General features: G+C 37.1%; 1 protein-coding gene across 10 annotated transcripts; it reads left to right on the forward strand.

The window, feature by feature from the left end:
• The first annotated feature begins 10,060 nt into the window (after positions 1 to 10,060).
• Positions 10,061 to 58,558, forward strand: LNPK (lunapark, ER junction formation factor). 10 transcript variants are annotated; one of them, XR_008840893.1, is made up of 14 exons: positions 10,061 to 10,166; positions 13,836 to 13,917; positions 15,155 to 15,199; positions 16,349 to 16,536; positions 19,828 to 19,886; positions 23,117 to 23,157; positions 29,221 to 29,301; positions 29,387 to 29,438; positions 36,382 to 36,600; positions 41,499 to 41,604; positions 42,338 to 42,408; positions 43,683 to 43,853; positions 51,321 to 51,580; positions 57,920 to 58,558. XR_008840893.1 is itself a non-coding variant. In XM_056495772.1 (14 exons), exons 3-14 carry the CDS (start codon positions 13,891 to 13,893, stop codon positions 51,515 to 51,517), a joined length of 1,257 nt encoding a protein of 418 aa, XP_056351747.1. In that variant the 5' UTR covers positions 10,204 to 10,273; positions 11,431 to 11,651; positions 13,836 to 13,890; the 3' UTR covers positions 51,518 to 52,276. The 10 variants fall into 10 exon arrangements, 8 of the variants coding, with proteins under 8 accessions (XP_056351751.1, XP_056351750.1, XP_056351752.1 ...); XR_008840894.1 differs by having other exon boundaries at positions 15,158 to 15,199; XM_056495772.1 differs by lacking the exons at positions 10,061 to 10,166; positions 57,920 to 58,558 and adding exons at positions 10,204 to 10,273; positions 11,431 to 11,651 and having other exon boundaries at positions 51,321 to 52,276.
• The last annotated feature ends 5,838 nt before the right edge of the window (positions 58,559 to 64,396 follow it).

Genomic DNA, 64,396 nt, shown 5'->3' on the forward strand with positions numbered 1-64,396 from the left:
CCATCCTTTTGGAAACAGTCACACTAACCCACAACCACATACAAATACAAAAATCCTAATGGGACTATTTTCTTACTAAGCCTGTAATAGTTTACATTCACCTAATGGCCTGGGGTTATAAGCAAACTACTCAATTAGAGAATTTAGGCTTGTTGCCCACATATTTTAGAGCAAATTATCCCTTCTCAAATGCAGAACCCCCTATATAAAATGCCTAAACAGTATTTCCTGTTAAAAAAGCAAAAAATACTATTCCCTGAATTCCCACCTTGAGTCTACTAAGTATTTCTCTTTATGCTAGTGTAGCCATTTTATGGAGAAATATTTGTTTTTGCCTCACATACCTCAATCTAGACCCTTTAGTTGGAATGTTTTTAAGCTATCAAGCAGCTAAAAAATGCTAATGCAACTTGATTTATTTTTTTCTTCTCAGATTAAAATTTTAAAGAGCAGCTTCCCACTCTCATTATTGGTGATACTGGAACACAGAGGTCTTCTGAATGCCTGGCATTTTGAAGCTTCCAGGATAAGATCTCCCTCTTCTCAGGGAATTTTGAATTTGAATTATCTTTTAGCAATTACTATTTATTCTACTTCTTTTTTAATTTAAAAGAGAGGTTGAAGCTTTTAACCTATAAACACCCACTAAAAGTTCCTCACCCTATTTTACCAAACTGCTGCTCTTAATTGTATGCAGGTGGTGGATCACTGAATTCTCATGTCAAAGACAAAGATTTAAAAAGCACAATTAATTAGATATCATCTCCTCAAAACATTTCTGACATGTAGATAAGTGGTTTTCCCCGTGTGCTGGGAATTAAAGTCTCCCTTGTAGTGTTTGACCACAGCAGGGCAAGACCAGCTCAGGCCCAAAGTGGGGGACCAGTGTCCTGAGTCTGGTTTTGGCACCAGTCTGGTTTTGAGGCTGTGGATGAAGGGGTTCCAACCTCTGTTAATCCTGTTCTTCTGTCTGTTCTCACAGTTAACCAAAATGACTTTCTGGGAGATGTAATATGAGCTGAAGGAACTGTTGGTTGGTGGATGTGTAAGTAGATGAGACACAGGTCTTTCTGGAAATGAGAATATTTTATATACGTGCCATGAGAGCTGTCACAATTATGAGCACCAGGGAAGTGCCCTTTCTCTTGTTTGAGATCTGGGGTAAAGAATGAGGGTGGCAGCCCTTACTCTAGGGTCTCTCTGAAACTTAGAAAGGCTTTTTCTGTGATTTCTGTCATGAGAGAAGCCTTGTGCTCTACCACAGAGGCTGTAGATAACCTTGGACAAAATTCTGCTGAACTCAAAGAGCAGTCTTCAGCTCATCTGAAGACAAAATTTAGTTCAAAATGTAAAACTGTATGCAATATGATGTAAGCTAATAATTAAAAAAACCCTTTCAATAAAGCAAGGAGATAGTGAGGAAAGTTCCGAATGTCCGAAGATGATTTTGGAGCAGAGGAGTCTTCAATTTTTGAGATGTTTAACATTTTCAGTTCTAAGTGCCTCCATTTAATGCTTCAAGTAGTCTGCTCCTAAAAGTCAGAATCTCTGGAATTTCTTCATTACGACACCCAACACAAGCTGTTGCTTTGGAAGGCTCAGGTGTTACACAATTAGATGGATGGGACAATCTCCTAGACCAATGCACCGTTCAGATAATGCAGCAGCACAGATAAAAGCATATTCCATCCTTCAACTCTGCTGGTATTCAAACACTGCAAGGGACAAGAGTTGAAAAAATCAATTAAAATTGTCAATAATTTAGAAGATGTGTGTCAGGGAATGAGCAGGTCTCAGTCCTGCCTTAGGGGTGGATCCCTACCACTGTGTAGAACCCTAACAAGTTCTGGGGAAGTATGAAGATAAAATATCCCAGACTGATGAAAGATTAGGGTATAATTTCATGCAACACTCAAAAAAAAAAAAAAAAAAAAGAAAAAAGAGAAAACATAATTCCTGAATTGAGGAAAGCACATGTTAAAGAATAGAAGATGAGGCCAGTGTAATAAAAGCACTTAGGTACAGTGTGAAAAAGCAAAGAATTTATAGCTATATCCAAATTATTATGTAGTGTCAATATTACAGAAATACATTAATTAATTAATTAATGCATATACTTTTTCTGCTAAAGAAGTGTCTTCAGGAGAGTTTTAAAATCAGTAAGCTGCAGGTGGCTATTCCACCAGCAGACTGTTCCTTTTCTTAGGGAAATCAACAACTATACCAGCTATACCAGTAGGGATTCGTACACTCAAGAAAACTCTTAATATCACCAGAAAAACAACAGGCAAATATACTTCATTTTCTCTAATGGGCTAATTAATGTTTTAAGCAGGATTTATTCTATTAAGAATTTCCTTACTAAGAATATGGTAAATTATTTACAAAGCTAAGATGATTATCAAAGGAACATGCAAGTATTTCAGGACTCATGATCAGGCCAGAAATTCTGGAGAAAACTGGGTAAAACCAAAAGGCCCAATCTATCCTTGTGACAGAATTTGATTAAGTTTTACTGGCTTTTTACTACAATTTCCAATTTGATAGGCCCTACTAAAGCTAAAATTGAACTTCATATACAAAGCTTATGTGGTTATGTTTGTTATTAGCATTGTCTTCCCTGGAGATATTTGGATTTTGTTTAACTGAAAAATAAACAAGTTAAATGCCGAATTGCCTGGCTAAGACAGTTATATGATGTGGTCTTTCCCTTTCATTATAAAGATTGTGAGTTTTGGGATTCATGTTTAGGAGTTTGTGGTTACTTTACTTTAAATCTAATACCATGGACATATAACGTTTTTGTTCAATGTTCTGCTTTTTTCATATAAAGCTCTGTGTCCTGGCCAATTTATGGCCAGACTTATCCAATAAACAACTTTGTAGGAATGCATTTATAGATTGTTAGAAATATGTGTGGTGCCTGCACTTTTCTCAGCAATAATGTAATGATTTATTTTGGCTGTTAATTTAAAGCTATATTATAACAAAAAAGGGAAAATAATTTACATACCTCAGAAGTTATTTTCCTAAAAATTGGGAAAAAATAGGAAGATGCATAGGCCGAGTTTAAAAAAATACTTAGCAAGTATGAATGGACTCCTCTGCTCTTTAAATTTAAACCCCCTTGATTTTCAAATATTTGTCAAGATAGACAATTAGCACTTGCTGAAAATCAGATCCCTTGCAGTATCCCACCTGAAGCTTTTCTGAAAGATTTCTTGGTAAATCAAAGAGTAAGCAAACAATTCAAATAGAAAAGCTTATTATTTATCAATGCATATATCAGAGAGGTATAATTTACTATATCCTATAATAGGAGAGGGATAATAGTGCTGTGGAAGCTCCCAGGAATCCTAGGATCTAATTTGGTAGCCATAGGTCATTCAAACATAAAACAGAGACAGCACCAAACTGTATATATCTTATATATAAGGAAAGAAACAAAAAGCATCCATCAAGAAGACAACAATAAGACAATTCTACTTAATTATCAATTTGCCAAATATAGTTATTTTTCACAGTTCTTCTCAGTGTACTATGGTGTTAGAACTCCTGTGAAAATGAAGGGAGCTTGTGATGATTTGAAGAACAAGTTGCTAAGACAGGCAGCTACCAATGAGAGTAACTGAGTTTTCATTGTACTTTAGGCTAATAGGTTTGAGATTAGCACCTATCTGTCTTAAAGAGAAGTTATTGAAATGTGTATTGAATGTGTAAAACTACCATTCTTCACAAAGAATTTAGATCATTGAGAAACCTAAAATATATTACAGCAAATTTTTCTGATTTTCTGGCATAAAATAATTGATCTAGTATTGATAAGTGTATATAACTTAATAAAAAAAACCTAGATCGAACAAAAAAATGTATTTTGTCCTAAAACAAAAGTCCCAGACTTCACTTCATGCTACTTGTATTTTCTAGTAACTCCCTTTATTCTCAGTAGGACTCAAATTAATGTGCTGCTTCTGCTGGAAAATCAGCCTTTTCTAACACATTCTTTTCTGGTTTACTTTGCCTAAACCCCTAAAGTTTTATTCCAAATTCTTCTCTTTCCCCACATCTCATCTGCATTTTACCTTTGACTCATTACACCTCCATCATTGGCCTTGCTTTTCACTGGTTGATTATGGGTTAGTTTACAACTACAGTGTGGAGAGCACCCTGAAAATGTGGAATGAAACCCCAAAACACTGCTCCAAAATGCCAGATCCCAAGTGTGTTTTTAAAATTCAAGACACATTAATTTTATCTAAGCACCTCTATGTAGCCAAAGGAGGCTTGAAATGATTTTGAATCCTATCATTTGAAGTTATTTGAGTGATTACAGTAGAAGTTCTGCTTTTTGTCCAACATCTAAATGCATTTAATGAAATAAATTTCATTTATTTTGAGAAAGGGAATATTTTGGACATCCTTCTAATGTCATTAATTCAAGCTCTGTTTCAGACATTTATTAGTACGACATACCATGAGAAAAGTAATTTTGCTTGGGAGTTTTGCACGTGATGGGACTGTAATTTCAGATCTTAAATTATCTAAACTTGAAGCAGTCATAGCTGTAGTAAAGGATACTTAGTAGCTGCAATATGTCCTAAAATTCTGAACACTTGAAAAATTTCGCATTCATTGAAAATTTATTTGAAAATCACACATGAAAATACTAGGAGAGTTTATACCATTAAATATGAACACAAAGCAACTGTTCATTGTTCTTCAGGTTTCAAGATATGTATTTGCTTTCAAGGGGAGCCCTAATATTTGTCATCTTTAACTGAATAAAATCATAGATACTTTTACATGTGGATTTTATTATAAGAATTGGTTTATAACCCTTCTATTTAACATGATTATATGAATTACGAACTGTGATTTTATTTCTTTTATAATCTCTGTAGAGCTTGCCATTACTTTTACATGTCTGTGTCTGGCATTATGCACCTTTGAAATTGTGCCAAAAATATTTATTGTCCTATTTCTGGCATTCTGGGACTCTTGGTTCCGTTTGGCTTCCAACCAGAACAAGTCTTATTAGCAGATCCAGTTCTTCATACTTTACTGAAAACAATTTTATATGCAAATTTAATACTTCATTAAAGTAAGCTCTTGTAACAATCAGCAGTATGTACAAAATGCATTCAATGTAGGTAATGTTCTATCTACCATTTGAACAGTTATCAAAAGCAAAATATATGTACTAATTAGAACTTTCCTTCTCATTGCCTGTCTCCTCCAGCTTGACTAATAAGAAAGCATTAAAATGCAGTCAGGTTGAGCAGAAATGGGACACTCTTCCTGCACTTGCCTGGAAGGAAGGCTTGCTGTGGTAACAACACATTCTCATTCACCCCTTGAATCACATTTACTTGGTTCCAAATTCCATTATTCTTAATCAAGTAAAAATCCTTTTAAGGTCAACAGAAGTTTCACTCAAATTACTTCATAATTTGGCCTGCATTTTGTTGGGGTGGTTTCAACTTTGCCCAGTAGGCATAACATATTAAAAAGGCTTTTGTAAAGTATTCTTTATTTTATTTAGCTTCAAGGAAATAGATGTTAATAAAATTTAAGGATGTACTTACATGTTTATTATATAGGAGAAATCTTGTTCAATCAGAATTCTTATTTGTTTAAAGAGCAAATTTCTCCAGGAAGCAAAAACGTAACTGACTTAGGTATTGGTACAGCTCAAATACTTTCAGTGAGAATTACACTTTCATTTGGAAGCTAGGTAAAATTGATTTAGTATTTTTTTTTTTTAACAGAACATTAAATTGTTGTCTATACAGTAATTTTATAACTATAGACAGAAATTACTCATTGTAGCCATCAAAGGGTCAGAAGCTTGAAGCCATGCCCATCACAGGAGGTACCTACACGTATAAAATAACTGCCTCTAAAATTTCATACATTATCTGAAGCATGACTTAAACAGAGGCAAAATCATCTTTCTGCTTCTTGTGTGACAATTTCACACTAGGCTTCTTTTCTTTGTATATGGGATCTTAATGGCAGAATACATTAACTTTAGTATTTTATAAGAAATCACTTGCCTAATTCGTTGTTCCACAAAAATAATCAAAAGTTTAACCATGTTCCTAAACATATTGTCAGAGATGTACAGCACTCTGAATTAAGAAGAGCCTCTCATTTCTACTTTAAGCTTGACTGCCTTCCAAGTATATAAAAGGGTATCAACCAAGAGGTTTAAAACACAATATATATATATTTAATTAATTAACTAAACACTTTAAAATGTCTGCATTTGTGACAGAACAATAATCAGTAAAATAACCATAGAAATAATAATAGTAACAATTGTAATAATAACTAACCACAGTTATTGTTATGTAACAATACCAAGAGTAAGAGCAACAGTAACAGTTGCCATGGCAATAACAAAAGTAAGTAGTAATAATAACAGAAATATTATTAACCAAAAGCAAAGATCTTAATCACAACAAGAATATTTTATGGAGTGGAAAAGTTGATCTTGGCTTTTTCCAATGACTGTATGCAACTGCTAAGAGATTTTTATATGAGCCTTTCACTTGATATTACACCTTTTCTTTTTGAGGTATATTTCTTTTTGAGGTAATAATTTTCTGGCAAGAATCAGATGCAAAGGACTTAATGAAAGTGATGGAGCATCCAAATGCCCTACATGATAAAATACCAAAAAGCTTAGGGAACTGGAGGCAACTGTAAGAATACAGACATCTGAATACTGCAAATAGTACAGCTGGATCAGAACATCAAAAGAAGAATATACTATTACATATGAAAAATTAAATCGAAACTAGGATATCTTTCCCAGTGCTCTTGCTGTAGAGCACATTTTTAAAGCACATCTTGTCAAAATATGTCACTGAAGTAACTCCAGCTTAGGAGTTCCACCTTTTTTGTATGCTCTGAAACTATTTGAATGACAAAAATTAAGCACAATGTATTTGGTTAATCCAGTTGTAAGCCTTTTTGCAGCTACCAATTTATATCTACCTTCAAGCCTCAACTCCTTTCAGCTCAGCAATTCCCTCTACTAGGGCTCTATCTGTCCCTTGTAATACAAAGAGTTTTCTCTTGCTCTTCTCACAGTCCCAGTCCTAACTGGAACTTGCAACAAAACAAGACAAGAAAATAGTTTGATTCATCATAATCAGCCACATCAGTTAAGAGCTAAGTAGAGATTTTTTTAACTACAGATATGCCCCCAAAAAAGTTATGAATTGCATATGTACTTCCATGAATTGATGAAAAAGAATTACTTCCTTTATTGCTTTTCCAAATATATACACATATATAACATTCAAAAAGAAGCTTATTGTTTGTTTTTTTAAATAAGTTGATTGTTCAGTGTTCTGCATATAGGAAGTGCTAAATGTGCCTATGATGCTGGGGAAAATTCTGAAGATGTACTCTATCGCTAGAGTGGTTATGCAAAGTCAGGTTAAACACTAATCCCACTGATAATGAAGGATTTTGAAGGGAATCTATTTAAGAGTTTTAAATACTCTGTAGGGGGCAGTTTTGAACCAGATTAATGAAAATTTTAAGCTGGCTGATTCAAAGTTATGTTTTTATACTCAGTTTTGTTATCCTCAGCAGTTGCAAGGGCATAATTTTTTTAGGTAGATCTTGGTGCCTAGCAAACAGGGAGCTGCATGCTATTGTATAACATCACCCAGCTGAGAGGCTCATCTGCATGTAAGGTTCGGTAATGGTAGCTAACAACACTTTTTTTTAAACTACCAGTTATAGGGATCCATAACTGAACAGCAATGATTAGAACTTCATGGCAGAGGCCTGCATAAAAACCACCTCTACAAAGGGCTCCAAGGACAGAAGCAGAGTTTGGGATCTCCTTCACAATTCTGAAGCCTGAACCAGGAATCAATTTTGCTGTGACTTGAAAGTACTTATGACATTTCTGGAAAAAAGAAAAAAGCAAAAAAATGCAGCAGATTCTTGGAGACACTGCAGGACTATTGCCTGCAGGATTTTCAAATGCCTTTAAACATGGTATCTTCATTATTTGCATTTATTTAAAGTGTGTATGATGCTAGACTATGGAAAAAGATGTCAGCACACTTCAATGTGTTAGCTTAAAAATGAAGATTTAAATCAGCTTCTGTCCAGCAACACACCACTTGGAAGTATCAAAGCCAGAAGTGGACCATTGATCTGAAACAAAAAAATATATCCTCTCAGCAAAATGATAATGATTGTTACATGGATTTCAGTAGAAGTGGCTCTAAAGTGCAACCTGAAGAGTGGGAGAGGCTCAGTCACTGAGTCTTTTTTTCCACTTAGAAAGGGAGGAATAGACTAGGCCTCAATGAGAAAAATGAAGTTGTCTATGTAAGTGACCTCTGTGCTCAATAGCAGTGTATTTCCAGCAGAATCAGTGGCTCTCCATTGACCACCATTATTTTGATATGAATGAAGTGACTTGAAGCCAGTTCTAAACCACGATTCTCAGCTAAAATTATTACTTATCTGATAATGTAATCATGTAGAGCAGCAAGATTCACACTGAACACTGACAGGAACTAAAAGGATCAACTTCCTAATGTCCAGACCACAAATGAATGCTTGCAGATGATGAGACTCAGCAGCTTTACCACTTAAAGCTTGAAGGTGATTGTGTTGTCTGGAGAGGTGGTGGGATAGTTTTTTTGTCCTCTCCTGGCTTAAAAGCTTTGCCTGTTCTGAGTACATGTACAGGGTCTGGCTGGGATGAAGTAATTTTCTTCACAGCAGCCCATACACTGCTATGTTTTGTATTCTGTGACTAGAACAGCTGCTTTGGCCATTGCTCAACAGGACTTTGCACAGCATCGAGGCTTCACCTTTTCTCATGCTCTGGTCCCTTAGAAAGTAGGCTGGGAGCAAACAAAAATTTTGGGAAGGGAAACAGCCAGGACAGCACAGCCAAACTGGCCAAGGGGATATTCCATACCACATAATGTCATGCTCAGCAATAAAACTGGGATTGCAGAATAAGAAGGTGGAAGGGGGGACCCTTGCATTATTTTTTTAACCTTTCATTCACTTATGAAAGTTTCCTTTAACCCAACCCATGAGCTCTCTAATTTCCCCTACTACCTCGCCCACCCTCCTGAGGGGGAATGAGTGGGATGTTGTGTGTTTACCTCCTGACCAGGGTCAGCCCATCACAACTGGAAAAAACCCAACATTTACAGGCTGTATTATGATGCACTGTTAGATACAACAAGTTCAACAATTCAGGGCCAGCTGAAGATGTGCGACTTTTGCATAGGGATTTTTACTACAAGGCACTTTGTTCCACATCTATGCACATGTACTTGTTACTGTAGCGATAAAACTTCTGAACATGTCAGAGAGTGCAAACAGCAAGTACTGATTATTGATTCTCTATTCCTGTGTCCTCTCGGCATGAGGCAAGGGATGGGTGTCAGCGACCTAAGAAAGCTGATGGAAATACAGCACCAAGGGAGAGGACATTGTTATTACAGTATTTAAAGAAATTCAGAGTTCTGCTTCTCTCCAAAGACATTAACACATGCCGACTGGAACGGAGGGGACAGTGAGAGCAGCCCTTTGCTGTGCTTTGCTTTGTCAAGGGGACAAAGCGCCGGCCCGCAGAACGCTCACCCAGCGGCGCCTGTGTCAGCACTGCTTCGTGGGCCGGACACGAGTGTCAGGAGGCCTGCAAACCTCCACGCCACAGTTCGACCCGCACGTTCCTCATTTTCGCATTAAAACACCTTTATTTGCCGTAACAGGGATCAGCGAGAGCCGCAGGAAGACGGGCTTTGCGTTCCCGGCCGCGCTGCCGGTGAGCGCCTTCCGACACCAGAGCCGCCCGGGACACCGCCCGCGGCGGGAGCGGCGCACGGGCGCGTCACGGCACGGCGGGTGCGATCCGGTAGAGCACGGTGAGCACGGTGAGCACGGTACGGCCCGGTACGGCACCGCTCAGCCCCAGCACTCCCGGCACCGCCCAACGCCGCCTCAGCCACCGCCCGGCCCGGCCCCGCCCCGCTCCAGCGCGCCCCGCGGCAGCGAGCGCTGATTGGCTGCCGCGCCCGCGCGGGGCCTGGTGGGAGCAGCGCCCGGGCCCGCGCTCCTCCTGCGGCGGCGCTGGCGGCGGGCGGGATGCGCGGCCCGGCCCGCGGCAGGTACGTGATGGCGCGGGATGCGCGGCCCGGCCCGAGCGCCTCCGCGCTGGGACAGCGGCGCGGGGCGCTGGGAGGGGGCGCCCGGCGCTCCCCGTAACAGCGCTCAGGTACCGGCCCCGGGCGCGGAGCGCAGACGGGGCGGCAGGTGCCCCCTCCCGCTCCCTCCTGGCCGCGGTGCGGCCTTGGAGGAGCAGCCCCGGGCTGCGGGAAGGGCGGCGGGCGCCGTGCGGCTGTGGCGGCTGGCGGGCCCGGCTGCGGGGGCTGCGCTGACCTCTGCCGGCGCCCTCCCTGCCGCCGGGCCCGGCGCTGGCCGCCCCTCCGCTGCCCGCCAAGGGGTTGGGTTTCAAAAAAGAGCGCCTGACCCACCCACTGCTCGCTCCGTCGCTGTGCAGTCCGTGTGGCAGCTATTTGCCTTTTTGTTTAAGGCTCTACAAAGCACAGAACCTTTGTGGGATGCTTCCAGGCGGAAACAGCCGCAAATGAAGTTTAGATGGGAAAAAGTTTAGTGTTGTAGCTGAGGTAGTCTGGGGCAGGCCAGCAGTAGGTGGTGGGTGATGCTCCTGCTTTGGTTTCGCTTGTTTCCTTGTTTCCTCGGCACTCGGCTGGAGAAACTTTTCATGTCCCAGTGGAAGTTTGTGATGTCAGTAAATTGTGAGTGAAGTGTGAGCAGAACTGGAGATTCAAATTGAAGGGTAGAATTTGTGTTCTTTGTAATGGTAAATACCTAAAAATCCTTACCTAAGGTGGAATCACTAAGTTTGCAGAAAAGACCTATTTCAAAAGCGTTGCCCATTCCTTTAGTGGAGAGGTCTGTATGCAAGGCCTTGATTACAAGTTTATAACTTCCTTTTTCTTGTAATGTCTTCTCTTGATGTTATTCAGTCTTGAGTTTATGCATGTCAGTTATTAAAATTTACTTGGGCGACTGAGGTTTTGGAAACTTTTAATCTTTAAAACATTAACAAGCCTGAAGAAATTTGAGACTGACTTGATAAAAGTGTAATGAGATCATGAAGCTATTTTCTCCACGTAGGTGGATGGGTGTGGGTGACTTTGTGAATTTATGGCTTTTTCAAAGGAGAAGCTTTTTCTGCCCTGGTCTCTTAGTCTGGCACTTCTGCTTTTTATTAAGTAACTTAAATGTTTTGGGAGTAGAGGAGCTGCTGCGAATGTTTTTTGAGAGAGTCAGGTAATAAAATTGGTAGTTGTGTTTTCTTAAGCTTCTCTGTTCAGTGTTTTTAATGCTTCTTTTGTCTGTTTTAAGCCTAGGACACATTGCAGCTATCTTACCTGTGTATTACATCAGTGATAATGTGTGTGGAAAGGAGTCCAACTGCACTACTGCTTAGTCAGTGAAATGCACAGCTCTGTGCTAGAGTGCAGTCTTCAGAAGGGAAGAGTCCTGTGCAATAAGTTTTTTGGTTAGAGCATGGGAAGGAAGCAATTTGCGGACTGTCTCTTGCCGTGAATAGTAGGATATTAGTGGTAGGTATGTGGAGTGGCAGGTAAGGAGGAGGGAGGAGATTAGAAGCAGCTGAAGACAATTTGTGTTGTCATGTCAAGAAGAAGAGAGGGGAGGAAGGAAAGCATCTGAGGCACTCCATAGTAATCATAGAAAATTTTCTATCTCCTCACTGAGGATTCAGTGACTAAACTGTAAGTGTGAATCTAGTGGCCTTAATCACTTAATACCTCTTTGGGGAAGTGTTTTAGTAGTGTTGCAGACTTGCAGAGCAGCATCTGTAAAGCCTGTCATCATCATAGCTCCTGTAAAGTCACATGCATAGTGACACTTGTTGAACCTGTTTCTCTTCCAAGTATTTGCCAGATGTTTAAAAAATCTTATGTAGCAATAGCAGTGTGAATGTATTATTGGAGTAAGTCAGAGTCACCAATAGCTCATGGATAATTTATTCTCAAATGATCCTCTAATGCTTCTAGTGGAGAGGTTCTCAAACTATGGTTTGAAAGAGAATGGCAGACACAAAGGCCATTTGAGCATCTCTGTGCCACTCTATGTCCACAGCTGAGAGCTACCATTGCTCCTAATGGCAGTGGCAATGCTAGGGAAACATTGGAGCCTTGTACTGCCTTTACAGACTTCACAATTGGTTATTTGACACAGTATCTTTATTGCAAAACAATATGAAAGCTATGTCTGTAGAAATATCTGGGAAGAAAGTGTAGGCTCAGATCTTCTGCAATACCCATCATGCAAAAGCTCTTCTGTATCTGCAAAGTCTCAGTTGTGTAAAATTCTTGGTGTTAGATTGTGTGTTTAAAAAAAAAAAAAGCTGCTCTTTTACTGAGGTGAGTTGCTGCAGTACTGATTATTGATAGAATTTGTTCTAGTCCAAGGGGTAATTGCTTTTTCTATATCTCACCCCTTTGTGCTACTAATTTGGCAGCAGTGGAGCTAATTTGCCCATCTGTTCTAGCTTCATTTTCGTGGCATTTCTGATATGGATTTCCTTATCTTTAAGGATTGGTTTCTGAAACCAATCTGAAGTCCTTGGCTTTCTTAAAAGGTGTGGAGCTTACCAGACTAAGTAGTGTTTGTACCAGTGAGCAGTGCATATCTTATCCAAATTGTTCTAACAGCCTCAGACAATTTGAAACAAATTTGGATTGAAACATACCTATCAGTTTTTGGCCAAAGGAAACTTAATAAGATAATGATCACATACATTTCTGTCTAGCTAGGTCAGTTAGTGTTTCATTCCAGAATGAAAAAGGTTTGAGCCCTAGTTAGGATTGAGCATTAGTTTACTGTCAGGTTGTTTTGAACTGGTTACTTTTTTGTTCAATAGGTAAAAAACCTGTGTATTAAATGACCAGAGAGAGAACCTGCCATCCTAAGATTCACTTGATTCACCTATCTTCTAATGGAAGGTTGCTACAATTTTGGTTCAGGAGCTTAGACCCAGATCATCAAATTAATGTTGTTCATGGGTTCCAGGTTTGTGTGGGGTGAGTTGAGCTGCTCTTGCCCCTTTGGAATTGTTTTAGTCATTTGATGTGCTGATGACTGGGTTTACATCGTGGGTTGTGTAGGGAAGACCTTCCAATGTAGTGCTTTTGTATAGCAAGTGAGATCTTTGAAACTGATTCTTTGAACTCAAAACTGAGCACACAGCATGTTCTTGTTGATGAGAGCATAAAAAGGAAATAGATTTATTTGAGAAATTGTCTCATGAGCAGGATGTTAATGCTGAATGCCTAGAGTGGCAGCTGAAAAGGAATACTGAGTTATGCTTAGGGACAGCAGAGGAAAGAACTGGAAATCAGTATCTTAAATAATCCTGCCCAATACTAAGTTTTTAAAATTGTTTTTCTGCTGGAATATTTTGATGGCTCTTTTTGCTGTTCATTTGCACCTGTGTTTTTCAGAACTCCTCTCTGGTTAAATATTTCCAAAATAAAAGTAACTTTGGCCACATCTGATCTGATCAACTGTCTTACAGGATGGCCTATGAATCAGAAAACTGCATTTAAAAATAACAGATAGGTAGATAGCTAGACAAGGGCTTTATACAATATTTTGATTTTTTTAAGATGTTGGAATGAATTTGAGAATCTTTGATTATGTTGTTAGATTGCTGCTAAGTGCTTAATGCTTTTTTTTCTAGCTGTGACATTGCTGCTAAGTGCTTAATGCTTTATTTCTAGCTGTGAATTGTCATAGAAGATTGATAGCTCTGCCAACATTTGTCCACAATAGAAGATGGGTGGATTAATTTCAAGATGGAGGGTAAGTAACATTGTGTAACAATGTAATAACCTTTAGTCTAGAAGATGGGAGTACTTAGGACATGTTTACTATTAATACTGGCTGAATGATTGTGCTAAAGTTTTTCTGTGAGTATATCACTTAGAAGTCCAGTAGTGGAATATCATGACCAATAGTATTCTTTGCTAAATCACTAAGCTGTGAAATTCTGATTTTGTCCTTTGTTTCCTTTGCAGTACTAGTCTGGCACTGGCTTGGTTAACTTAAAAATATGCAGTTTTAGCTCTTTCTGTAAATCTAAATACTTCTGTGATGCATCATTGGGATAGAAATTGCAGCATCTGTGACTAGAAAGGCTGGTGACCTAGATAGAAGTGGGTACATGCAGAATACATTTCTGTCTGTTTAAACAAATAGTTTGGTAGTTACTTACTCCTGTACAAGTCTGTCTTCCTATCTGCTTTTGTTGGTTGTTGAGTGGTGTACTAAGTTTGAGGAAGAAGAGGCATGAGGTTTTTGCCTACTTTCCTGGTGGGTGAGAGTCGTTTTGAGTCTGGGTTTGCCTTTGCATATTAACAATTGACTTCAGAGCCTTCCATACAAAACTCCATTAAAGGTGAATCTTTAGGTGGAATGTCAGTTTTGTATAATTAAAACTCACTTTCAGGGTGATGAAGTGCGAGCTGTGGTTTTTGAATTTGTGGTGTGAAGGGCAGGGAAAGATTGTGGCTTGACAATTCTCAGAAATTAGGAAAGATTCCTAGAAGGTGGATTTCCTGTTGCTCCTATGGAGAATTTTACTGGTGATTACAGCCCTTATTTGCAGTTGCTTATGATTTATTTACACCATGTGTCCTTTTACTGGATGAATAGTAATAAAAGGCTGGAGTACTCAGGTTAGGGCTTCCTCTCTATAGCCTCTGTGTTTTGCCTATTTCTGCCACTCATCAATTCTGTTCCTGTTTTACTTTCCACCCACATATTCATTATTGCTGCACATGCATTATAGGTTTTCATTTTTTGTAATGTAGGAGAGGAGCCTTCAGTTGAGTAATGCCATCTGTAAAATAGTGATTCATTAGAGTCTCTTCTATTTGTCACACTAAAGTAGGAAAACTTCCTACCTTTATGTAAAATAGATAATTTATTAATCTATTATGAATATATCCTTTTGTTAAGAAACTGTTAATGTGCAGTAATCCTTGTAATACTGAGTTTTTAAAATTGAGATTAATATCTTTGTTCTTTCCCTTGTAAGCAGGCAAAGCCTTCCACTGTAGAAGTATTAGAAAAATTAGATAAGGTATGTGTTTGCTTTTTGGTGTTTTGTTTGATTTATTGTTTAGAAATATACTCCCTTTTACTGGCCATGTATTTCTCTCATATTAGGTAAAATACTTTTGTGAAATTTTAAATTATTTTGGTAATTATACCAGTAGTAGAGATTCTGCGTATCAGAAGAATTATCTTTTCTCCCCTTACTGTTTAGTCATTTAAAAAATACCAATACTGTATAATATATAGTAAGAAACTACAGGGCAAATATTTATTTAGAGAGCCTGAATATGAAGCTGCCTTGATTACACAATTCAGTTATAACTAGTGGTTAAAGTCCCATGTAATGGCAAATGTCACTAATGCAAAGTTCCGTTCATCAGGTGGATTAGAAAAGCTTCAATGTATGGTTTTGTATTTACAAGTTGTAACTGTAGTGGAAGTAAGTAAGGTCAGGGGCAGAATAACTGTTTAGTTTGTTCAGTAATCAATTGTGATTTTTCACCAGCATTTGTGTCAGATGTCTGTACTAAGTTTTGAAATATGCTGTTGATACTTTGTTTTCCTTTTAATGGAAGTGTGAGTACTTCTGTTGTCACTTGAAATACAGTCAAAATGGTTAACGTAGCAGAGCATTGCTAGATCACTTATTAACATACCAGAAGCATCATACAGATGTTCAGGATTTCACTCTTAAAGTGAGGAAAGTACTGAAAGGAAAACAAGTGAAATGATGGAGAGGATCCAGCAATTTGCCATGTTAGTAGAAAAGTGTTAGAGGCATTTAAAATTCCACAAGTACCTGATGAAAGCTTTAGAGTGCCAAGTATGGTTAGTAGTGACTTATGTGATAGTAAAGACTGCCATTCATAAGATATGGTATTTTTCACTTGTCCCAAATATACTAATGCATTACAAATGGGAAAAAGTGCTAATTTTAAACTTTCTTACCAATTGCTAATAAGGTGCAAGTGGCCCATAATATAACCTTATTAGTGTGGAGTATTTATATGCTATGAAAGTTATCTTTGGGCAAATATTGTCATTTATCAAAAAGCTGCTTGACTTTTCTAATCAAGTATCAAACTGATAGGGATGATTTTAGCAAACATTTAAAGGCAGCTTCGTAGAATTACTTACTAATTGCACTAATAAGGCTGAACCTGTTTATTTGCAGGAAATACAGACATTAGAAGAATTTAGAGAAAAAAATCAGAGGCTGCAGAAACTATGGGTTGGAAGGCTTCTTCTGTACTCCTCAGTTGTTTATCTTATTACTTGCTTAATTGTATATTTGTGGTGTCTTCCTGATGAATGGACAGCAAGGCTGACAATGACACTTCCATTTTTTGCATTTCCATTGATGTAAGTAAATATGCCTTTTTTATTTTCTAACTGCTGTCTCTTTGATAAAAGGAGATGGAAAATACATCTCAGCAGGGGTTTGGATTTGCTTTGACAATCCTTGAGATGTCATAACTTGCTGAATTTTTTCTTCTAAAATAAATTCAAGTAGTTAGGCAGACACTTTCTTTGCGGGGAATGTCTCTCATGGGTCTGGGTTTAGTATAGAACTAAGTCTTATCATCAAAAGATAATAGCATCTAAAGTTACTTGGCTTATCAAAATTGTACTGGGGCTAGAGAGCTGTGTCTGAGCAGCTGTAAGGTAATGTAGAATAAGCATAAGAGCATTATCTTGGGTTTTATTTTTACTGCAGTTTATAAAGTCATATTACTGTGTGGGAGTAACCAAAGGTAAAATGTAAAATGGAGTGTATAAACCTGGGAAAAATACAAGAATGAATGGAGAAACTTACTTTCATGTGTGAGGTGGCTATTAACACCGAATTGACTTGAAAGGTTACCCTAAGTGTGCTGAAGACTAGTTTTACATAATGAGCTGCTTTTCTGGAAAATCACTGACTGTTTTCTTCAACAAGTAAATATGCAGACTTCATTATATGTGAACTGGAGAACGTATTGCCTACATATTTGTTCCACCGAGCTGATTGGTTGCTTATCCTGGTGAGGGGCTTATGTTATCTAAGAAATCTACTTTTCTAAAAGTACCAGAATGGGCTCCCACCTCACTGAACAGCTGCTGTGCTGCCTCCCCTTCCTCCAGACCATCAGGGAGGTGAGAGCAGTCTGCTGAGTATCTCTCCTACTGATGGGGAGCACAGTGCTTTTACTAATTTGCTGAAATGATTATAAGTACTTCCATTTGTATAGCACTTTTGTATGAAAGCCTGGTTTGTAGATGCCCCAGCTTTAGACTTGAAAGGCAAAGTCAAAAGTAAATATTTGAGGCTTTGAAGGTTCGGTGAGTGTGGGTCAGCATAATGTAACATGTGGAAACCCCCCAATTTGAAGATGCTTTTTGAATGTTGTACTGCATTATCCCTAATAATGTGCTGCTGTTGTGGACTCCTGTGGAGAAGATACTTGGGCAGGAGTGTAGTATCTTGACTGGAAAGGATTAATATAGAAATTAGAGCTCAACTTAATCTTTGGCAGTAATATGAATTAATTTTGTTCTCGAAGACAAGCATTTCAAAGTCTTTGTTGTTAGTATGTGAGGCTTGTTCATGCAAATAGGAAAGGCTTGTAAAAGAGGAAGTATTATAGCCTGCTTTCACATAGGTGTGTTAGAATTAGTGTAGGAAAGAAAGCTTTTATTATTGAAGGTGATGGCTTCTAGTGCTGCAGTTTGAATTTACATGTTAGACTTTTATTCTCTGGTTTGTCTTCCAGTTCTGCTTATTTTTCTCAAGATGGCTCTCTGTAAAAATCTGATTTAGATATCAGCTTACTAGCGCTTAGAATCAGACTGTTGTTCTCTTATGACTTGCAACTGTTTATCAGATTTTTTTCTTTTTCCTTAAGCTATTCCCCTTCAGCTTTTTTTGGCAGATATGAATGGCAAGCAGCTGCCAGCTTGTCTTTGTTCTCGGTCAAGAGGTGACTCCATGCTGAATGCCTGGTGCCACCCAGTAATAGCTCTGGAGATTTTTCAGACCTAATCAAACTGGAGTATGTCTGCCTTTTCCAGCTTGCAGTCAGTCACCAGCTTATTTCTGCCTTAGGTCAGTCCCTCAGGGTCTTGGCCAGTTCTTGATGTTGATAGAGCAAGTTAAGTTATATTCCTAAAACTTCTTTAATTTTAAATATATACTGAAATACCTGAAAAGTTGAAGAAATATGTTAGCGTGTAAGAAGGGTGCACTTCTTGAACTGATTTTTATTTGAATTAGTTTTAATTTGCATGTTCTGATTTTTCACAGAAATACGGGTTTATTAGTAAAATTGGTTGAAAGGGTCTGCTATTAAACTTTTGTCTTGGATTTCCTAAAGAGGAAATGCATTTTTGTTTCATGATGTCTAACTTATTTAATATTTAGAATACAGCTTTAGGTAGAAGACTATTAAGCATACATTAAAAGAGAAATAATGCTTTTTGCCTGTGTAACGAGATATTTAAAGGCAATTTAAACACTGTAAATATTTATTTCTTCTGGTACTTTATGAAGACACATTTTGTGTTGTGTAAGCAGATAAATCCACCTGTATTACTAGATCAGTTATTATACACCTTTGGACATGGAATAGTTAAACTTCTTTGTTTCTCTTACCTTGGATAGGCCGGTCTCAGATTCCAATTGCCTCATCTAACTTGCCTAACTTGGGTTATTTTAATAATACTTGAAGGCATTTTTAACTGGGCAGCCATTATATAAATACAGAATATGTTCTTAGGAATTAAGTCAAAACTCTTAGAGCCTTTTGCCTACTTTCTCAAGCATGCTTTTAGTCAGATAACCTTTTTGCTTAAATGAAACATTGCTAATTTAGGCTCTGTTATTTAATTACCGTTAGCGGGTTTTGGATGCTTGGAATGGCTTGGTGTATGAGCTTTGCCACTTGGCTTAGACTGAATAACTTACCATGAAAAGTGTCAGCTTAATATTTAGAAGCAATTCTAAGCTATAAAACAAATGAAGTCCTGATGATTGCAGAGAGACCTTTCAAATGTGAAATGGTCATAGATCAGTTTAACTTCATCTTGACATAAACTGCTCCAGCTAAGTCAGCTGAAACCCTACAGAAGCTAAGTAGACTTAGAGCTCTCTAAAATGACTAGGACTCAGGTCAGTTAATTCTGCTTGGGAGGGCATTTGTACAATAGCTCTATCTCATGGTTTTCATTGGTATTAGAATTCTTCCCACTAATCTCTTGGGCCTTAATTTTGGGCCTTAACTGGTAAGTTTCTTTTTTTTTTTTCTCCCAATAAAATCCATTATAAATCTATCAAATAGAAAGTGATGACTAAGTGATTTTCAGCTGAACATGTTTTAGCAAGTGATGATATTGCTGCTGGTGCCTTAGTATTTCTGCCTTAAGTAACAGTTAATTTTAATAGAAAAGATGATATCATTTAGAGCAATATTGATGTCTTGTTGAGAAGATGCTAATTTAGTTTTTGTAAATACTTGTATACATTTTCTATAAATTTACTATGTGAATGTTTGAAGGTTTCTGTCCTTTGTATTTGTGAAATAAAATCTCATCTGGTAAGTTCTGTTTGCTAAATTACTTCAGAAATGGTTACTGTAATATTTTTAAATCAATATAATTCTTCTTTTTCTTCTTAAGAATCTGGTGCATAAGAACACTGCTCATTTTTTTCTTTTCCAAACGGACGGAAAGGAATAGTAAGTATTTTTTCCTTGTTTTGTTTGTTTGGTTTTTTTTTTTTTTTTTTTTTTTTTTTTAAGAATATGTAGCTAGCTGAGAATGATGCTTGCTGTGATAATGTAAATGCTTTTGATCATTTAGCTTCCAGGAAGACAAGAGTAGCCTTTTAGTTGATACTGAAATGGGTATAATATTAGCTAAACATTTTTTCTACCGTGTAGTTCGTGAAGGGGCAGGAAGGAAACTGCTAGATCTTTCACTTCACTTATAAAATTGTGCTAACTTTCTCCTGTCTTTGCATGTGTCAAATGTGTAATGGATAAAATGTAGTGTAGAAGTAGGAGCAAGAGGAAAGAAGTACAAACAGTAGTAGTAGTTCCCTTGATACTGGCATCTCAAGTATTCCAGCAGTCTTAATCTGTTATCCTTATACAAAAGGGAAGAGATTTATAGCAGATGTGTCTTAATTTATTTGTCAAGATATCTTTTCTCTCCCAAGTTCTCCAAAGCATACTTATGTTCTCCTGAGTGGGAAAGGTGTTTTTTTTTCTGCTTTTTTGAGAGCTAAAGAAAATTGGAAGTCGTGTAGCAAAACTGAAAAGTAATGGAGGTGTTCAAATATATATAAAAAGTTGTTAAATTTTGCATTAGAATGAATCTGCATGCTATTTAAAAACAGCATCTGTGGCACTTGTCTGCAGTAGTTAGAATTCATTTGAGACTTTCTTTGAAAGCAGTCCAGCCTGTAACAATATCTCATGGTGATGTGAGCAATAATACAGGAAAACCTCAGTGTTGCACTGTGTTTTATGACTTGCAGAACAGCATGATATATTTAATTTGTGACAGCTTACAAGTTAAACATCACTTTTAGAATTTTTCTTAAACTTAATGTTTGCATTTGATATGCAAGCACAGAACATACATTTTTATGTAGAAATAAAATTGTCCATATATTCAGTGGTGCTGTGTGATTCATTTCTAAGGTGAAACAAATGATTTGCATTTCATGGCTGTATAAGAAAAAAAAAGTATGTTTTTCTAGTTTGCTTAAATGTCCTTATTGCTGTTTTGAGCATACAGGCAAGTCTAGTGCTTTTGTTGAACTGTGTTTAAAGGGTTTAGTAGATGATAGAACATGCCAAAAGGGATTATTTCTGTGTGGTTCCAGAGACTGGATAAAAATGGAGTGTTTTACCTCAGAGATAAAAGTCCTATATTTGAAAAAGAAAAATCAAATATAGAGTTGAAGCAGTAAAGCAGGAGAAAGTGTGGCTGAGAGAGCAAACTGCCAACCAAGTTGCTCAAAGCTAAGTTTTTATTCTGGGGTAAGTTAGTAAAACATACTGAGACACTGGAGGTGGCTATTTAATACAATAAACTCTGTGCTGGATAACTGGTATACACCAGATTTGGGAATGATGCTGTGAATGAAGAAAATTTGTAGCTAGACTCAAGGGAAACTGATGCAGAGAGATGATGGAAATTCAGTTTTTAGCACTGATCAGACAAATGACTGTTAAAGATTTAGGCTGATCTGTCCTGAAGCATGGAGAAAAGAAATGACGTATATTGCAGGTATTGACTTCTCTAGTATGAATTCTTTTCTTTCTGTAGGTTTAATTAAGATGAGATATGTTTGTTTCTTGAGAGCACTTTGCAATAATTGCCATTTGGCCACGTTTGAAGGGGCAGGTGTTTCATGAGGTTCTTATTACATACAGGAGGTAAAGTGATCAGAAACAAACACCCACACTTTAATCTGATTGCATTGCTTTGTGGAAGCTATGCTTGAAGGTGTTCTAGACATTTCTGTATCAAAAGCACTTGCAGTACCTTGAGTAACCAACAATAGCTGACTGTATTCTGCTGTTTATTTGGTTTCATGGTACCACACTGCATTGCAGTATATTTAATCTGTTAATCTGTGTGGGACAAAGTGTGAGACTGTGTTCTAATACAAAGGTAAAATTTGGTGAAAGGAGGTACCTTACAAATTTGAAGATGCACATTTTCAGGAATTGTCTGTCTCCTGGTCCATTCCAGGATTAAATAGTCTTTTTCCATGTCCTAGTAACAAATAAGGAAGATTGTAATTACCCTTTTATTGCCTAAATAATCATCTTTTAAATATGTGCGTGCTAGTTTTTGTGTTTTGCACATTTAATAAGGAGGTTTATTTGATCAAAATGGATTTCTGCATTCTGGAAAACAACAAAAAAGTAATTATTTGTTCCCTTATTTTTAAGTAACAGTTTTCCTGAAGTAACTTTGAATGGTATGGGATACTTCTTTACGAGTAACAAAAATACAAAAAATACCCGTGTGTTTAGTTTGGTTGGTTTTGGTTTTGTGTCTTGTAATTCTATGAAGCTTTTTCTATAAAATCTGAAAAATGGGTAAGAATAGATATGTTTTTACAGGAAGTAAGCTGCCACTGTTCAGTAGAACACCGAGGATAAAAAGTTGTACAGCTTATTGTTAAAATCTTCTTGCTGTGAACAGAGATAGTAGAAAGCTAATTTGTTGAGAGAGTATCTTTTGCATTAGGTGATGGTTTATTACAGTGAGTTTTCCATGAGTGTCAAGCTCCAAATGTTGACTTTCAGGGAAAACCCACATGGTTTGACCTTTCTTCTTTCTCTTCCTCTTAGGTTAGGTGTTGTGCCTACCTGTTGTAACAGTCTCCTAACATTTAGTAGTAGAATGACCACTGTTCTTACAAAACTGGAGGCTTCGCTGTAGTCTGAGAGTATAGAAATAGTTTGAACTTTGAAGCTTGGAATTGACATGGCATTTGAAACTAGTATGTGTTGAGAGGTTTATGTGAAATGCTGAAGCCAGTAAATCTGGTACTCAGATATATTAAAGCTTAGACCTCAAGCTTTTTTCTGTATTTTGACTCATGAGATTAAATGTATTTGGTCCATTGTCGTACCGGTTTTAATGTAGGTCAAAGCAGGGCACTGGCTAGAATTGGTTTGCTTAATGAGGAAATGGTGCATAAAAATTTTTAATAGTTGTAACTGTAAAGTGATAACAGTGGGCTATAATTTATAAGCAGTTTCAGCGTTTTAAGTGATTTATTTTCAGATGAAAAACTCTATTTTATACAAAGTTTACTAATGTCTAGAGTTGGTAGTGGTCAGTGCATAATTTTTTCTGATTTCACAAGGTGAAGTCAATGTTTAGTGTGTGCTGAAATTATTTTATATTTGAGAACTAATGTATAATGTCTTTCTTTTAGATGATGCACTGGAAGACTTAAAATCCCAAAAGAAAAAAATAGTAAGTAAAACTTCAAGACAAAATGGTTGTTATGGTTCACTAAAACTGGTGTATGCCAGATATTTGCACCAAACTTGATCAACAGTTAATCTCAGTAAGAAAAATTCAGGATGGAAAAGGTTCCAAGTCTTGGATAACTTGCCCTCTTTATGAAGTTTGTAACACTGAAAAAGCTGTTTCCTCTCTGTTTAATCAGTCCATAAGGAAGCTTGTTGAGATAGGAACATGGTTCCTCCTTACATGGTTGGCTTTACCTGCCTTGGAAGGCAAAGCATAAAAACTGCCACAACCCAAACACTCTCTGCCCTCCAATCCTATCCTGCTAAAGCAACTCCTCCTCCCTCCAAAACTCCAAAAATTCTATTATGAGGCTTTGTTATTAATGAGTTTCCCAAAGTGTTTACCTCATACCTGCTGGATTTTGCCATGGTAGGTAAATTAATAAAAAGCCCACAACAAAGGTACCAAAAATGAGTTGGGTAAGAGTTTGGTATTATGTCATGATCTGTGTTTTATCACTTCTAAAATTATAAAAAGGATAACCTGTAGCCTAATTATTTCATTTTTCTTTGGTAAAGAGGATTTACTAATATTTAAATGGATGTGTCCTTTGGTTGTAGTGGTGATATAAAGGGAGTTGAGCTTTACATTTTCTAGGAAAGAAAGAAACGAGCATGACAACTACGTTAAGTTTATCTTACGAAAACTGCTTAACTGAAATTAGTTAATGTTTCAAATTAACATAGTCATTTGGTAGCCTTAAAAGAAAAGTTCTTGAAGCAGGAAAAGCACAGTGGAGAACAAAAGAGCTTTTGGAATCTTAAATGTAAAGTCTTAATTTCAGTTGAAGTTTAGTTTTCTGTAATCATGAAAATCTTTTTTACAGAAGCACTTGTAATACTGAATTTTTGTGTGTGTGAAGCCATTAGGACAAAAGGCATTGAATAAAAGATCAGTCAGGAAAAACCTAAATGTATATTTTACATGTGCAAAACATCAAAATGACATACTGTAGAAGAATCAGGATGAAACAATACACAATACAAAAATGAAAGAACTGCATAAATATTTTGTAGCCAATAAGGAAATTATATTGTAACTATGGGGAATTGAAATCTAGAAGTAAAAGTTGCCATGAGTATATATTCAAGTCAAGCTTTAATTGTTAAAGACAAACTTCTAAATAGGATTAGTGAAACTGAGTTCTGGGAAGTCCAATAATGTGTAACTCAGCTATTTTTCAGAGTCTGTGATTATCATATGATCTTGTGGGTGCCTGCTTCCTAGCAAGGAACCAGAAACAGAGGACTTATGCAACCTCTTGAACCAGTGTGGTGGTGGTATTTTATACTCAGCAGATGGACTTGGGAGGTTCATAATAATTTAAGATACTCAATTAAGCATTAAAATTAGATAATTATACATGAAACAGAACATACTGAAATGAGCTGGAAGGGGATGCAGGTAACAAGACAGAATAGAATTTGTTATTTAGATAAAAATACTGAATAAATTGCATTCTGTAAAAATTTTGGTAATATTTAGATTTGTTTTTGTTTTGTTTGATTAACTTCCTTAAGAGTGCCTTTGGCTATGAATAACCTACTTTTTAGCAAAACAAAAATGAAGTGAAACAATGGGAGGGAAAGGATTTTTTTTTTTCCTGTTAAATTCTGATTTGCTGCAAATAGGATTAGTTTCTAAGAAATTTACATTGTGGTCCTCCAAGTATTTAGGATAAGTAAATTACGTGTTTCCTGTTTATTTGAAATGCAAATTGTTGTCTAGCCACTGAGCCTGCTGCAACAGCTGTGCTGTTTCACTTTGTTGCAGCTCAGCTACCTAGTTGCTGGATAAATCTTATAGTGAAGACAATTGTCCTGAAAAATGTTACAGTACTAGTGTTTTACAGTCATGTGGTTCACCTTTTCCCTACAGACATTACTTGTGTGCTGAAGGGACATGAGGTTGTTACAGGGCTTACCTGTAAATGATGTAAGCTCCTCATCTGCCATAATGCCCTGGTGGGTTTGCATTGACTGCTCAATGGAAATTAATTTCTGTTTAAGTTCTCTTCTGGCTTTGGTTACATAGTCATGTGGATACTCATGTGAGTAAAATATTTGACAAATACAGATACTTCATCTGGAAATTACCATTAATATTGTCTATCCTGTACTTTGCCTCCAAGTTTGTGTAATACTTCTCACAGAACTGACTAAGCTGTTTTTTTTGCTAGTGAATACTTTAAAGCTTGTTGAGTTATTAATTGGGGGTAAGGGTTAAGTTAATTAGCTGTAATTAAGGCACTACTTCAAGATACAACTTTGTTTCTTTCCTTGATTATAAGGTATGCTGTGGTTGTGTCTGTGACTGTTTAGCTGTGGTTTTGGCCCCAGAGTTTCTCAGTTAACGAGGATGTCAGCCCTTAAGCCTGCACATGGGTAGATGAGCAAGTTCAGAGGGTTAAGCATATTAAAGCAAGGACACAGGACATGCATTAAGCTGATACAGCTGGGAATTAGTGGAGAGTTTACCTGGAACAGCCGTCTTAAAGATGGGATAATTCTTAGCCTGAGGACAAAGTTGTGAAGCTAGTATAGTAATTACTTTGCTAATTTTAGAATTAAACTTTGCTGAAGCTTGCTCAGCTACTCTGAGTACTAGGCTAAATGTAATATTAGACTTTGACAGACTTCCAAGTCATTTCAGGTAAGAGTTTAGAAATTGCATCTGTTAATCTAGGAAAAAATACCCAACTAGTCTGATTTCAGGGCTGTCTTGGAGTTACATTAGTAATGGTGAAAAAAAATGCAGCATATGAGTTCTGTTACTTAAATTAATTACTCTTCAATCAACTTTGTCTTTGGCCTTCTAGGTGTAGACAGCCATTGATAATTTGATAACTTTCAGTATGTGATAAAAACTGCTAGGGGTTGGTTCTTGTATAAACCCAATTTTGTCTAACCAGTAAATGCTGGACTACTGCAAATACGCAACTGGAAACTCAAAATACAGTTAAAAATCATATTTTCTGATGAAGGGTCAGTTACCGTGGTGGTTTTAATGTTGGCATGGATCTGGTCAGAGTATACTTGATTACTGGGATTTAAAGGGTTTATTTCCAATTTTCATGAAACTTTTGCTATGTGTGCTGGTATATCTTAAATGGTAGACTGAAATGAGTTTCATGGATTTCTATGAACATAAAGAGACCTCCTTGTAGTTTGGTTTGGCATAGCAAGTAATTCTCAATTTATGAACTCACAAAGTAGTATGGTGGTTAATGAGTGGTTTGCACCATGCCGGTACTTAAGTCTTTGGTTGCTAAATTGCCTTTACAAGAAGCTGAAAATACATTGCTTGTGCTCTTCAATTTAGGCAGCTAATGCTGTTGCTACAGGAATTCTGTTTGGTTGTCTGTTGGGAAGGAGTTCATTCATACAATTGTTCATAGGAAGGAATGTGGTACCATGCTTCTTTATTAAGATCTGATTAATTCCCTGAAAAATTCTTTTTTAGGCTGATATTACCTTTCTTAGGTAGTTCACTTGTGATTTGGGTTGCTCAGCATTATAGTTTTATTGATAAGGAGAGTCTATGAGTTAGCCCTTGGCAGAAAGCAGAAAATGATTTTGTAGAAAATGTTTTGGATCTCAAGGAAGACTATATTATGGAAAAACAGTAAGTGGTGTTGAGCAATTTGCTGTGTTAGTGCTCAGTGTTAAGTCAGCCTTTCCAAGATCATGTTCCAGAAGTCAGTGTGTTGGTTTGTGTTGATTCATAAATGAGCTTCCTGTGTTGGCACAAAAGCCACTTTGCTATGCAAACACAGAAGTAGCATTTAAATTTTACGTGGGCTCTTACTTTCTTCTGGTAATAACACTGATTTGCTCACAGTAGGTAAACTTGGACCTTTTTGATTCTTTATTTGGTATTGTCAGCCAAATTTCAATCTACTTTAGAAAAGTATACTCTAGAAGTAAAAGAATGAGAAATGTGAATATGATTGTAGAAGTCCTGGCAATTTCTGTGCGTTTTCAAGAAATTCTTAGAGTCAGTTGTGATAGTGAATTCTTGTTCAAATTCAGCTTTACTAGAATTTTAAAGCTCATATATGAATTTCAAAATATGAAGGCTAACTCATGAATTATGCAGAAACTATGTAATGTGGAGGATAACTTTGACATCTGAATCTTGTGGTGAGAGTTGAATTATGTTTCAAAATAATGTTACTGTTTTTGCAAAACTTATGTATCTACAAATAGCTACTATACTATCTAATACTGCTGTGGCGAGAAGTGCTTTAGATAAAGAAAGTGTCAAATGATGGTGGAGCATTCTGGATTTTCTCTCCCTAAAGGTCACTTTGTCCTGCAGAAAGTTATTTCTCATTTTTCTTTTTGGCTGTACTGACAATAGCATGCATTTTATGTTCATTGACGTGAATTCAGTTTTTAAAGTTTTGATTTGGCAGCCAAATGTTAGCACTGTTATCGCTTCCCCACTTTGCAGCTTCATCTCACTAGCCTTACCCCTTTGTAGAAAAGTCTGTCTTGCAGTTTTTACTTTTATAAGCAATAAATACTTTATTTTTCCTATTAGGTCATTAATTCTGCTCTTATTGCACTGTGTGGCATATGTTTTACGAAGTCAGTGGGTTAACTCCAAAGTGGTGCTGAAATACAAGTTTAGGAAATTGATTTCTACTTCCTTCTTCACTCCCTTTTGTTTCAACAGTCCTTAATTAATAGCCTGGATAGTATTCCTTGCCTCAAACTTCAAGAAATGTGTGGAGGAGTGAGTGCTAAATGAATACACAGCAGCCATTAAATGGAGTGAATTTTTATTTAGCTTCTGAGGTCTGTTTGTAATCCTGAGGTCTGTCTAAATGCAAAATTCCTGCACAGTCTGTATATGGAGAATGGCTGAAACTTTAGTTTCTCACTAGCTAAATAATGGCATAAAATTCATGTTAACCTGCACCATTTGTTATTTTAGCAGTGATAAATGAGTTTAAGAGAATTTAATTTTTTGACCACTGACCTTTTCAGTTTTGCAGTTTATGCCAACAGCAAACTTGAGAACAAACAAAGTCCCCACTTTTAGCTGAACGTGGCCATTAGTCAGCATATCTAGGAAGAAAGGTCTGCTTAAGATACTGTAAAATGTATTATAATTTCTATATATACTAGGTATTTGTCATGACTTCAACTCTGTTTTAAAGTTAAGCTGCTTCTGATGTTGGCTGTTAACCACTAAAATGATACTTTGCTAGTGATTACATTTTTTAATTAAGCCCATGTATTAGCTATAAAGCCACTTGAGTGCATTGTAAATAAAACGCTGTAATAATGAAGTGCTTTAATTACACTCCCTAAAGTATGCATAGTTCTCAGTAAATTTTTTATTTAAATTCTTAACGCGTTCCTTTTTCTGAAAAGCAGTTTGAATTGCTGTAAAGATGTAGATTCAGGCTTTAAAGTCATTTGAGCAAATTCCATGGCTGTTCTCTAGTTAGTGAGTTTTCACAGCATTTGCGGCAAGCTAATTGCTTCTGCTAATAAATAATCTAAAATCGATGCTGACAGCAGTTAATTGGCACAGGGACTTTATTCTGTAAAGCACTTGGCTAACGACCTTCCTTAAATTAATAGCATTAAGTGCTATGAGGAAATAAATCTAAGGAATTGCCTGTCATTTGCTTGTCATGTCTAATAACTTCCAATAATGATGGCTGATAGATTTTTGCACATTCCATTATTGAAGTTGGTGCTTGTAATTATTCTCCTCATTATATGTAAACAATTAGCAATATTTGGTGTTTCCTTGCAATAAAGCTGTTAAGTACAAGTAGTCCATTAGAGTTTAGAAACTATTTTTGAAAGCAAAATTTATTTTCCATTGAATACAGCAAATCCTCAGGTATCTGAAAATGCTACTGGTTCATGGATGAGCTTCATCTTTTGGTAACATTGATATGATGCTTGTGAATGGGAGGGCATGGTGGGGGAAATACTTTGAAAAATTATCTATTGATGTGTGGAATCTTTCTGTTTCCAGCTTGAGGAAGTAATGGAAAAAGAAACCTACAAGACTGCTAAACTAATCCTTGAAAGGTTTGATCCAGCATCAAGTGCAAAGGTGAGTCTTGTTATTGATACTGATGTTATATGGAGGTTCTGTGGAGCTGAGCATTCGGATAATGTTATTTATAATTAATTGGCAGGAGACTGAACTACCATCTGCTGGAACATCTGCAACCCCAAGACCTGGACAAGGTAATAGCCCTGTAAAATGGGTGCTCTTTAGCATAGATGCTCATCTTTCACAGAAATTTCCATTCTAGAAGTCTGTCTATGATAAAATTTGTTGATCAATTGACCTTTATTTAGGGTTAATAGACTGTTCATTAGTCTAGGCCTATTACTGTTCTGTATTTTTCAGGCAAGGGATCTATTACTAAAGCCTGATATTCTAGACAGCAAGATATTCAATGCTGCTTGATGTTAAAGCTGAGAAAAAAATTAACTTCTTGTGGCATACTTGCAACTTTTCTAGAATACTAAGGTGTTTTCAAATGTTGTGTAATATTCATTGACTTAGCTTTTCAGTTGTGTTTCTATTTATGGCTATTAGACCTTTCCTAATGCAGTGCTTAAACTACTTCTATTTGGTGCCCAGAGAGGAAAAAGAAGCTTGTGCATAATTCAACTACTTTCTAGTTACAAGGAGTGGACAGTTCTGTACTGGTTTACAATGTTCCATTTAAAGGTACTATTGAATAAAATAAAATAGAAAAAACTTAAATGTGTTTCAAGGAAGCCTTGTTACTAGATTGCCCACACAGGTTTCAAAACTTGACAGATCTAACACACAGTTTAATGCTTACATTAAAAATGTGCTATTTATGCAGACTAGTGTTAATTTTTGTTAAGGTTGAGTGTAATATGCTGTAGTTAAACTGAAAATGCTTGTATGGACACAATGTAAAGGCTGCCTTGTACTATAATACTGAGGATTGTACTCATACTTTAAGACCAATCTTTGTTGTTATTTTGCTGTTGTAACCTGAAAGGGCTGATGCTCAGGATAAACTGCAGAATCTGATAGGCATAGTTTTTCATAAAATAGACAGATTGCTTTAGAATTTAATATTAGAGTTGTCAACTTTGCATTTAACTCCTGTGAGTAATGAAACTTCTATTTTTCCCATTTCTCACTCTTGGAGTATTTGTTTTGTTCAGTGCAGAGCACCTGGATTTACTAACAAAGGTGTTTATAAGCTGCATCATCAAATCCACTGTTTTGTTCTTCCTGCTTAGCTTCAAATTGGCATGAAAACATTTTAAAACTATCCTTACTTGTTGACACTGACAGTGAATAGTTGCAATGCAGTACCTCAACAGTGAAGCTTTAATCTGTTCTGATGTCTTAGGCACAACAGCTTTTTTTCAAGTTTTCTCCTTACCTGTCTCTCCCATGCTCCATTTCTGCAGCATTCATGGTTTTGTTTGGGCTGAAGGGCCATTCTGACACCCTGTTCTTTTCTCTGCCTTCATACAGCTCATGGGTGGTTGCCAAGAATTTTCTGTGATACCTGTGTGCTTTTAAAAAGCTCTTTATAAAATTCATCCTTCTTGAGCTATGTTAGAAGTCACTCCAGTAGTCCAGTAGCAGGCTGACAGATCTGTTTGTACAGTGCAAGTAACATTGACCAGGGGTTGAAACTACCTGGAAATATGTATTTCTGTATAGAAATCTACACATAATTAGCTCTAAATTAGACAATGCTAAGTTTTTAGTCACTCTGTCCTTAATAAGAGAGCAGCAGCAGTTTTGAAACTCCTTGAGAAGTACATGACTGATCTCCTCAACCCATGCTGTGTAAGGAGCAGTGGTGAGAAGTGAGTTGGTCAGTTATTAATTAGTCTTGTGTATGTTTAGGTTTTCTAGTAATAAAACGTAGTGCCCCTGTTTTTGATCCAGGCAGACAAAAGCAGATCAGTTGGATCCAGCATATGCTGTGGTGTGTTGATTGTGTCATGACTGTTAATGGAAGGGCTGGGAGGGAGAGGTTCTGAGAGAGTTAGAATTATTTCTGAGCCAGTCACTGTAGGCTGTGGTCTGCATTACCAGGTGTGGTATGAATAGATATGTGAAACAGTTATTACTGAGGAGTTTGCCCGTGCTATCTATGCTTTTTATTTAGAGCCAGCTGTAAACTGGTCTCATGGGCTTGGTGGAAGGAATCTTATAGTACAGTCTCTTTCTGAGACTGTCATGTAACCAGTAACCTCCAAGTGGGGACACAACTGAGAAAATGGACAATTCTCTTTCGAACAGATTCAACTTTTATGAGTTCTTGCTTGATTGTGAATAAAAGTGCAATTAAGCTGTGGAAAGGATTTTGGAAAATAAATTTTGTAAATTGTCATGGCTTATAGTTAGATTTTATGATCTTAATGATTCTATTGAGTCAGTGTAACTTTGTTCATAAACAGCACAATTCTATTTTCTGATTTCTGATCTATTCTCTATCACATTGAATTTGGAATTAGTGCAGCTTTTTGCCCCTGTGTAACTGGTTAGACAGACTATTCTATTTTGGAGGTGTGTTGTAGTTCAAGAGGAACGTGCTGTGTTTGGCTTTGGCTTGTGAAATTGTGGACACTTAATTTCCAAATAACTTGTTATATGCAGTAATTATTTCAATTTTTAGCTATCAAAAAACCTACTAGCTTATTGCTGTTCACACTAAATATCTGCCCAAAATGAGTATTAGCTTCTGTTCTGTGTAGTATATAACTTACTGTAACTAGATTACAACTTTATGTGGTTGTGGTATAATTTGGTGCATGTAGTATGAGGTAGAATTAGAGTGATTTGGAAAAATACAATACTTGTTAGCAAGTTAACATTAAAGCTTCCTTGATTTTGTCTGTGCTCACTTTGGACACAAGCTAGCCAAGTTGCAGAACTCATTTCCTTGAGTTCTGTAATTGAGTATTTGATAAACAATAGCTGATACATAATCAAGTTGGATAGTGTTGTGAATGAGACAGCTGATGAAAGGTTAGTTAGTTTGTATGTGTTTGACTTACTGGTTGGAATGAAAGCTTGTATATCATACTAATTTGGTACAAAGGTTTAATCAGTATTGCATAATAGTTGGTTCTCAGAAAAGCAACTGGTAGTGCCCCAGTTTTCCTGTGTGTTTAGCTCTTCTTGCAGTTTTTGTGATTTTTGACATGTACTGCTGAAATAAATAATGGTAATTTTAACATGATTTAGGTCGATCTTGTGTTTGGCATAAAAAAACCTTACAAAATCCAGAAGGGATTCGAAAATGTAAGTGCAGTTTTATCTGTTCAGAAATGTTCTGAGTGGTACAGTTAATGAATATATATTTATTGTGTATATATATACACTTATTTAGTACTTTGGCCATAGAGAAAAATAGGGCAAGTATATATTTGCAGTGAGATATTTGTCAACAGTATCCTGTTGTTGGTACCTGCTCCTTTCATTTTGCTAATATGAGTGTTTGCAGGGGTGTATTCTAAATGAAATCACTCTGTGACCTGAATTAAAAGTAACGCAATAAAAGGTGGTTGCTGGCTGTGGATGGACATGGGCATGAGGAAGAAGAAAGAAGATGCTTTGTTGGTCTTTGATACTGCAGCCAACAAGTTATGTAAACTTTTTATTGACCTGCAGTAGCTCTATGAAAAAAAAAAAAATTCTCTACAAAAATCAAGGTGTTTTGAAGTGAGGGAAAAATAAAATAGTTCTGCTTGTAAACATGAAACATGTCACTGCCTCACCACCACAGTAGTGTAAATAGTCTTTAAGAGCTCATACTGAATCATCAGTTGAGTAGATACCTCTTAAATGATATGTCTGCTTGTATCTGAGGTGTCCAATGGTGGTAACTGCAGAATTTGAACCGTAGTGTGTTTGGAGAATGAAAGTTCTATTTTTAAGCTATTTATCTGTCTTCATGCTGTTGACTTTGGATGCACAAATATTGTTACTGAAGAAAATCCTTGGAAAATTGCAAAACTTCATTAAAGCTACATCAGCAGTAGCTGTAAATTGTGTTAGTACTGAGGTCAGTGGACATGTTTCTTAGCTAAGTTGTGAAACTTGGAATTATGGAAATCTGGAACTTTGCAAGAGGCTCTTTTTGAATACATTGCATCTTTAAGCAATTTGAGAAGTATATAGATCATATTCAGTTACTTCAAAGGAATATTTGGGCTGTTACTGTGGAAGTGCAGAGCAGATTTAAGAGGAATTGTGGCAGTTCATGGGTCAAGGGTCCTTGTGTGATACTAAAATGATGAGACAGGGCTGTACTCTCAATGTTCATGACAATGTGGATCCTGGGGATGGTATCAGGAATATAAATATCAGAAATCCAGATTTGTGTGTTGTCACTCAGTAACATCCATGGCTGCTCTATGAAAGGAAATGCTGGCATGGCTGGGCTGTTGGTCATGCCAAGGGAGAGCATTTCTCGCTTTCTCATAATGCAGATTCTGATGACTTCTATTACTTGGGGAGCAGCAGAGTTGAGGTAGTTCTCAAGTATGAATCACAAAATAGAGTGAAAGCCAAGTGAACTTCCAAGTGAAGGGGGAAAAAAAGGCAGTGTGGGTAACCTAATATTTTGTGGAAACTAGTAATGAGTCTTGCATTCTTAACTCTGTAATGAGCTAAAGCTACTGAAGCACATCTCTCTAACATTGGCTGTAAAATACTGGTTCAGCATCTTTATGGGAACAGAAATATGGGGAAAGAGTCATTAAAGTAGCAGTATCTTTTTAATTGAAAGTCATTTAAAGAATACTTGCCAAGAATGACCCCTCAGAAGTAATGGGCAGAAGGGGCAAAGCTGTTGCAGGTGGCATGGAAATTGCTTTGAAATAGTGTTTTGTGGGCTCAGAATAAATGTGAATATAGCCATGACCTATTGAAACAGATTCAGTCATCTTAAACTAGTATGCTTAAACCACACGATCTAGAAAGACAGCCTTCAAAATGTAGAAGTAACATCCATTTATAGAAATTACAGTCATGGTCTTCAACATTTTTCTATGTAAAACAACAATAAAGAGGGTTTTGTAATGAAAAAATAATGGATTAAGATATCTTTATAGATGTTTAAAATGATCTTGAAATAAGTGGAATTAGGCTTTATATTTATCACTGTTTTTTTTTTTTGTACATATGTGGAAGACTTGAGAAATTGTATACTTTTTAGCTTAATTTTTGAAGCTAACATGACCAGAACCTATAACACAAACTTGGCTATAATGGTTAAATAAATCATGGGTTTTAATTGCTATTTTGTATTTGGAGATGGGGCCATGCCTGTTGGTCAGATGACATAGAGAGAATGCAATTGTCCTAGTGTAGTAAAACTTGAAAGGTTACTGCTAATGTCTCTCACAAAAAGATCTTGAAGACATGTTAAGGGGAGGTTCATCATAAATGAATTTTTACTTCAGATAAAACTCGCAGCACAGGAGCAGTTTTCAAACCAGAAACAAGTCACTGAGGAAAAGCTGATGGAATTTCTGCATCTACCTCACCAATTAATCCTGGTTTCCAGATTCTGATCAGCTTAAATAGGGAGAGGACAAGCATACTTGTTAAAATACTGAACCTTCAGACTCATTGGGTGATGTAATTTGGACACTGCAGTTCTGTGAAGTAATGCAGCCATGCACATGGTGTGGCAGGGGAGAAGTAATTGCTTTGTAGGAAACTGAACTAGGTGGATTTTTAGTAAGAATGTAGATTTTTAGCTGGTACTTTTTCAAGTGGTGATACCAAAGAATTTTTAATTCTTTCTGCTGTTGTGTATTAATCCTATTTATAGCTACAGATAAGTAGGCAAGACCTAGGCAAGACCAACATACCTAGGTATGTTGGAATTTTCATGGCACCAGATTGGCAGTTTTCCCACAGGACTGCTACGTTTGACCTGGTACTTCAGTGATAGCAGCTTTTTCTTAGCTGGTGCCAGCTGATGTAGTGTGCTCACCTCCTCCACCAAAGCAGAGCCTAGCTTGGTAGAACTGTACTTTTGGGACAGGGATCATTCCTTCAGACTCAGCACACCAATCTGCCAGTGGCTGGTAGCCAGTGGAGCTGTAAACTGCCTGCTAAGCATTTAAACTCTTCCACCCTGACACAAAGTCAGCAGATAAAATCTCTCTAATCTTGAGACTCGTGGAAATGATTTTAAAGTCCAAGTGTAGTGTTAAATTCCATTTGTTGTGAAGAAAGACGTGCAGGCTTGTTCAGAGTGACGTGGATGTGATACACTTAACTCTGTAGGGTATTGCAGCTTTAAGTTTGTGTGTTATTGGGGTGTCCCTTTTGGAGACTAACCTGCTACTTGTTAACCATGTAAATATCTGCAGGGCTAAAACAATGGTTACATTTCTGTTTGATTTGTTGCAATAGTGCATGAATGTCAGGCTTGCCTGGCTATTACAACATTCAAACCATGACATATTACTGGTGATATTTGGCTTCAGAAGAACAACTGGGGAAATATATTAAGTTCTTCATGGTAGTGATTTAATAGTAACTGATAGTGTGAGAAGAGGTAAAAGTTGGAAGGTGTTCTGGCAGAGCCCCTTCCTGCTTTGTGAGAATCCATGCATATGGTTTGATGGTAGGGTTACTGAAATGAGTGAAACTATATCACCTGCATGAAGCATTGCCTTTTCTTCTGGTTTTAGAATGGCTTCATTTATGCATTATGATTTATTTTTAATAACTCTGGACACTTAGCCTGGGCATATTAGACACTGAATGAATAGTTGTTAGGAAAGCAACATACTTGGAAGCATTTTTAAGCCATGGAGCAAAAAGTGGTCAGTTCTGTGCATTGTGGTTTGAGTCTAGCTGTTGATCTGTCCAGTGTTCTGCCTTAACAAATACTTTATGATTCTGTGCTCTAATTTGGTTCTAGAAGAATTTTGCCCAGAGCATTTAACAATTATGATAATTGCTATTAAAATATAGTATTCTATGTGGTATTTACTTCTGTGACATGCTCAGCTGATGGTACTTAGTTTTAGACCTTCCTGGTTTTGTTAGATTCTGTAATTTGCTAATTGATATAACAATATTAATGTACTTTTACTAATATCTTGCTTATAATGCTAGATATTAAATTCAGTATGTACACGTTCTTGTCAGAAGTTCGTCAGAGGACTGCAGCTCAAAGAAATGCTTCTGTGCCCTCACCTGCAACTCCTAAGCCAGGCTCTCCAAAGTCCCCAGTTCCAGCATCTCCTAATCTGCAGAGAGAGGCTCCGGCTCTGAGCGGGCTCCCGGAAAGAGCGGCGGTGCCATCCTTGCAATCAAATGTTTTACCACGACGCCCTGGATCCCCTGCTACTTCAGTGCCTGGAATGGGTAAACACAGCACTTAATGTTATTTACAGTTTATACTGTTTTCTCTGGTTACCAATAAAATAGGCCATTTTCAGACAGTATGGAAATGGCATTTCATTTGGAAATAGCAGAGCAGTTATCTGATTAAGCAGGAGTTCCATATTCAATTAGCCATAACTCTTTACAGCTGGCACCTTTTGATGCTGAAACCTATTGCCTGAGCTCATTTAACTGTTATGGCTTCTTTGTTTAAATGGCAATAAAACTTTGCAGTGTTCTGTAGTCAACAGTATAGCATACCTTTTTATGTTCTTAGTTTAAAAGAGCTCTATGCTTGTATAAATCAGGTACAGAGAAGAACACTTTCAGAATACATTGATGCTTCTCACTAAACCCTGCACATATTTTTTTTAACATGCATCTTGACATTTATTTAAATTTTTACTCTAGAAGGTATAGTCATGCAGCCTATACTCATAGATTAAAGTGTGAAATACCAAATACAACAGAAAAGTTGTCTGTGTTGTAGCTGAATATTAAAATGGCACTGTTATTTTGGTGTGGGAGTCCAAAGTTTAGCAGCAAGTTGAAATCTGCTAGGAATAAGTAGTCCTTGAAATTTGGTTTCATATCCTGAAAGTGTTTTCCCCTTGATTTCTTACTTTAGATGGAATGGACTTTAAATAAATAGAATATTAACTCAATTGCATAGGAAGGATTGCAAAATTTCAGAGTTTTGTGTGGGAAGCACCATTGTAATTTTCCTCATAGATGGTAAAGCTGTGAGTGGGTTTGTGCCAGGCCTTTCATTCTTTGTGGGACGTTTGACAAGTTGGATCACAAGGCAAGAAAGTGCTGTCTTGAAAATAGAAGGGGCATGACTTGCCAAGAATCTCATGAGCATCAGTGTAATGTAGGGTAGCTCTTTGCTCTGTGTACAGGGATCAAGAGTATTTTTTTCTGCCCTGTGTTCCAGATTTTTACTTGAAGCTACTTAAGTCTTACCAATTCTGTGCCCTTCCTTACTAACTTCCATGATACAATCAAAAATTAGAGCTGTAGACATATATTGACACCTGCTCTCTAACATCTTGAGAAGCTGAATGTTAAAAGCCTTTTTCCTGCAGTTTAGTGCAGTGGAATAAACTTGACATGGAAAGTTGTGATCTCCATTCTCTGTAGAGTCCATTAAATCTTATTTGTTGTTAGTGATTCTTTACCTGTGTTATAAAACGGCTGCATTTGTTTTTATCCCTGAAGTGAACTGTACAGGCAAGTTATTAGTAAGTCTTGATTATTTTGAAGTACCAGAAATTAGCTCCTTGCACCAGGAAATTGGTCATTTGGTTGCAAAACACATCACCTGGTATCTGATTACCAAAAATTCCATAATGAGTTTAAAATTGCATGATTCTTTTTAAGGAAGCTGACTGTAGAATAAGGTATTAGCTGTATAATAGCTTTATTCTTAGGGGAAGATTCAGGCATGTTGAATAAGCCTTTACTGCATAAGTGTTTTAGATGAAGAAGGAAAATAAAGTAACTGACTTGTTTGAAAGGACAGTTGCCAAGCTTTAAAATTTTATAATTTTAAAGTTGTTAATGTAGTTTTTGTGAAAATGCCTGACAGGCACTTTTCCCCCCACTTAATAAATAAAATATTTTGACCAAATGTTACTTTGCCATAGAAAGCAATGGGAGACACTGCAATTGTCTATTAATATGGAAGCCTCTGTTTTCTTGAATTTACCCAAACCTTCGAGGCATATAAAATCTGTCATGTAGCTGTAGTGAAAAGTACATAAATTCAGTGTCTCTAAGAATAATATGGCATCTAAGTTTCTGCATGGCCTGCAACAAATATGAATAGCCTTAATTATCTCTATTTTACAGAAGATTAATAATTCATTTTCATTATACTATATTTTGTAGGGGAGAATCAATTTAACGTGTATTACCACAGAGCTCCCATATGTTTGAAAATTAATAACCAGCAGGTAGTTGAGAGTTTGCCAGGCTTTGCAAAAATGACCAGTCTTTCTACAATGATTGCTTTTGATGTTTATATTAATTACTGGTGTCCATAACAGCATGAGAACCATGGTGGTTGGTTTGAGTTATTAGTAGGCAGATAATTTAAGCTGTTGTTGGAATGTGCTGTGATGTTTCATTCTAGGTAACTTTTATTCAATTTTCACTTTGTTTATTGACTTTTAGAAACTTTGTATGTTGGGGATTTACAAGTCATATGAAAACTTGGCCTTCTGAGTAAAGGCCTAAGTACACACTTGTATGCAAACCAGGTATTCACAAAGTTATTCTCGAGCTTTAATTTTATTGCAGATTGTATCAATGCCTTTTTTTGATGGAAGTATTGGGTTTTTCAGGTTTTTGTAAAGCTCTGGGAAATGAATTTTGCTTGACCTCTGCTTTGGACAGAATATTAGCAGAATATAGTTTATTTGCTCTGAATTTGTTCTGTCTTGCTGCTGTGATGGTTTTCTTGGTCTAGGTTTCTACTCGAGAATACAGGGATAACTTGGAAATGCATTCACTGACTGTTATCTCCTGAATTAATTTCTGTTGTTTGTGAAAATAAGGCCTATTTTAAAAACATTTGTGTTGAGTATGGAACTTCTTTGTACCTAACTGATGGGCTATAATGGCAGTATTTTCTGAATGAGTTTTCTTGTGCTTGTAAAGATTAGGACAGTCCGTTTAAGTCAAATATCCAATATTGACAAGATGTGTCTTGAAAGATGTGCTGTTAGAAATAGTGCAGCCTTAATGTCAAGATTAGTCTTGACATTAGTGTGGCACTACAAGAGGGCACTGCTGAAAGTATTTGATTCCTACAATGTTTAATGTTTGCCATGGAGGATGGAAGTTAGCTGTGTGTGGCATTGAGCATGAGGTTTACCACAATGCAGTACATTCTGCCCTTAGTTACTTTTTCCTTTTTAGCTTCTATCTGTGATGATTAAAAGTTAAGAGGCTTGAAATGGCAATTTGCTGACAGTTACTTTTGGTGCTATATTTAAACATGAAGCCCATCTTGGATCAGATTATTGAATAGTAAGTCTTGCTGTGTTGTCTTTGCCTCCTGGTCTGGAGGTGAAGATTTACAAGGAGTGCCAGAGATACTTGATTTGTTTAGCCTGAAGAAGAGGACACTCAGGGAAGACTTTACTGTGGTCTTCAGCATCCTCATGAGGGGAAGCAGAGGGGCAGGCACTGATCTCTTCAGTCTGGTGACCAGTGGCAGGGCCCAAAGAAATGCCACAAAGCTGAGTCAGGGAGGTTTAGACTGGGTATCAGGGAAAGGTTTTTTTCCCAGAGCACTGGCATGGGCTCCCCAGGGAAGTGGTCACAACACCCAGCCTGGCAGAGTTCAAGAAGCATTTGGATAGCACTCTCAGGTACATGGTGTGTGTACTTGGTTTTGGGATGTCCTGTGCAGGGCCAGGAGTTGGACTCAATGATTGAGATGGGTCCCTTCTAACTCAACATATTCTGTGACTACTCTGCTTAGGAGGTACATGTTTATCAAAGTGCTGGAAGCTATGACTGCATGTCCTGATGCTGTCCCTGGCTAAGCTGCTGTAAGAAAACTAAATCTGAACAGTCCTGAATAGCTTGAAGTCAACTGTTTTTAACACAATATCTGCCACTTAAATGTCCTTCTGAATTAGTTCAAGATACTAACAAAGTATACTCTCTTAGTTGTTCTTTGTTTGGATTTTTAGAAAATCCTATTTTGCATTTTTAGACAGTGCATTTCATTTGTTTTACTTTTATTTTTGGTCATTATGGGGGATTCTGTGAAACATACCTCAAGAAAAACACTGAAAATAGAGCAAATTGAACTGAGAATTGTTACCTGACTTCTGTAGTCACTAAAGTCCTTTCTTTTAAGCCATGCTGTTTCTATATCTGTTTTTACTGGATGGAGTGACAATAGTTATAAGCTAGAGCTCTTCTCAGAGAAAACACTGGTCTCTTTTTGCACCTTCAGTATTTCATTTCCATGAATTACATATGCTTAGTTCAGACAGGGCTTTAGATTGCCATATGCTCATCTCAGTATGAAGCCTGCTAATATTCACTGATTTTTTTTTTTTTTTTTTAAGCCTTCTTAGCTATCTTGAGCTTGCATAGGACTTTGGCATTTTTAAAAGTAATTTTGTCAAAGTTTTAAACTTAAGTCTTATTTGTAAGGTGTCACAATTCTGTCTGGCTTCTTTGACTAAGCATAAATCTGAAAGTATCCAACTTGTCATTAAATACGGGATAACCAAAATGACAAACAGCTGGACAGATTTAATGTATAGTATCAATGAACAGTGAGGGCATGCTTATGTGGTATTGTAATTACACAGAAACCAGGGGGTGTTTCTGTGGTGACACCTTCATAAAATCATAGAATGTTTTGGATTTTAAGGGATCTTAAAGATAATCTCTTTGAAACCCCCATTCCATGGACAGGCCACCTTCCAGTAGACCAGGTTGCCCTGATCTCTAGTTCTTCTTCTGTTGTCATTGGTTTTGGCAGATTTATTGTGTAAGCTACAAGTAAAAATTTGCAGAGAAGTGAACTTATTTAAGTTGTTCTTCCTTAAAAGGCCTTTATTTGTTAATAATCGGATACTATTGGTACGTTAAGTTCTTTAGATATTATAAATTTAATTACTTGTCCAAGGTGTAAAAATGGAGCGATTTAACAAAATTGTAAGCTAAGGGGGCATAAGAGGACTTTTGAACTATAGTGGGTTGAAGAATCTTACAGCTTTCCTAGTGGACTAAGAAACATGCCCATGTACATTAAATAGCAGCAATTATTTTGTTACACTAGCATACACAATAAAATATAATATATATTTATTTAGTGGTAAATAATTTTGATATAATTCATGTTCTAGGTCTTCATCCTCCAGGCCCTCCTTTGGCAAGACCTGTTCTTCCTCGAGAAAGAGGAGTTGTGGATAGAGTTATTGAATATTTGGTTGGTGATGGTCCTCAGAACAGGTAATATGTTCTTTAAGAAATACCTGAACAGTTAGGGGAAAGGAAGCTTCTTAACCGTTTTGTTTAAGCCATGTCAAGGTTAAAAGAATTGTAAATGTAATTGTAAATGGTAAATGAACTTGTCCAAAATTTTCATAATTGAGAAATGGCTCTTTCTCAGTGCATCACTTGAAATATCTTTGCAGGGATGCTGGTAATATTTGGGCAAAACTAATCTTTGTTCTGAGTAGTATTAGCTATGTGATACAAAGGAAGATCTGTGCTCAACTGGGTGAACAACTAGTATTTTGAACTAAAAAAAAAAAAGAAATAATTTGCCTCAGCACTTCAGTTTTATATTTGTTATAAATGCCTTTCAGATTGACTTCAGAAGTGTCCAAACATATCAGAACATAACACTTCTACTATGGCTGCTTTTCATGTTAACTGTATTTTAGTGAAATAAAGGCTTAAATTGGATATTATTTTCTGACACTGATGGTATTAAAAATATGCTGAACCATAGTTTCAAGTGTAGCAGAGAATATTTCACTGTGGTTAAACCAACTTCAAAAAGTATTACTTAATCTACAGATTTAGTTTGCTTTCAAAGTTAATAATTTTATTGTGGAAATCACAATGTGATTGTGTGGAAGAAAAGGTCTAGGATATTAGTCAGTATATAAGGTAAAATACATTTCCCTTCAGTGTGCTATTACTTAAAGGTATGTAATCATGTATTCATATTTTCTAGGTATGCTCTTATATGTCAGCAATGCTTTTCTCACAATGGTATGGCATTGAAGGAGGAGTTTGAATACGTAGGTAAGAGCTAATCTTTTTTAGACTCTTATTATTTGGCTTATGTATCATAACAAACATGCATCATACTTCATTTTGGTTGCAGCTTAGTACTTAGCTGACACTGTGAAGTACCACTTCATGTGGGAACATTTTTTGGTAACATATTACTCTGTATCTTAAGACTTACTTCAAGACTTAGAGAAGTACTTTATTGCGACCTTCAGGTCATGGATTTTATGTGTAGAAAACTATTCAGCAGAAATAAGCTTCCTCCAACACATCCCTGAACATTGCTACTGGCTATGAATGGTTCTCAGAAGGGTTTTATGTTGAGAAACTATCTGACATTAAAGTGTGCCTCTTTTACCAGAACTTAAACTAAATTTTCCTTTGGCAAGAAGATCTTGGGGACGTGTTGGAAAAAGAGTGGGAACAAGCCCTGGGGGCCTATATGTGAATTTATGGCTGACAATAACTTAAGACAGACACAGCTCTTTATTGAACACAGATGTTGTATTTTGCCTGCTTTCTACCACAAGTGTAAGCCTGATGCTTAAGAAACCAGGGGTTCCTAGATAAATCTTCTATTTAATTTTGTTTTGTTTGTTTTTATGACTAAATATACTGCATTGTAAGAGTAAGCTAAATGTTTCCTATGAAACTGAAGATATGTAGTCTTTGTTATCTTAGCTCTTATGAGTTCACAACTCAACTGCACCAGAAACTGCTGCTTCCCCCCTTGTCTTGGTGAGAGTGGGGAGGGCAGAAAGAGTTATTTAAGTATTAAATGATACCCAGTTTTTCTACAAAACAAAACTGCTTTTTCTTAATTAAGCATCACTGGAGCAGAATGCTCCTCAAAAAGCAGAATGAGACATACCTTGTGGAATTCCTAACATCATCTTACTCAGAGTGTGAGGAAAGTGGTGTCTTAGAGGGGAAAAAAAAAATCATCTGCCAGCTTAATTCTTTTGGAGGAAAGAATAGAACAACACCATGTGGCAGCACCTGGTGCTACTGAATTGCATTATTTTATTCACTGTGGTCAAATCTTTCTCAGTGTTGGGCAGTACTCAGTTCAGCAGTGCTGAAAGCAAGCAGGTTTGTAAAAACCAAGTATCTGCTGAGTTTAAAAAAGGACCTATATAGAACAGCTTATAAATTTGGTGGAGGTACTCTCTGGTACTGATAGTTAACTCTGAAGTATTTTGAACCATCAGAATATAGTGTAGGAATAAAGATGAAATGTGAAGCTCATTAGTGAGGCTGCTTACTTGGTGTGCTTTGTGGTGTAGCATTTAGGTGTGCCTACTGCTTCTTCCTGAATCCTGCAAGAAAAACTAGACCTCAAGCTCCACGACTTCCAGACTTCAGTTTTGAAAAAAAGCAATCTACAGAATTGCGTTCTGAACCTGAGCCTCTAGAACCTAGAGAGAGAGAGCCCCAGGAGCCTCAACAGACAAAAGGTAAGTACTAATCTCATGAAGGCTGCTCTTTTTTAAATGTCTAATGAAATTCACCATCATCTAGCTCTCTGAGCTAAGTTTTCTCATAAGAATGACAACATCTGAAGTACTCAACCTGCTCAAACAGGGTTCCTGGTGAGGTGCTCAGTGACCAAAGTCTGTCACTTTTAAAGGCATTTGGTCAATGCCCCTAATGTGCTTTAGCTGTTGATCAACACCCAACTGGGTAGGCAGTTGGTCTAGATGATTGTTGTTGGTCGATTCCAATTGAAAAAATAGTTTATTCTGGCTTCATAGTAAGTGCAGTTTATATATTTTTTTCAGTTCTTGTCTCTGCTCCTATTTTAGGTTGTTGATAGTAGCACCTTCTTTCCTGTACCCTAAAATTTCTTGTCATTATCTTGTGCAAATAATGGCATAACAATTTTTTCACTCTAATGTTACTGACAAATGGATGGAAAAAAAGCCCTGTAAATTACAGAAATAGTTAAGGAGGTAGTATGTCCCAAAGTAGTTAACTTTCACTGTATTTGGCAGGTCATTTGGTTGAGGTGTTTTGGAATTTCTGCCTTTGTTCCTTTTGCTCTTTTCCTCAGGGCAGGAAAATCTAGTAAAACTGCCTTGTTTAATTTCAGGTAGTTCAAAGACAAATTGTCAATTTTAATTTAACATAGTTCCTTTTGAGACATTTTATAGTCTACAGATACAGTAGGCATCTGGTGTACAGCCAACAGGAAGATGCAGTGTTTAGAATACTCCAGAAATGATAATTTCAAACAAGAGGATCTCCAGTTAGATGTGCTGTTAAGTGCTTGATGGGACTTTATGTAAGATTAAGCAAGGATCCTGGGGGAAAACTATCAGTGTGCAGCCCTGAGGTTCAGGCTAGAAACACCAACTCTGGGAAACTGTCAGACTGTAATAGAGTGCTTCTGCTTGATTATTTTTAACAGGGAGTACAAAGTAGCACTGGGCTTTACTTTCTGGCATGAGAAAGCTGCACAAAACCAGGAGGGAAGTCATATTTAATGGTGGCAGTCTCTGGGCATGGCCTCATGAGGGTGCATTGTAGTGAAAACTTGGTTTCTTTTCCTGTGCCATAGTGCAGTCTTACCTCAGTAAAAGTGATGTTATTGGCATGAAAGTAAGATTGAAATCAAATGGATGAAACTGAGACAATGAAAATGTCTCATTTGCCCTTAAATCAGGGTTGTCTTTTTAGCAAGGGGAGAGTAGATTACTAGCTTATTGGACTTTTGGACTTAGAAGATTCTTACAGATAAAGTCATACTTTGTTGCCAGGATCTTTAAAAGCATGCTTGTTTCCTTCTGTCTAACTCAAATAGAGAGATCCTTAGAGAAGGATACTCTGCTCTTGGAGGCATGTGGCTCACGAGCTTTTGAATATTATCCACTACTGCAGGTTTTTAGAGAGAGGTAAGGAGAGGTGCTTGCTAATTAATCTGGTATTATCATTGAAAGAAATTATAATGGAACTATGCCTATAATGTGTCTGAGCTGCTGAGTCAGTCTATAGTGTTGTAAAAAATGTAAAATCTGAAGAATTACTGTGAGATTGCCATTAAGCATTTCAGATGTAGGAATGAAAACTGTGAAATAAGTTGCTTTTTATGGAAGCAGAATTTTATCAAACACTTCAGCAGAAAAATAGGATGGATTTATTGCAGTAAATGTGATTTTACCAATTTACCTTTAACAATGGAAATTACTTGTTTTTTGTGATGTTGTCTTGTATTACTGTGCTGCTTTATTTAAAAACAGCAGGAAAAGAAACAGCTGTGAGCCTCATTGCCCAGTTGTCTTTTCCTGATAGGAAGTATATGCTGAAATTTTGCAGAGGAGGCATAAGAAATAAGTATACAGACTTTTGGTTTTCCATATTTAATAGCTGATCTTTTCTGAATATTTGTTCTCCAAGATGATACAAACCATTCTGTTTTGATAATTACTAAGCAGCCAGAAATGGAGTAATCTTAGTATTTTACATAACTCTGAGAAATGTCTTGTTGATTTAGAGGAGGCCACTGCCTGCCTGTGACTTGCCACAAAGGAATCTCTTCTGAATGAGAAAATATTTTCAGTAAATCAGTTTTTCAACTGGAACTGTAATATGAAACATAACTGCTTACATGCAGTTGGGTTTTATTAATGAACACATTCCTTGATTTTAAGTGTAAGGTATGAAGCTATTGTTGAGGTAGAGCTCTGGGGAGGGTTTCTGTTCACCACAGAAAAATAGCTGCTGTCATAGCAAGAATAGAGAATATCTTCACTTACAGATGTAGACAAACATTAACATCAGGAAACCAACTTCACCCCAATGCTGACAGCACAGGGGAGTACAACTTATCTGTAATTCATTTATATCATAGCTGTATAGCTCAAAGAAGCAGCAAAATAATGTGATAAAGAAATGCTATAAATATCTTTTACCAGTCAGCTACTTTGGCTGATGGGTAGAGCATGAAGCTGAATCTTTTTTCAGTTGTGTGCTCATGTAGTGATGCTACTTGCATGCTACATGCAACTCCTGTGGAAAAGAGATCTGAAGAATGCTTTTGGGGAGTGCTATTGGCACACTGAACGTTGGATTTGTGTTTTAAACCTCTGGAAAATGGAGTCATCAGCTGTCAATCTGGTGCAGATCACTGACACAAACATCATGCTTCCTTATTCAGCAGATTAATTTAGGAGTTTTTAATACCAGAGTGAAGCAATAAACTTGAGCTCTTTTCTTAACCTGCCCATAAATGCCTTGATTTTGATCCCCTCCCTTCCCATCAAAGGCTAGTTGGTTCTCTTATGTCCTTACCTTAAATGAATCAATGCTTGGATCATATTGGAAGAGCAAAAGGAAGCACTTTTAGCCCCTTGATTAATTTTGCCTTGCTTTTATTTAGTGTTGTTATGCTGTATTCTTCATTCAGGCTTAGCATTTCATTTGTATTTTGAAACAAAATTGAAAAAAATTGACTGCATCAGTGTTTTGTGTTGAATGTCTGGTGCTGATATTTAGAGGTCTTCATTAGACATAAGATTTCAACTTCATCTGATTTGAACTTTAGACCTCACCACAGTGGTCAGCATTTCATGGGCTGCTTTATGTGGTGTCTATAGATTTGTATGAAATTCCTTGACCATCTTTCCCAAATATTTTTATGATTTTTTAATACTGTCATTTGTAAGGATTCTTGGAATTCAGCAACTGCTAGTATGTTTGAAAGGGTTTCCTTTGTAAAGGCAGATGCAGAAACTTGGCTTGTTCAGCTGAAGGGGTCACAGTATTGATCTCTACCAGAAATAATGACATTGCAAGTGTGTGCTCACCATCAGTTCTACCACAAATGGAGCTTGGCTTTGGGCAAGTGTTGCAGAAACTTTTTTTGGGAATAAAACTCCTGGAAGCCAAAGGACTGTATGTTTAGAACTCAGTGATTTCTCAAGCAGATATAGGTCAGCTCACCTTGAGTTTAATGACTTGTAAACCAGTTCTTTTGATTTTAAAAATGTGTTACATTTCCAGTCAACCACAGTTCAGTTTTGCTAAACAACCTAAGTTGCCTTTTTGGTAGGATGCAAAGGGTAGAGGGAATGCTGTAATCTGGCTTGTTTCAAAGGTTTCACAATACCTTTCTCTGATATCCAGGGCATTAACAGATTACTGTGAGACACATGTTTTTTCAAGATACTTCAGATATGTGGCACTATGTGAAAATCTATCTTTAAGGGGAACTGCAGCAGTGAAGAAAACTTGTCTCAAAGCTGCTTGAAAGCACAACCAACTATCTTTTAGAGCAATTACACTATTTTTGTGAATTCCCACTTAACAAACATTCTCTACTTAATTTAATAGTGATGGAGTTTTGTGATTTCACTGGTTATTCAGTGAAATACTCTCTGCAATGAGAGGAAGGGTGGCTGGCTTCTTACAATGCTTTCTAAGTACTAAGCATTAAGCAGGAGTGTTGGGAAGAAAAAGCTGCTGTAGCCAGGAACAGGTTTTTTTAAAGTTGCATTGTTGCAGCTCTTAAATATGCAGCAACATAAGGCTGTGTTTGCTGTTAAGATTATGTGGGTGAGGTTACATTCTTTGGTTAAGTGACAGATTAAGTATTCCTCATCAGGGACACTTAAAATTTCTTTTGTCATCTTTTTAAGTTTATAATCAGAGCTTTCACTTGTTGGCTACTGCTCTTACAATGACTTTATTCATGCAGTATTTAAATCAGGTTGACTTCAGGCAAGCTTTCCATTAATTGATGTGTTTAAAGTGGAAGTGCTATATATTTTTAATGAAGACTAATCATGTTTATGGTTGGAGTTAACATCACTTACTCTGAATGCCCTGGCTACTCATTTAAAGGACTTGCTCTTTAGTTTCGTGTCACTTTCTCAGACTGAATTGTAAGACCAAAACTTTCCATGTAAATTTGTATTACTGTATCTTCTGGAGAGTTTCATTAAGTTTAGTCAAGAACATAGTGAAGGGAAAAGTCATAAAATGTCTGACAATTTTTTTTTAAATAAGGAGTGTCTCCATAGCTTTTAGTAGAATATAAAAATGAAAGCACCATCTTGTTCCTTTGAGTATAGTTCGAATATGCATTTCAGCAGGTTTTCTCCTTTCCATTAGAAGCTTCTGCTGGTGGCTGTGATTGTTACTGAGTCTTTCATTAAATATGTTATCAATGCTTGGCATCCTTCTGATCAGACTGAGCAAACAATCTCTTTACCTCTGTCAGACTAAGAACAAGTCACTCCTGCAGAGTGCTAAGCATGATTCAGTTGAGGACTGCAGGACTGAAACTGTAAATAGGGAATGGTTGGGCTATGCTACAAATGAGATGTGAGGGCATAGAGCTGCCTCTTCCTTGCATTCCATACCTTCTGTGACTTAGCCTGAAGAGCAGCAAAAGGAGTATAACTCAAGTGTGGAGGGATTGGAGCAGGAAAATGCACAAACTTATTCATAGAATTCAAGGCTGAAGAAAAAATGCAGAGATGAGACAGAAAGAAAACTGTCAGTTGGGAGATAAAGATTGAGCACAGACACAGATGGGATCAAGATGGAAATTGAAGAGCAGGAAGGCCTGGGAAGTAACTGGGAGCATTAATTTGCTTGGGCAGAAACAGGAGGGTTGAAAAATTTTGGAACAAGAAGCCAGGCAGGTGTTGAGCAGCCTGTAGCTGAGAGAGCAGGGAAGGAATCAGGAGGTAAGTCAGCTGCAGACTTGCTAAAATGAAAGATCAAGTCTGAGAAAATGTGGGCTGCTCTGAGCAGTCTGAAATGAAGCCTGGAACTAGCTAGGTAGAGATTTGGGTGGGGAGAGAGGGTCTTAAATTCTTGATGACAGATTGTGTTTGTACAGGGTCTGCTGGACAGGGATGTGCAGCAGCTCTTCTACTCAGTCATGGGCCAAGAAGCCAGAGCAATGGTTCTAAAACTTTCAGCTCTGCTTGAATTCCATGTCAGCCTAAGCAATCTGATTGCTTCAGACACACAACATGTTTTGAGCAACATGAACATGTTGCACTTGACTGACACTTTTCCTGGTGTTGGGACCAGCACTGCTTGATATCTTAGGCAGGAACATGGACAGTGGGCTTGAGCACACCTTCAGCAGGTTTGCTGATGATGCGGAGCTGTGTGGTGCAGGGAAGAGATTCCATCCAGGAAGACCTTGAGAGGTGGGACAGTGAGCCTCATGAAGTTCAGCTAGGCCACGTCTTAGGTTCTGCATCTGGATCAAGGCATCCCAAGCACCAGTACAGGCTGAGCAGGGAATGAATTGAGAGCAACTCTGAGGAGGGGGATGTTGATTGGCAAGAATGTCAACATGACCTGGCAATGTGTGATTGCAGCCCAGAAAGCCAGCCATGTCCTGACAGTTTATTTGGCGTCATGTATGTTGAATTTTTTTCTTTTCTCTTCCCCCTTGCTTAACTACAAAAAAAAAAAAATCTGTTACTATCTTAATTTGTTGAATTATTGAGCTGTTCTAATTTTAATCCAGGGGTTTAACTTTTTTTTGTGATTCTCCTTCCATCCTACCAGGATGGCAGGAGAGTGGGTGGGGAGTAAGCAAGTGTCTGGTCTGCAGCCCAGTTGCAGGCTGAGTTAAACCACAACTGGCCCCTGGCCTAAGGAGGACATTCTGCTTTTGGAGCAGATCTGGAGGAGTGCCACAAATGTGTTCAGAGGGCTGGAGCACCTGTCCTGTGATGACAGGCTGAGAGAGTTGGAGCTGTACAGCCTGGAGAAGAGAAGCCTTTGGAGAGACCATAGAGCTTCTTCCAGGATCAAAGGAGGCCTCAGGAAAGCTGGAGAAGGGGGACATTGTACGAGGGCATATAGTGACAGGAGAGGGCAGAATGGGTATGAACTGACAGAGTGGGTTTAGGTTAGGTATTGGGAAGAAATCTTTCACTGTGAAGAGGGATGAGACACTGTAACAGGCTGCCCAGAGAAGCTGTGGCTGCCCGATCCCTATTCAAGGCCCAGTTGGATGGAGATTTGAGCAAATTGGTCCAGGAGAAGGTTGGAACTAGATTGACCTTTAAGGTTGCTTCTAAGCCTGAACTCTGTGAAGTTAAAAATATTTGATAAGGCTAACATTTTTGAGCTGTAACTTTGCATCAATTTTGCACACTCACATTCACAGTATGCATTAGTACTGTATAGTATTGGGTAATACTAGTCAATAAATAAAACTGCCATCAGCAATACTATTCTACAGTACCTTTGTGTCATTTAGTGCAACACTACGTTCAGTTTTCCAGTGCTTATGCTTACTTCAAAATATGACTCTTCTCATATGCTACTGAATTGTAGTGAAGCTAGAATTTACTTCTTTAGAAGCAATACTTTCAATAAATGTGTTTGATCTTGAAAATATGTATGTTATCAAAGAAACTCCCATCCTAGATGAAGAGTAAGTATACTCATGCCTATGCAACCATCCTACACTACCCCTGGGAAGAAAGAATATGTAATAGTTTTCATCGGATGGTTTGATATATTTGGGTTTTTATTTTTTTCCTGATTATTAGATTCCTTATATTTAAAGTAGTTTTCATCAAGTAGAGTATTTTAGTTTGTGTACAGAATGAGCCCTTATAACCAGTTAAACAATTGGTGAAACTGACTTTACCAAGCACAAAGAAACTGAATTGCCATCATGTGTTTCTAATGTCTCACTTTAGTAAACAAGCTTAGGAAACTTCTTAAGGATGAACATATGCAAATAATGCATAGTGGGAGCGAAGCTCTTTTCCATAGTATTTTATTTTTTTCCCCTCTTGAACTTTAATTGTTTTACCTATAACCATCTTAAAAAAATCAGTCAAAATCTGTATGCAATTGCAGGATGTTTCATTTGCTTTTTAAGAATATTAGCTGCCTCTTAATTTCTGGAAATGGCTATTTTGTCATTTTTCTTTTCACAGAATCTGAAGATGATGCGGACCAGCTCGTTGAGACAAATGACACAGATGATAAAGCACCAAGTTCTGAGCATCTAAATGATAAGCTAGCTGAAGAAGCTGAAAAAGAAGAAGCAGAAAACATTTCAGCAACTGAAGAGGCTACTTCAGAGTCTACTTCAGCTGAACAAAGTGAAGAACCTTTAATAAAAGCAGAATAAAATACTTCAAGTGCCTTCTGTAGCTAGTTTTTAGCTTTGTTCATGCCTGTTGTTACTATTCAGGTGAGCTTTTTTTTAATGGTACAACTTAAAAATCTTGCTTGGGCTTAAACTGCCTCAACTGCCACGGTGTGTCAAAGCTATATGTAAAAGTGGGTGTTGTAAATTAAGCATGTCTGAGTTAACACATAGAATGTGTAGTTGGTTGAAGTCTAACAGTTGTAGCCCTTGTTTAGTTTGCGTATTTAAAAACTTAAAAGTACAAGCTTTACTAAGGGTGACCTACAGTTTGACATCTCTTTAGCTGTCACACATAAAGAGCAATTCCTGATGGCATCTGACCTAGTAAGTTTGGTCTAGTGAACTTAAGATGCTTTCTAATGCTGCCCTGTTAAAATGGATTGAGTACATGTTTAATACACAGATGTTTACAAGCTAAAGTGTCATCACATTTGACTTAAGCATATGGAAGTGTCATTGCAGTGGTGTTAATATCATTTGTTGTCTAACTTTTGGACAGAATTCAGTTATATGGCACTTGGATAAATGGCATCTCCTTTGGTGTTTGCTTTGCAGATGAACCAGAGGCACCTACATGCAAAACTGTTTTGTGTTTACATAAAATATAAGAAGTCTCTGCACTTGATTGTACTTGAATACAAAGCACTATTTATACCTGTACAATAATGACAAGATATAAGTGAATTTTGTGCCTTTGTGTATTTTGTTAAAGGAAAATAAAGACATCTAGCAGCAATACTTGCTTTGTGATTCCTAAAACTGAAGAGAATTCATGTTCTACTGTATGCAGCTATTCTACAGTTTCTTTATGCCAGTTTAGAAGCAATGTGCCACCTTTAAAGGAACATGTCAATTTGTAGCTAAGGTGGCTTTGACAGGATAGAATAGATCCCTGATGAAAAGGGGAAGGGCATGTGCATTTGCCAAAAGGCTTTTCTGACTGTACCTAAAGCTTGTTGATACTATTTAATGTTACAATTGCAATGAATATTTGCTGCTGGATTACTGAAAATGTAATTTTTTTTTATTGCATTGCTTTTTAAGCTAAGGACACTTGTTACACATTTCCTGTTAAATGTAACAGCTGGGATCCTGGATTAGAAGTTTTCTGGTGTCTATGAGGTACCTAAGTCAATCAGATTTTTTTAGAAATAAATGCTGAACATACGTGACTTGGTTGCTTTAGTAATACTTCTGATAAAAGTTTTATTTTGTGCAGTGCTATGTACCTCACTACAGGGAGAGGGGAAATTTCAAAAGCATTTTAAATCTAATGTTTTGGTTCTGCAGGGAAATGATTTTTACTCTGTAAAGGCAGCAAAGCCCCTTCATCTTAGTAGTTTGATCTTCTTCCAGAAAAGCATGTTTCTAAACATGATCTTAGTATCAATGTCTTTATACAAGACATCATTATTACATGAACAACAATGATTAATTTTCTTTTTCAAATACAAGCTTTATTTTCTTTATTTGGGGATAGTTTAGAAGGTCAGCCTTGCATCAGTCAGAATCAAGTGTAGTCTGTATTTAGATTAAAGAAGAATTTTTTTCCACTTCACTATGTAAATTACAATAAATACTTTAATTAGTAGTCTTAATAGACAGAATGTAGGCATGTGATTAAAGGAGTACTCATAGGTGTTTATCTATACTTACATGAACCATTAGCAAATAAACATTTTGTGTGTAATTGGGAATACAAAGAAAACAGTCTCTTTTCAGAACATGTATTATAGTATGATAAAAGTACATGGTACAAAGTGGTAGGGGAATTAATTTTTTAATACTTTGAGAATATTTAGAATATTTAGATTATAGAATTTATTTAAAAAGGAAATAATTTTGCCTGAAAGGTGGCAAAACTTACTTATTATTTTGTAAGTTACTAATCTCTACACTGCATTTTGTGCCTCACTGATTTATCTGCTTAAAGGCTTATTTCTTTGGAGAGGAAAAAATCACAGACCATGTGAGTAATTCAGCACAGTAAATTGTTGGACTTGCATTCTAAGTGCTAAAAACAAGTAAAGTTTGATATCCTGGCCCATCATATGGGAGATGAAGGCATGAATTATTGTCAGTTCAGAACTTTAAGGTTAGTCTAGGCACAGATACTATTTCCTTTCAGAAATGTGCATCTGAAGTGTCTGGTCTTGTGTAGAGTAATTTCAGGTCCTTTCCCTGATGAGCAGTGGCTGAGGTGTAATGCATGTAATGTCTATAGAATTGACTGAGAATTGACTGTTGATATTGGACCTATGTATTAAAAATGTTTTCATTAGCTTGGGACATGTATATTTTCACTTGTCCTGCTTTTGTCAAAGAAGCTGATGTTTCTTAGGATTTTGGGAATATGAACATTTTTTTGAAAAAGGAGATTGAATATTTGAGGGTGGGGTGTGTGGGGTATTTTTCTCCCAAGAGTCTTAAATGTGACATGAGCAACTTGCCACAGAAGTGATTGGTACTTTTTGTTTAATATATCACTGAAGGATCAGGTAGAGACAGTCAATTTGATGTGGAAATAAATGTTTTTTAGGATATGAAAACCTGCTTTGTGGCCTAAAAATACCTATAACTTTTGAGCACAGGAAGATATTTAGGTCTGTTCGAAGTGCATGATAGAATTGTCTGGAAAGACTTTCGTCCTTAAAAAAAGTGTCTGAGCATTCATTTCCATTAATTTCTTCAGAAGGCTTGAAGATTGCTAAGGATATACTAGAATTTTGGTAGAGAAAAATCTATTTTTAACTTTCTAATTTTTCAGGGTTTTAAAGCAGCTCTAGTAAATGAGAGCACAGGGTTAATCTGTGGGTGAATTCAGCCTCATGATGATACTATAACTGTTATGGACTGAGCTTTTCTCATTTTACAGTAAGCATTCACATGTTAGTCCTGCCAAGTGTGGATGCCCCAGTCCTGTTATAAATATGGGAAGAGGCTTCTGTTTCTGCAGCAGTTGCTTCTTGGCTTCTATGTATTATAAGTGTGGCAGTAGTAAAAGGCACCTGTCCAGCAGGAATTGAACCAAAAAATATCTGTAAATGAACAGCAGTAACCACACTTAGTCATGTCATTGCAATACCAAACAAACCCTTGGAAGCAGGAGCATGTAGACAAAAAATGTACAGCAATTGTTGTATTTAATCCAGTTGCAGTTTGACTCTTAAGAATGAGGAAATGGAAGAAAGTAGAGGGGAAAAAATACAGAAATACTGTGGTTCCATGTTTTGTTGTCTTCTGACTTCTTGGCATGCACTCGAATCTCAATTTTTCAAAAGTATGAGGCTTCTTTCAGGACTAGGCTTCTAACATGTCATAGGAGCCCCCTTTCTTTCTGTGGCTGGGATGAAAAGTGGGGTAGTGAAGTAATACTTAGCAAGCTTGTTGGTGCAGTGTTTTGATTGACTCTGGAATATTGTGAATAACTGCAGACATGTCCTTTATTCTCTTAATTTATAAACTAGGGAGGAGTTATCTGTGCAAAAACTGTCATGAAAGACTAATGAGTGTTCTAGTTAAAAATAAATTGAAGGGAGGCAGTCAAATTTAAATTTTATTTTAAGTGAGTTTAAAAAGGCAATAGGATTTCAAATTCTGATACTTCTAAAAGAGAACATAATTGATTGCTCTTGGACATTTTGAATTAAAGCATTTAGTGGAATCTTGGTATGATGATTTCTCAAGAAATCTGTTTAGCTACTATGCAAGAAGGAGAGGCTCCCAAGGAATGGCAAATGAAGATAATGCAATAGCTGATGGTTTAGGAATGGTCAAGAGGTTATCAAAAGCAAGTAACTAAGGGTGGGTATGGTTGCCTTGAAGCCAAGAAGATTGAACCCCATGTGGTACATGAGTAGCAGCCAATGGAAGGACTTAATGAAAGAGTGAAACAGTTGGGGGAGGAAAGGGGTAATGTTTTTATCTTTTACAACAAAGACAAATCAAGAGATAGAAAAGATGAGCTTGAAGAGGTTTTTCTTTCAGAAAATGTAGTAGGATTTGGCTGTTACCACATGGCAGTACACAACTCAGGTTAATATCATGTTCTTACCTCAGAAATAGTAAGATTGCAGTTGACAAGGAATAATTTTGGAGAAGTTTGTTTGCTTTTTAGAGTTAATTCCAGAATAAGCATATGACAATAACTTGGTAGAAAAAAAAGCCATCTAGCTTTTTGAGATAATTATAAAATTTTAACCTTCCAAAGGCTAGGAGAAACACTTCTTTTTTGGTACACGGTTCTGAACTTAGCAGTCTTTGTGCTCTTGTGGATTTGTGGTGCTGGAGGAGTGAATAGGCTAGAGGAAACTTTCATTATTCAATAGCTATGTCTGCTATTAACAAATTAGTCTTTCATTTTTGTGAAGTCTATGAACACATTCAGTACAAGAATATTGGATGTAAAGAAGGTTTTAAATAGGCTGCTTCTCCTTATTTATTCTGCTTCTGGAGTGGGATTTTGTTAGGTATCCTATAAATGGGAAAGCTTCATGGGGTAAGGGATGTCCTGTCTGTGAATGTTGCACTAGAACAATAACCTTGAAGATTAATTTTGTGTCTTTGGCAAATAATCATTTGACCAGTTCACTGAGTGTTCTCAAGCAAAATCTTTAAGCCTTCATTTCCTTCTGTGTATTTCAGACTGGTTTTGGTTTAATTTGTTTTTTCCCCTAATCTGAGAAGTTTTTTGCTGTCCAGTCACGTGGTTAAATTAATGCCTCAGATGTCAGCATCTCATGTTTCAGTTCCCTTCTAGAATTTGTAAAATGTAACCCTGTAAAGATTTCTGGTGTAGTGAGGAAGACTGAAGGAGTCTGTACAGAAAACATATCCCTAGCACAGGCTAATTTTAAAAAAGGCTGCAGATACATAATAAACATTGGGAGGAAAGTAAGTTTTCCAGGAATAAAGACTGGAAATTTGAAAGTTCAAAATAATTTGGACAAATAGCCTTGCAGGAGTGATTAGATTTAAAATTAAGTTGGAGAATGAGAGGGCAATAAAAATGGCTCCATGGCCAGTGGATTCTGTTTGATTGATGGCATGTGATTTCTCATGATTGCTTAAGAATGTATTTAATGGCAGTATATGGGTGACATTTTTGGTGGTTGTCAGAAAGTTTTGATTCACTGACAGGAAAATGTATGTGAAATGATTACTGCTCTTTGGCAGTGCTCCTCAATTCCATGGTGTGGTCTTTAAGTGGAATTCATATGTCTCAGGTTTGTGGAAGGTGATGAAGGCATGGAATTACAGCTGATGGGATTGACTGGCACAGGGTTGTTGGCTCCAGGTCCTGGTGTGTAGTAATGCACCAAAGTTTGCCAGAGCACAAACTGTAAACTTCAATCAGAAATGTGTCCTAATTGAGGTTGTCTGGTAGTCTGAAATTCAGTGTACTCCTAGTTTGGATTCTCAGTGTTTGGAGGAAAAGAATGGCATCCTGCGTAGGGATGGGGATGGGAATTTCTTAGCCTTGAGTTTTCACTAGAGGCTTGTTTACACAACAAATAGAATAAGCTCCAATAGTGTTTAACAGTAGGAGCTGCTACCCTCCAGCATCTAAAAAAATAAGAAATTGAGTTGTCCCTTAAGGTGATGAGTCTCAAGGAATTTGACTTCACTGTTGCTTTTGATTTGTGGACCTCTCTGGGGTCTTGTCAGGTCACACTCAATCTTTTCTCTGAAAGAATAACGATTCTGTGATTCTATGAAGAATAAGACCTAGAGAGGTATATGATAGGCAGGATAGTGAGAAGGGCTTTAAAATGAAATGTATTGATTATACAATAATTTGTTCCCAAAGCATGGGGCTTTGAGATTAAAGCAAACACTTCAAAGATTCTCAATAGATTATTTAACTTTGCAACAGTGAAAAATCTAAAGTACTGTATCATAATATAACTTTCAAGGTTGCATAAAATCAATTTGATCATGACTTAAATTTTTGGTTAGAAGGGGATGTCCTGACCAAATAATACTGGTTATTTCTCACAGTAGTCACTGTGGGAATAAACCTATTTCAGGACTGCCCCTGTGTGTACCTAGCATTGTACTGCTAGGATTTTCAGTGAACTATTACTAATGTTTTCAGGAGGGCTTTATAAGCCTTTGCCACTGTGAAATCATGTATTCTTTTGTTGTTGTGTGACAAAAATAATTTGCAAAAGGGAGATTGCAACTGCCAGAGAGGAACACATGCAGCAAAGTCCTGAGATAATCAGATATGGGAGAAAACAAGGGGTGCAGATACTGGAGACCTGACGATTTTGGGTGTTCAATTTGTAAATTCAAAGTCATCTCTGAATTTGTAACTTATATTGAAATAATCATTCTTTCTCTCTTTCTTTCTCCATTTTGCTGCCTCAATGAAAATAGAGAAGCTGGATTTGTAGAAAACTCAAGCAACAAAGACCTTCCAGCTCTTCTCAAGTGGTCTGCCCTCTAATTCCTTGCATCACTTCAAGGAGTTCTGCTCAGTTGATGAAACTTAATTTTGACTTGTTCAGCACTCAAAAACCACCAATTTTCCAAAACCACCAAGAAAATTCATTTTAAGAAAACTATTTTGAATGACATTTTAAAGGAAATGTGAAACTTGTTATTTCTTTAGGAATGTTTGTACTTGTATTTTTTGTACATTGAGCTTTTATTTAAACAGGAGATCCTGTATATTTATAGATGCTGTTGTTGTAATAGCCTTGTTGCATTAGTAAAGGGTATGTGTGTTTATGTACTATAAATATTATCTTTAATCAGAAGTATCATTTTAATCCTAGCTTTAGCCTTGACTATACATCACCTGCAGTTGAAATTCCATTAAAATCAATGGCAAACACATTAATTAGTGTGAGTTCTTAGGCTCTAATAGAATTCCTGAAATATGTCTTAGCTTTTTTGCTTGTAATTGAGAAAATATTTGAGCTTGTTCTCCCCTTTTGAAATTTACTATTTTACCAAATGAAGCAAATTTTAAAGCATATGAAATTAAATTGCACAGCTTGTTATTTGACTATATGCTGTCTTTGGTGTGTAACTTCTCAAGGAAAAAAGCTGATTATGAAAAAGCTATTTATTTATGTGAGCTTAATTGATGATTTAAGGTGATAATTCTGTTTAATAGTTCCTTCTGTGCTGGCTGTACTCTATCAGCTTGAGTTTTTAAGTACCCCATGTGTTACCAAACAAGGATGAGAGGCCCCCTGCCTCTTTAGTGCAGTCCCTGCCCCCCAGTTGGACTGGCATATGTAGAAGAAGAAAGTTGTTCAAGGTTGAGTAGTTTCTGATAAGACCCATTTGTCTGTGCTACAGCCAATTGTGAGAGCTCCTGGCTCATGGCATGAGCAGCCAGCTCTCCACCCTCAGAGGTCAGGCTGGCACAGGGCTGCAAAATGTTGTGTGTGCTGAAGCAGAGGCAGGGAAAACCTGCCTTGACTCAGGATTGAAAATACGTGGCAGCTTCAGAGAGAATTGTGGAGTTGTGCAGATGCTGACTTTGGCCCACGCTTCCATAGACGTTTCAGGGTGGGTATTGCAGGTTTTATTGTATCTAAATGGTGATTTATGTCCTTATTCCTCCATTATTGTCCACAAGGTACTGCCCTGTGTCACAGGCCTGTATTACCTAATTTTTTCAGACTGTTTCATTTTCATTAGCACAGCTGCTTTAGCTTGTGATCAGTGTACTGCACCTCATTGATAATCTAAGAGGGTATTAGATGCACAGAAGTGACACGTAACCCTGTCAGTCTGGCTTGATTGACCCCTCAGCTTCCGAAACATGGGTTCATTTTTTTTTTTTTTTTTTTAAATCCAAGTTAGCCACATCCATTTTCACACAGATTCTGGGCAGTTTAAAGGTTGGTCGGATTCGAATATTGCTCTTTCAAATTTGATAATGTATGAGTACAGAACTGTGACCTTTGATACGTAGTAATACATCAACATGACATGAGCAGTAAGTGCAGCAATTACCTTTACTACACTTCAGATTGTGTTTTAGTTCTCATCTTGCAAGCAATTATTTCAGGAAAAAAGGGATACCTTTAAGTTAAATATTTTTTGCAAATAGCATAAGTGCAGAAATTAATCTCTGGGGACTTTCTGATTTACAGGTGAATGTTTTCATATGAGTCTTGGCTTTTAAATTAACATTGTTTTAGTGGTAGAAAGGAGTCTGGTGCCATTGGCTTTTGCAATACTTTTTTTCTGAGAGAGTTTCTTTAAACATTTTTGTTGTAATCCAAATTTCATATTTTAATTTATGGCCGAAGCCTGAACCTGCAGGCAGTTGACATGTCACTGTGTTCATGTTGCTCCCATGATAATTCTCACAAGTTGGTTGTGTGCATGGTAATAATGTAAGTTCACATGCTTTTAAATGCCTTTCAGAGCATCACATACTGATTTAAGAGGCTGTTTTAGGTACCCCAGCAATGTTTCATCTTTTTCCTGAGCAGATCAAGATGCATTTGGTTTATTTCCAGATGTTCTTTCTCACTTGTTATAAATTATTTGGATAATGATAGTGCACAACCACTACCTGCTAGTGCAATAAAAACACAAATCAATACTCCTTGCCAAAGAGCATAAGGCCTTGAGAGGACTGACAGCAGTTGTGGTTTCTGTTCTGTGGACTAAGAATCAGAATAAAATTACTGTGTCATTCTGAGCAAACAATTGAGTAACCACTGAATGGTGACTGTCAGTGTTGTCTGTCACAACCCAAACTCGAAGGAATAATTTGAAGTACAACTTCATGTTCTTGTAAAATACTTGCCTTCTCAGCAGCCAGGCACTGAGCAGTGTTGGTGTGCCAGAGTTAGGCACTGAACTTTAATTCAGGAGCTGGGAAAGTGCTTATTTTGTTCTATACTGAGGTGAAATCAGCACCTTTTGGAATGGCTTTCTTTAAGCAGAAATGTAAACCCCTAGTCCCCAGAACCATTCTGGGGCACAGGAGGCAGCTGACCCCAGTGGCTGCTGAGGAATAGGGACTGAATGGAGCCACTCCCTTCCAAACCTACCATGAGCAGAGGGATGCTTTTGCTAGGCTGACTTTGTCTTTTAATTCCTGCCTGTGGAGGTTGCTCACTTGCTGCACATATGCACTTGTTACAGATGGATAAAACTAAAAGCTTTTCTAATGCAATGGAAGTGTGTATTTTTTTTTTTTTTTTGCTCACTATTTTCTAGCAGGTGGCTGTTGTGGTGTTTTTTATCCCTGGGGAGTAAAATCAAAACAAATTTATTAGATCACCATGTAACTTGCTCCTAAGCAAGCTCTTGACCATACAAATTGTTTTGCAAAGCCACGAGGAAGGTGCTACCTGGGGACAATGTGCAGTGTATGGTTTTGTTTTGTTTCTTGTTGCTTTTGGCCTGCACCACTTAAGGGCACTTGGGTCCTTAACTCCTTTAAAATATGCAAAAAGGTAGAGTGGTTGTGATTTTTTTAATGTCATTAGATTTTAAATGTTGATAGCCAGTGATAGCTTTGGAAAAACACCCAACCCAGTTTTTTGCAGTGTTTTCCATTAAAAAAAGTGAATACTGTATGTATGGAAGTCTTGAGTGTGTGCTGCTGACTTAGCAGGTGATGACAGCTCAGCAGGGAGGTTTGTTTTTCTGCTGGGGCTCCATGTTCATTGTAAGTTCCTTAGGCAGAAAGTCTGTCCTTGTGCAGGTAGGTGACTCTGGGAAGAGAAGTGCATTTGTTATTTGACTACAATTAATAAGAGGATAACAATGGCAACTGCTCATTGCATGTCAGTATTTGTTGATTGTTATTTGCTTTTGCTGAATTTATTACTTCTGGTAACAGCTTTGGCCTATGTAGTTTTCTGTATTGTGTATTATTAACCACTTTTTAAAAAGAGCTGACAACACTGGTATTCCCCAACAGTAGGATCCTTTTTATAGTATCTATAAAATATTTCCTTTCATATTTTGGAGAAAGGGGTGAAGTAATATTTTTTTCCATGATTCATACTATAGCAGTATGACTAGAAATATTTATTTTTCAGAAATGCTGGGATTTTTGTTTGTTTCAGCTATTTGCCTACATCTGTGTGATTCTGGGGCTTTTTAAAAAATGGTGAATGATGGCTTGGTTGCAGAATGTATTTTCTTTTTAAGGCTTATCTTAAAAGAAAGGACCTAGCAGTTTGCAATAGTAAAATCCTCCTGGAAGGAATTGGTTGAATTATTGAAGAAATGGTAAGCAGCTGAAGTTATGGACACTTAATGGAAAGTACTTGGCTAAGACTCTGCACAACATCTTGTGAATGCTCCTGATGCATCATAATAAGGTGTTATGTTTGTCTAGTCATGAAGTCTGATCTATTTGATTTTAAATCTCAGATTGTGAGATTAATCTCAGATTCTGAGTAAGTGTAATGATTCTGGGAGCTGGAATGTTGTTTGCTGTTGTGAACAGTGTTGAAGGAGTCTCAGAATGTATAACATAATAGATGCAATTTTGTTTGATTTTTTTTCCCTAGGCCAATTTAATTTTGATTTATTTGCCTCATTAACCCAAGGATTCAGAAAATTGAATGCTACCTGAGTGAGGTATTATTAACACTAGTGAAATATCTTCAAAATCACTTCATGCTTATAAATTAGTCTTTTGAAAGCATTTTAAAGGCATAATGATGCTGTAGTGAAAATGTACAGCATCATTTAAAAACTGCAAAATGCTTATTTGATTTCAGAAATAAGACTTGGTCACCTGACTTAAATATATACTGATCTATTATTTATGCTTTGAAAATAGAGCTGATAAAAAGCATAAGTGTTCTTGATATTATATTTTGTCATATCTAGCTAAAAAGATTGAAATCCAGAGAAACAATTTTCTGAAGAAATGAAATAGTATGCCCTCCTGAACCCCTGGGGAAAATAGCCTCTCTGTTTGCTCAGAATACGAAGCAGTAAAACAGTATAAGTAAAATAGACAGCCCATGTCACATTCCTATTTGTACAGTCTGGAATGATGTTTTAAAAACATTTTCTAGTTATTTTTGATAAATAAACAGCACAAATAACATCTGCAAACCAACCCTGCTGATGTAAGATTTTTTCAGATCACATTTGTTTGTCAGTGAAAGTTCAGAAAATTGCTTTGCAAAACTAAAGTTGTAAAACTCCCAAAAATATGCATACCAAATGTTCAAGAATATATCTTATTCTCTTTTGCCTTCCCTTGGAGAAACTAATGCTGATTCTCCATTGTCTTTGCTTTTGGGCTTAGAAGTTAGCTTGATAAAAATGTGGGCTATCAAAAAGCTCAGTTGCTAAACACATGTCTATAAAGTGTTAAATAGCTGAAAGTTCATGTTTATAGTGGAGCATCCAGCTATATATTTGGAATAGTATTCTGGTTAAAGCTCTGAGATTTGCCCCTGAGCCAGTACTGCTGCACTGAAAATGGCTTAGTGGTGATAAGATCCTTCCACAGGTGCTGCTTCCATCTCTGCTCAGGTGTGCTGCTGTTGCTTTCTTCAGGTTCTGCCAAAGGCTGCCACACTGAGGTTGAAGGGAAGTTCCTCCAAATATTGTGGCTTTCAGAAATGCATTCTTCAGTTCAAGGATGCTGAGGCTGCTCTAATTTCCATCACTGATATAACAGCTGAGATGGCAAAACATTCCTTGGGCAGCAGGATTGCGAAACCTGATGTCATGGCTCTACAAATGCCTGGTTTCCCAGGGCTGGCTGGTGTAACAAGGAATGAACATGCTAATACTGAGTTCTGAATTCAAGCACTTCTGATTCACCTAAGATTAATTTCAGGTTTTTCTTTAGCAAAAGCTCAAGTGCCTCAGATAATATAGGATGATTTGTCTACCAATATCTTTCATTTGTAATGACAAGACAGTGTGTATAGGTCTAAAGGGAATCACCGTGCTTTTATTGAACCTGTCTCTGTTGCACTGATTACTTCCTCAGAAGTCTTATTCTAATGTGGTGTTTGTCCAAGTAATTATGAATTGAAATATTTAGTATTGCTGATAAACAGTTAATGTTTTCTGTAATGCTTAGATGAAAATTCCTTAGTTGTGGGCAGCGTGTGTCATTTTGCATGTGGGGTGGGAGGCCAGATGTTAGAGAGAAAAGACACTTCAGATGTTAACTTATTGTCTTTTATGCTGTAAGTATGCTAGGACTGCAAGTAAATGATTTAAAAATTATTATTTACTGGAGTTATAAGGCATATCTCTAGAGAAGGAGTCTGTTTTGACTGAATGAGAAAATATACTTAGCCAAGAAATCACAGGAAGCTCTGGGAAATGCTTTCTGGAGAAAAAAGCTCTCATGTCAACAATTACATGATATTTGTGGTGGCTATTCTGGTATGAGAATGCATAAGTTTCTTATCTTGCAGTGGGAAAATGCAGGCCTTGGCTCTGGTTTTGCCCTCCACAAGCTAAATTATTTTTGTTGAGAACATTTAAACAAAAACAAATGAGCAAGGAAATCTCTCAAGACTTCACAGCAGAGCCAGTGCTGTGCCAGGCTTGGGCTTCTCTGCACCTGGAGCCCTCCAGTGCCCGTGGGCCATGACTAAGGAGGATGAGCAGCAGGTACTGGTGCCAGTGTCACCTCAGTAGCATAAGTGAAAGACCCCCAGGAGAAAAGTTGTGCCAGTTTGGGCTCCTGATGGAAGCCAGTGCCCAGATCCAGGTTATGATGTCTCTGCTCCTTCTGGTACTTTGCAGGGGTACTTATAAATAGTGCCTTGAAATGGCAGGAGCTGTCTTTAGCTCTTAAGAGTGGACAGCTGGGAGCTGTAAGGGCACACACAGATTTTCCTGTCACACTGTGTGTATGCCCTGTTTGCAGCAGAGGCCCCC

The sequence above is a fragment of the Oenanthe melanoleuca genome, chromosome 7, assembly GCF_029582105.1.
Source record: "Oenanthe melanoleuca isolate GR-GAL-2019-014 chromosome 7, OMel1.0, whole genome shotgun sequence".
NCBI classification, from domain to species: Eukaryota; Metazoa; Chordata; class Aves; order Passeriformes; family Muscicapidae; genus Oenanthe; species Oenanthe melanoleuca.

Excerpts from the sequence above, each read along its gene's own strand:
- LNPK (XM_056495775.1), top strand. The coding sequence starts at position 13,891 with ATGGGTGGATTAATTTCAAGATGGAGG. Across the intron at positions 23,158-29,220 it reads AATCCCAAAAGAAAAAAATA|CTTGAGGAAGTAATGGAAAA; the intron begins GTAAGTAAAACT and ends TTCTGTTTCCAG. Across the intron at positions 43,854-51,320 it reads GGAGCCTCAACAGACAAAAG|AATCTGAAGATGATGCGGAC; the intron begins GTAAGTACTAAT and ends TTCTTTTCACAG.